General features: G+C 34.0%; 11 protein-coding genes across 22 annotated transcripts in view; 3 read left to right on the top strand and 8 right to left on the bottom strand.

Annotated features, from left to right (window-relative positions):
- The window catches only part of LOC137826305 (protein S40-4-like), a 1,433-nt gene extending 416 nt beyond the window's left edge, over positions 1–1,017 (bottom strand). Inside the window, exons 1-3 of one of the 6 annotated variants that reach the window (XM_068632225.1) lie at positions 867–1,017; positions 659–744; positions 1–508 (exon numbers count right to left, since the gene is read on the bottom strand). The exon at positions 1–508 is cut by the window's left edge and continues 416 nt beyond it. In XM_068632225.1, the coding sequence (XP_068488326.1) occupies positions 1–472 (472 nt within the window). In that variant the 5' untranslated portion in view covers positions 473–508; positions 659–744; positions 867–1,017. Of the gene's footprint in view, positions 509–658; positions 745–801 lie in introns of all 6 variants that reach the window. The other 5 variants (XM_068632227.1, XM_068632224.1, XM_068632226.1 and 2 more) reach the window with 5 other exon arrangements.
- Positions 1,018–10,018: 9,001 nt separating this feature from the next.
- On the top strand, positions 10,019–13,490 carry LOC137824131 (syntaxin-61-like). Of its 2 annotated transcripts, none has more exons than XM_068629593.1 (7): positions 10,019–10,198; positions 10,608–10,718; positions 11,422–11,539; positions 11,713–11,903; positions 12,436–12,526; positions 12,870–12,935; positions 13,081–13,490. In XM_068629593.1, the coding sequence occupies exons 2-7, from the start codon at positions 10,654–10,656 to the stop codon at positions 13,189–13,191; spliced, it is 642 nt and encodes a 213-aa protein (XP_068485694.1). In that variant the 5' UTR covers positions 10,019–10,198; positions 10,608–10,653; the 3' UTR covers positions 13,192–13,490. The 2 variants fall into 2 exon arrangements, with proteins under 2 accessions (XP_068485694.1, XP_068485693.1); XM_068629592.1 differs by having other exon boundaries at positions 10,022–10,198; positions 11,426–11,539.
- Positions 13,491–14,598: 1,108 nt separating this feature from the next.
- On the top strand, positions 14,599–16,000 carry LOC137824132 (protein translation factor SUI1 homolog). The gene is made up of 2 exons (XM_068629594.1): positions 14,599–14,738; positions 15,466–16,000. The coding sequence occupies exon 2, from the start codon at positions 15,495–15,497 to the stop codon at positions 15,837–15,839; it is 345 nt and encodes a 114-aa protein (XP_068485695.1). The 5' UTR covers positions 14,599–14,738; positions 15,466–15,494; the 3' UTR covers positions 15,840–16,000.
- A 370-nt stretch (positions 16,001–16,370) lies between these two features.
- LOC137824130 (disease resistance protein RPV1-like) lies at positions 16,371–18,280 on the bottom strand. The gene is made up of 3 exons (XM_068629591.1): positions 17,731–18,280; positions 16,897–17,385; positions 16,371–16,717 (listed from the first exon to the last, which is right to left on the bottom strand). The coding sequence occupies exons 1-3, from the start codon at positions 18,183–18,185 to the stop codon at positions 16,657–16,659; spliced, it is 1,005 nt and encodes a 334-aa protein (XP_068485692.1). The 5' UTR covers positions 18,186–18,280; the 3' UTR covers positions 16,371–16,656.
- An 8,767-nt stretch (positions 18,281–27,047) lies between these two features.
- On the bottom strand, positions 27,048–29,909 carry LOC137825442 (uncharacterized). The gene has a single exon (XM_068631109.1). It carries the CDS (start codon positions 29,907–29,909, stop codon positions 27,048–27,050), a length of 2,862 nt encoding a protein of 953 aa, XP_068487210.1.
- Positions 29,910–30,482: 573 nt separating this feature from the next.
- Positions 30,483–33,250, bottom strand: LOC137826618 (uncharacterized). The gene is made up of 3 exons (XM_068632653.1): positions 32,646–33,250; positions 31,453–31,962; positions 30,483–30,785 (listed from the first exon to the last, which is right to left on the bottom strand). Exons 1-3 carry the CDS (start codon positions 33,116–33,118, stop codon positions 30,677–30,679), a joined length of 1,092 nt encoding a protein of 363 aa, XP_068488754.1. The 5' UTR covers positions 33,119–33,250; the 3' UTR covers positions 30,483–30,676.
- Positions 33,251–33,827: 577 nt separating this feature from the next.
- On the bottom strand, positions 33,828–39,014 carry LOC137825915 (DEAD-box ATP-dependent RNA helicase 32). The gene is made up of 8 exons (XM_068631724.1): positions 38,484–39,014; positions 37,747–38,022; positions 36,870–37,193; positions 36,140–36,331; positions 35,867–36,022; positions 35,295–35,716; positions 34,846–35,003; positions 33,828–34,271 (listed from the first exon to the last, which is right to left on the bottom strand). Exons 1-8 carry the CDS (start codon positions 38,850–38,852, stop codon positions 33,946–33,948), a joined length of 2,223 nt encoding a protein of 740 aa, XP_068487825.1. The 5' UTR covers positions 38,853–39,014; the 3' UTR covers positions 33,828–33,945.
- A 1,872-nt stretch (positions 39,015–40,886) lies between these two features.
- LOC137824128 (heat shock 70 kDa protein 16-like) lies at positions 40,887–46,237 on the top strand. 2 transcript variants are annotated; one of them, XM_068629589.1, is made up of 10 exons: positions 40,887–41,201; positions 41,430–42,739; positions 43,046–43,258; positions 43,663–43,758; positions 43,848–43,976; positions 44,263–44,463; positions 44,983–45,132; positions 45,204–45,332; positions 45,418–45,548; positions 45,722–46,237. In XM_068629589.1, exons 2-10 carry the CDS (start codon positions 41,570–41,572, stop codon positions 45,798–45,800), a joined length of 2,298 nt encoding a protein of 765 aa, XP_068485690.1. In that variant the 5' UTR covers positions 40,887–41,201; positions 41,430–41,569; the 3' UTR covers positions 45,801–46,237. The 2 variants fall into 2 exon arrangements, with proteins under 2 accessions (XP_068485690.1, XP_068485689.1); XM_068629588.1 differs by having other exon boundaries at positions 41,020–41,201; positions 41,424–42,739.
- A 149-nt stretch (positions 46,238–46,386) lies between these two features.
- On the bottom strand, positions 46,387–50,012 carry LOC137824129 (uncharacterized). Its single transcript, XM_068629590.1, has 5 exons — positions 49,600–50,012; positions 48,641–49,490; positions 48,139–48,532; positions 47,030–47,092; positions 46,387–46,950 (listed from the first exon to the last, which is right to left on the bottom strand). Exons 1-5 carry the CDS (start codon positions 49,826–49,828, stop codon positions 46,876–46,878), a joined length of 1,611 nt encoding a protein of 536 aa, XP_068485691.1. The 5' UTR covers positions 49,829–50,012; the 3' UTR covers positions 46,387–46,875.
- A 705-nt stretch (positions 50,013–50,717) lies between these two features.
- Positions 50,718–54,864, bottom strand: LOC137824413 (uncharacterized protein At5g41620-like). The gene is made up of 3 exons (XM_068630051.1): positions 54,225–54,864; positions 53,462–53,593; positions 50,718–52,830 (listed from the first exon to the last, which is right to left on the bottom strand). Exons 1-3 carry the CDS (start codon positions 54,600–54,602, stop codon positions 51,262–51,264), a joined length of 2,079 nt encoding a protein of 692 aa, XP_068486152.1. The 5' UTR covers positions 54,603–54,864; the 3' UTR covers positions 50,718–51,261.
- Positions 54,865–60,103: 5,239 nt separating this feature from the next.
- Positions 60,104–63,646, bottom strand: LOC137826946 (peptide methionine sulfoxide reductase-like). 5 transcript variants are annotated; one of them, XM_068633111.1, is made up of 5 exons: positions 63,450–63,527; positions 63,222–63,248; positions 62,929–62,977; positions 61,480–62,006; positions 60,104–60,569 (listed from the first exon to the last, which is right to left on the bottom strand). In XM_068633111.1, the coding sequence occupies exons 4-5, from the start codon at positions 61,834–61,836 to the stop codon at positions 60,318–60,320; spliced, it is 609 nt and encodes a 202-aa protein (XP_068489212.1). In that variant the 5' UTR covers positions 61,837–62,006; positions 62,929–62,977; positions 63,222–63,248; positions 63,450–63,527; the 3' UTR covers positions 60,104–60,317. The 5 variants fall into 5 exon arrangements, with proteins under 5 accessions (XP_068489212.1, XP_068489208.1, XP_068489209.1 ...); XM_068633107.1 differs by having other exon boundaries at positions 62,905–62,977; positions 63,450–63,525; XM_068633108.1 differs by lacking the exon at positions 62,929–62,977 and having other exon boundaries at positions 63,450–63,646.
- Between the last annotated feature and the right edge of the window lie 4,453 nt (positions 63,647–68,099).

The raw sequence follows: 68,099 nt of genomic DNA, 5'->3' as shown, positions 1-68,099 counted from the left end.
CAAGCCTTCTGGCAATAAACTCATGTGGAGGAAGCTTTGAATCAGGTTCATCATTTTCCTCTCCATCCTCATCACTATCCCCACTGTAGTTGCCCACACCATCACCCTCACCATCACAATCAGCATCAAACCTTGAAGCACTGTTCTTGGGGGGGTTACTAGTATAAATTTTTGACCAGTCAGGAATTTTTACAGGTGCTGATTGCTGAAGAACCTTGGCTTCATTGGAGGAATTAGCACTGCTATTGCTACCACTATTGCTAGATCTTGGTACCATTCTGGCTGCACTAGGCCTAGCAGGAACAGGAACAGAAGAGGACTGATCCTTCTCTTTGAACTTGCGAACCCCAGAAGAACCATAATCACTTCTGTTCTTGAGAACATCCCAAATCTCTTCTTCATCAAAATCTCCATCTCTCAACGAATTCCATATCCCACTGTGCTTCCTGCCTAGTTTATGTTTATCTTCCATTGTATATCAATCAACCACTTCCTGCATAACACAAATCTGAAGAAACTTATTTCAAATGATTGAACTGCAACTTTCAGTAATTTAAGCACAAAACAGAGAAAAAAAATTGGAAGTTGAAGGTAGAAATAAAAAAAATCACAGGAGGGGATTATATATTACTACACAGTAAGGTGTTTGATATTTTACTGAGGAAAAATAAGACACCTTTTTCTGTTGTCCAGGAATCAGAAGCTTGAAATAATTGAACTTTATGTGGATTCTAAATGGGGTTCCTGGAATATGCCAAAGAAAAAAAATTTGATAACAGTGAGCTTAAATTCTTCTGATACCTTGAGAACTTGAATTTTTGACCTTTATGTGATGGTGAGTCAAAATCCAAAAGCTTTTGGCTTACCTGAATATGTATTTGCAGAGGGGAATTGAATTGTGATTTGTAGGTGAAGTGTAATATGAAAACAGCACACAGAAAGAAAGTGAACAGCAAAAATCTGAAGGGAAAGAATAAGACAGTGTTGTCCACAAAATGATGGCTGTGCAGTATTTAACTCTACAACCTCACAGCTTTAACTCTTTTTTTTTTTTTTTTATTAGTATAAAGTATATAATAAAATTAATAAAATCTCTTTTGTGTTTTAGCAGGTATTTTTTAATCTCTAACTGTGTAAATATTATAATTAGTATATTTTATTTTTCTTTATCTCATTTATTATTAAATCATATAATATAAATACTGATAAAAAAATACTGCCCTCTATTACTTTTTTGTCTTTTTCTCTAGATTTTCCTAATGAGTAATTTTGTATATAGGAATCTATAAAATTTATATTTTCGTAATACTTCACGAGCAATTGTTATGTATAATAAATTGAATTCATAAACATATTATATTAATATTATTTGTATTAAATTCTATAATTATTAAATGTAATTCATTATTATAATACGATTAAGTTTTGTATAAATTAATTATTACGCATTTTTCCCAAAACTAATGAAGTTTGAAATTAATAAATAGAGTAAATTACATAAATACTTTTAATTTTTTTTTAATTTCAAAACTTTCTTGTTCAAAATTCCGTCCATGAGATACAAACTTACTCTTTGTGATATTTGCAATTAGAGTTTAATACTGTGTAAAAACTCGTTCATGTACAAAAACCAATTCTTATAAAATAAATAAAAATATTTTATTTTTAAAAAAAAATAGGGGAAAAGTTGAGATTATAATTAGTTTATTATTGAAATAAAAAGTAAATACAGTCTTAAATATGATATGGAAGTTTGAAATCTGCAAAAAAAGTATTTTAAAAGATCATGAATGTGTTTTTGATTAAAAATGTTGAAAATAATGTTTCCATAAGGAGACTGTGAGTAAAAAGAAAGGGAAAAAAGGTGTTTAATATGAATAATTCTTTCCAATTCTTTTTCATTAAAACTTATATAAATATAAATATATTACATAATGAATAAGTTAGGTTAAATTTATAAGTTTGAAATTCTTGTTTAGAAAATAAATTTATTTTAGCAATATTAAATATGTTAATTTAGTTTTTTGGCAGAAATACTTGCAATAACACATTAACCGTTAAGTTAATTTTAAGAATAAGAGTATCAAAGGTTATAGATCAGAGTTTTATTACTATATAATATATAAACAAAGTAAATTCAATGCACATCAATATTTATTACTATATATTAATTAAATGTATTAAATGTAATGAATGATTATCTTTAAAAAATAATGCAGTACTATTGCACAATACATTTATTAATTGTAATATATTTCCCAGATATATGAACTTTCACATTAATAAATATATATTTAAAAACTTAATATTACAAATAGTAGTTATTATAAAGTCCATACCTAAGAATATTATTTTTATCATTATTTTGAACAAATAAAATTAAATTTTTATTATTGACTACATCCCCATCGCGGAAAGTTGATAATTGATTTTGCATGAAAATTAATATTATAGACAAATATTACCTATAATACATTTATTTAATTTTCTTTTATTTTCTTAAGTGTACCTTTAGAATTTAACAACGTCGTAAATTTTCAGCTTGTGAAAACTTGTAAGAATTTGATGCACAAAATCAACTAACAATCTCTAAGTAATTTTCATTTAAAGAATACTAATTTAGTAATTTGAAAAACAAATTGTACTAGTTTTCTAAAATAATCAAAATTTTAAATATAATAATTTAGGAACTAAAATATAATAATAATTTATTGAATAAAAATCTATAGTCCTATTTAAAGGTTTTTATATCAATTTATTTGCAGATGAAAAAATAAATGCGTAAATATATTTATAGTCTTAAAGGAGTTCCAAAATAATTTATCTAACTCAAAATTAAAGACATGTAAATAATAATAAAAATCTTTAAACTTACTAGCAGAAGGAAAATAAGCGTATAATGTTATGTGTAAAATCAAAATCGATTATATACTTAATATTTTATTATGATAAATTTTTTTCAATAAAAATAATAAATAAATTACTTTATTTTATAAGTTATCTTTTAAATATATAATAGATAAAAATAAATTACTTTATTTTTTTACCTTAATACGAACAACACATTTTTTTCCACTTCCAGTTCAATAAAAACATGTTTAAAAATCTTTTTGTAGCTTTTTCTCCAATAATTTTGTCAAATTCATCTTCTAGTTAATACTTTATTTAATTGTTAACAAAATAAGAGAAATAAATACTTATTAGTATATTATTATAATTCAGGATGTTATATATCATGTATACATGAACCTATATTATTAGAAAATCATCAAAAATAATTAAAATTTAAAATAAAATAATTAATTTTTATTTTAATTAAATTATATATTATTTTAAAAATTGATATGTAGAGTAAAGTACTTTTTATTATTAATAAATAATTTCTAAATTAATTTAAAGTTGGTAATTAAAATTTTGATAATTAATTAAATATTAATTATTTATAATAAAAACTACTTTAAATATTAAATTAAAAACTATTTATTAATAATAAAAATAATTAATTATTTTTATCTCTCAAATTAAATATTATTTATTATTTTAACCAGAAAATCTTATAAATTTGAAAATCTTAAACTTATATTATAAGCGATAGAGATGAATCAAAGTCAAAAGTGACCTTTATTTACTATAACTTAACAGAAAAGGATCGAAGGAAGAGCATTGATTACTCAACCTAATAAACCAATAATACAATCAGGCATAAAATTAAAAAGTTAAAAAATTGTATTAGGACAAAGAAAATTAGCACACGCATATCTCTATTGTGGTATGTAACACAAATATAAAAAACGGATATCTCTTTTGTGATATGTAACACAAATATAAAAAAAGACATGGACACGGAGATACGTATAATCTTTAAAATATAGGACATAAGAACATGAATCTATATATTATATAATTATAAATTATATAAATTGACAATAAATATTTATGTACACGCGTATGTTTTGACAATAGATATTTATGTATATAATAAATTTGAGTTTTTAGAAAATTATTGTATTTATCTTTTTTAAAATTGTGTTAAAATCATACCAGAATTTTCAGAAATCCAACAAATATTTTTTTGAATTGAATACTTCACCGATAAGTGTCATATGAGTATCAACACCAATACGTGTTTTAAAAAAAAATGTCCGAACCTCACAGCGGTTTTATCTTATTTTTTTCTAAGATAAACTGCTCAAGATAATGATACATTAATAATTTTTATATTATTTAATTATAAATTTATCCTTTATTATATATATTTATTTATAAATTATCATATAAAAATTATACACAACTCTAAAATTGATTAAACTATCATTTTCTGCGATGGTTGGTGGAATTTTGAGGTGTTGAATAATAAGATGAAGGTGGCCCACATGAAAATCCAGATTCAATGTAGATGCATGCATATACATCACTTGCAGAAAACACAAAATTTTGATTGTCTTAGCCCAATCAACGTTCTTTAACTAAGAATCTGCAAAGATTTCCACCGTTGGAGAAGAATCTTCTTGCTAAAAGCTAAACCATTCATATGGCGGCGCTAAAGTGACAGCACTGTGTGAAAACAATAAAGTTCATTAACTCATTTTAGAACATGTGTTTGTGTACATGTAAAACACATGTAATAACAACAACACTGTTATGCCACTTAGTTTCATTTGACCTCAAAATATGTAACAGTAACATATGCAGCAGTAGTCTCAGTTATTTGGAGTTCCTTTCTGTTTTCTGCAAAAGTTTATTGCGACAGACAATGTGGTTCGATATAATTGGATTACGTGAGGTTCTGTATATACTATATGCAGTAGGGACAGATATACTTAACCAAGTAGGTATATTATTTCTGTGGGAGAGTATATACTTATTATTACGTATTAGAGTTTAAGTCTAACTCAATCTCATAAAATTGATTTATTGGGTGAGGTTTACACCCATTTATAATCTATGAAAGACTCTAATCTCTAGTCGATCTGGGATCTCAAACACACTCCCTCACGCTGAGACTGTCAACTCGTGCGTGAAACTATATATTATGGGTAGTTTGATAGCAGCTCGATAGTGGGTGATACGATAGGTCTAACACAAACACTCGTTAGGATAGACTCGAAATGACTTTGATACCATATTACGAAGTGAACTTTAAACCTAACTCAACCCCATAAAACCGGCTCATGGGGTGAGGTTTGCACCCACTTATATACTATGAAAAACTCTAATCTCTAGTCGATGTGCAATCTCCAACACTTATCGCTAAAAAATTAAATTTAAAATAAAAATAATTAATTATTATATTATTTAAATTATATACTATTTTAAAAATTAAAAAATTATTAGTATTTAAAGTAATTTATGTTACTGATAAATAGTTTTGAAATGACATTTAATTAATTATCAAAATTTTCATTAATAAATTTATAACTTAAAATAATTTGTAGTTAAAATTTTAGTAATTAATTAAATATCATTTTAAAATAGTTTCTAAATTTTAAAAATACTACGTATTAATTTAAATATTAATAATTTTGTAGTATTTAATTTATTAATATAGTAATTAATTATTTTTATTTTTAGAATTAGTTTTTATTTAACAATGATGGTCTGCTCTTGTAGTGTATAACTAAGAGTACTGTGTGTTTCTTTTATGTAAAATGTTATTTGGGCAACTGAACATTAATACAAATTTATAGTAAAATATTATTTCTGTTTTTCAATTGTAGTCTTATTAATAGTTGTCAACATATAAGAATTTATTTTATTTGTTTTTTTTAGGTGGGATTGGAAGAGAGGTTGTATAAGAAGACAATACTGAATTATATGATGGTGAAGAAATGCGTGTGGTAATGAATCTTAATGTAGTTTACGCAGCTCACAAGCATAATTGATTTAGTAATGAAGAGAGAAACCCCATCTTCGCCCAAAACTACTTACTTCTCATGCTTATATCAACGATGGCAATGTAAGCCAAACCACGTGAATCCAGAGGAGGCTATGCTTTCTCACAGCTGTTCATGGTTAAATTTTTATACCATGTTTCTCACACTATACGGGTGAGGACCGTACAACTGATTACATATATCGGTCCTCTTTAATGGATCGTTTGATACTTCAGACTTAATTCAATAAAGTTAATCTGCGATTAAGAATTAAGTAATGCATCTCTAAACGTGGTCAAACACTCTAATATGATCCAATAAGGAAAGTCCACCACAGTTAATATAAATAACACATATTTCAATATCCAGGTACATCATCATATACAGTGCTCTGACAACTGAGCGTCGAACATCTTTACTGACTTGAACGTCGAAGTGCCTTTTGCAGGTACCATCCGAGTTTGTGTTATGAGAAGACTGAGAGTTGTGACGAGTAGAGGGGAGAAAGGAGCTAACAAGGAGGGAAGTTGAAATACAGTACGACCGACCGATAAAAATAGAAGAAGAGTGACCTCCATAGTTTTTTGGACTCAACCTCGTTCCAGAACATAAGCAAATGGAAAATTATGTTATGATTCACAAATTTTTGAGTTTAGAGTAATGTGTCATTTAAACAATTTTTGAGTTTAGAGTAATACATGTAACTTGGAAATTTAGATCATGGAAAATGCGGTGATCCAATAACACATAATATTTATGTTTCCAATATTTAAAATAATCATTAAGAATTTTAAATTTGCAAAAAAAAATAAAAAATCATTAATTATATATTAATATTAATTTTCCATTTAATAAAATTACCAAATACCCATACATGTTATGACCGTTAATGCAATTAAAACAAACTAACATAATTAAAGTTGTTCTAGTAAGAGTGTAACATTTATTCTTCTTATACTAAAAACAAAATATGTGAATTCATATACTTAAAAATCTATTTGTCATAACACACTTTACTTATGTCTAATTATGAATATATGATAGGTACATGGTACTATTGGATTACCAAAAAGTTCGATATGACCCAATGGTCGAGAAGACCGAATAATTTTCTAATCTAAACACAACATTGTAAACCTAAAATTAACTATAATTAAACCATGTTTAATGGTAAACCATATTTAATGGCAAACCATGATTAAGACATAATTGAACCTTTTTTTAGATCCACGTGCAATCCTACAACAAAAAAAGGTCCATCCAAAAAGTATAAATATCAAATGAGACTTAACATCAAATGTAATTTTTCACTCTCAACTTACCTATATATATTGCACTCGAACTGACTTTGACTTTATTGTCGAAGTGTCTTCGCAGGTACCCCCTATTCGACTTGAAGAAAGGAAGAACTAACAGGAGACCACCACACCTGGAGGTCGATAAGATTGGAAGGCGAAGACAAAAAGACGTCACTCTAAGAGAAGTTTCACCTTATAAGAACACACACTATAAAAAAATAATTATTATATTGATTAAATTAGATAATACTTTAGAGACAACAAAAATAATTGGTATATAAGTTAGTTTATATTATTGATAAATAATTTCTAAATGAGTATCTAATTAGCTACAAAAGTTTTAACTGCCAACTCTAGAATCTAAATAATTAGTAGTTAAAATCTTAATAGATATTTATCAATAATACAAACTAATTTAAATATCAATAATTTATTTAGTTTCAAAATAGCATTTAATTTAATTAATATAACATTTAATTATTTTTATTTTTAAAATTATTTTTGTTTATTAATTTTCTAATAATGATAGAAGAAAAATAAGATAAATATTAATTTTGACAAAGACTAAATAGTGATATGTTGTAGGGATAAGATTATTATAATAATAATGAGAATAAGATGATAATGATAATTGTTGCAATGATGATATGATAATGTGGATGATAGTAACATGTGTTGTTATATATAATAATAATGATAATACCAATGACAACAACATGAGCGATGAGATTAATGGTAATGGTGATAATAGAGTAGTAAGTGCTTTAATGAAGGTGAATAATGATAGTGACAACAACAAAAATATAATGATGATAATAACTTAGTGAAAGTGGTAGCAAAGGTTCTAACAATAACAACAACGACAATAATAATAATAATAATAATAATAATAATAATAATAATAATAATAATAATAATAGAAGAAAAGTATTTAAAATATAATATTAATTTCTAACTCAACTCCTCATTTAAATATGAAACATACTACGCTAACAAAATATTAAAAATAAAATTATCTTTGCATCCAATAATTAATTATGTCATAATTCTGAAAAATATGATAAATAGGATGATACAATTGATTAATATAGTAAAATGTATTAACTATCATCTTAACATAATAGTAATTTGATAAAACTTTACATCCATTTAATTACATCTGTGACTGAGAAATTAAAAATTAGTTTTTTTTTATTCTAACAATAGTGCGTAAATAAAATTAACAAAATATTATTATTTTACCTAATTCTTTCTTTATCTAACAGTAAGAAAATGTGTAATTAAAATTATTAACAGACCGATGAAAATAATATATTGTTTTTCAAAATAGAGATAAATAAAAAGAGATCAAAAGAGTAATTTTTAATTTTTGATAGTTAATTAAAATTGGAGAGGTGCAAGATAATATTTTTTTTATATTAATTAAATAAAATAAGTTTTTATAATTTTTTTAATCGAATAAGTTTTTATAAGGTATTTTTTATTATAAATTAAAGAATGAGTGATTTTTAGGAAATAAATTTTTATTATATATAATTAAAAATTAAATACATTAAAATTATTTTAAATACTTAAAAAAATTAATGATATACTACTTTAATAATATAAAATAATATAAGTTAATTATTTTAAAAATAATTAAATTAAATTTAATCCATAAAAATTATTACAGAAGCGCATGTTCATAATTTTGGGCCTTCTTTACTTGGGTGGAACTGGATCATCTCCAGTCCAATTACAAATAGAATGCTAAATACTACTTACACCAATATTTTTTACTAATGCATTCCTTTTTATTTTTATTAGTATTTTGTTTTTCAAAATTACCCTTATCATATCGCAAAGGCCCTCAAACTCTTTTCCCAACTTCTCCAAAGCTAATAAAAATAAAAAATGTTAATTATTTTTAGTTTAATATCTACAGAATAATAGGATAATTTTCTTACAAACTAATTAGAAAGTATGATTTTTTTTATAGTTATTATAAAATCAATAAATGTATTATACTCGTGACTTTATAAGTAAATTGCAGTTTTGTGAAAAAAGAAACAACAAGTTAAAAATATTTTAAAGTATACTATTTGCTTAATATAAAATAATACGAATTTAGTTAACGGATTTGCAATTGAGATCTAAAACGTTATCATCATGCAATACGTTAGTCACCAAACGTCTAACTTCAATTTTTCTTATATATTTCAATTTTTTTTCTCAAAATAATTCGTTTGTAGTTCGTGATGAACATTTAACTAAAGATAAAAATAACTTTTTTTTTACACAGACTTTATGTGACATTCAAATTGCTTCACTTGAGTCTGGAGTAAATGTTTTACTGGATAGCCGAGAAGATCGAAAAGTCGAGAAGACTCTCTTAATTGAAACACAGCATGTGTAAACTCATAGTTAATCATAGTTAAGTCAGTTTAATCGTAAATCGTGATTAAGGTACGATTGAATCCTTTTTTGGACTTATGAAAGACACATGACAATTGAGGTCCATCCAAAAGGTATAAATACCTGAGCAAACCAACATGGGTAGTTTTTTCTCTTTCAACACATCTGTACATTGTACTCGAACTAACTTAATAGTTGGAGTGTCTTTGCAAGTTTCCTCCACTCATTCGACAAAAAAGAACCAATCAGAGACACTCTACTGAAAGTCATGAAGACCAGAAATAAAAGACAAAAAGAGTCACTATAAAAGGAACTCGACCTTATAAGAACATTTATATTTTTATTATTGAGAAAATGTCTTTTATTTTTCTTTAACTGATTAAATCCTATTAAAGCTTTGAAAAATCCAATTAATTGCATTTATTTAAAACAATTTTTTAATAGATTTTGTACAATATAGATATTTTTAGGAAGAACACATGAAGTTGGCAAACGAGGGAGGAGAGGAAGCAGAGTGTGTCACTGTACCCCAATTTCGTGTGTTTTTTTTGTGAAGCATTTGGAAAACACCTATACACTATGCCTTCAGCTCAAGATCCATTCTATGTTGTGAAGGAGGAGATTCAAGAATCTGTAAGCATTTTCTTTTCCCCCATATTACCTAGATTTTGTTTTAAGTTCAATTTTGAAAATTAATTTCACTTTTTATTTTGACATAAATCATGCGTTCTACTTCAAATTTCTGCTTGATTTCTCTGTTACTAGTACAAGTGGATCCGGATTTTACGTGATTCTTCTTCTCCAAAATCTCAGCTGAAACTATTAATTGGGATATTTTTGCTTCTAATATCTCATGTAATCGATCTGAGTATGCTATTTTTGTCTACAAATTTGGAGTTTTGAAGAAAACCCTGTTGCGATCTGTAACTGTGGTATGTGTAACTGAAGCAGAAAATAAAAATTGGGATGTTATTAATGGCTGTATGAACTATTTTGGATGTTATGTAATTTATTGGCTGATTAGTTTTCATTTTATGGTAAGATTGATAAGCTGCAATCTACTTTTCGGCAATGGGAAAAAGCTGCTGATGCTGGCGAGCGATCCAATCTTTCAAAGGAAGTTCTTACTAGCTGTGAAAGCATTGATTGGCAGGTATACCAATTGTGTATTTTGAACCAGTGACAAGTTAGTTGTTCTGTAAATTTTTGTTTTAAATGAGTTTTATTCATTCTTCCAGCATGGTACTACCATCTTTTGTAGGCATGGGATTTGGGTGTTATCAAATAGACATTCAAGGAATGTTTGGATTATAGTACAATCTAGGTCAGTGGGAAGGAGTATCTTTGTTTTCTTGATTGCAGATATTTTTAGTGTAGGAAGGAAAATGAGGAATTTGCACTGAACCGTCCAAAATGCTTCTGTGATCATTGTGATGATGCAAAATTTATGTAAACATGTTTATTAAATTATAATGCTAGTATCAAAGCTCATTAGTTAATAATAAAGTGTATTATATTCATGTATTTTTATTTAATTCACTCTATTTCTTCCCCGTTGTATTCTTTAGGCATAATTAAGGAGAGAAAATCATCATTAACCCTCTCCCCTTTTCCCCTAATTTGAGTTTGCTTCTTCTCTTTTGGCTATCTAGGGAAGGGGAAGGAGGGGAGTGAAAATGGAGTGAGGTGAAAATATTTTGATTTTCAATCTTTGTTGGTTGTTAAAGTCATAGTAGTAAACAGATAGAAAGTTTCTTCTAGATCTAACTCTAGCCTCTCTTTGTCACACATCTTAGAGTATTGTTTCTTTTTGCAAACAACCTATTCAAACTGCTGAAATACGGATTTTTTGATAGAAAGGTAGATGAATTGGACAAAGCGATATCTGTGGCATCTAGAGATCCTTCTTTGTATGGCATTGATGAAGTGGAGCTTGAGAACCGGAGGAGGTGGACCAGTGAAGCTCGTAGCCAGGTGTTTGTAACTACTAAACTTGATTAAGAGTTAGGAGACCACTCTTATTTTTTTTCTCACCATAATGTACAATTGTTGGTGTGGTATTTTTCTATTGGTAGCTCACATTAGATTGCATTCTCTCTCTCTTTTTATCTGTATGGTGCTGGTGAATAATTGGAGTTCATTATTAGGTGAGCACAGCAAAGAAAGCAGTGGAAGCAGGAAAACGCTCAAATATAACAAACAATGCTAGTCTAAATGGGATGCACAGGGAATTAATGAGGCTTCCTAATTCTCATCAAACTGCCTCTGGCCAATATCCTACCCAGGATAATGATGATTTCATGGAATCAGAATCGGACAGGCAGATGCTTCTTATAAAGTACTTATTTTCTCCCTCTTTCATATGACATTTAATTAAATATTTGTCTTTTGCCCTGCTTTTATTTGATTTGATTTTGGGCACTGCTAGATGAAACCCTTTGCTAGCCTCTTTAGTGGATATATCATGCAAAATTATATTTTTGATTGACCTATGTTGCCCGCCCCTCGCCCCTGCCCTGTACTTTTTGAGACATAGGTGGGCTCCTCTGTATGAAATTGTGTGGACACATGAGCATAAGCTTCTTGTGCTTCTCATGTAATTATAAATTTCTGTTTTGTGAATTCATCGTTGCTAATTATTTGAGTTTTATTTGAATCTACTATTACTATCAAACAAGAAATCATAACTAAAATGATGGATTCCTTTTTTCTTTCCTTTGGAAGAAAAAGAAAATGGGGGAATGGAAAGACTGTTCAGGTAGCCTTAACACAGATAAAGGCTGGTATTAATGCTCAAGAGTCTGGAAAAACAATCACCATCTGGTTTCTACTTTATTTTTTACATATATTTTATCTATTGGTGCTGATAGGAGACAGGATGAGGAGTTGGACGAGCTTACTGTAAGTATACAAAGAATTGGAGGTGTTGGACTTACTATACACGAAGAGCTCCTTGCACAGGTAGATTTGGCATTTGAGAAGATTTTTTGTCTTGATCTTACCATTTTGCTTAGTCCTGGTTTGTACCATGTGACTTGGAGATCACTGGTTTAAATCCCAGAAGCAGCCTCTCTCCCCTTGCCGGGTCAAGGCTGCAAATTTCTATCATCCCAAAACCCCAATAGGTGGGAGTCCTGTCATGCACTGGGCTTCCCTTTTATTCTTACTGTTTTGTTTCAAAAGTTGGAAGCTAGACAGCAGTGTTGCACTTAAGTTATGTGTTTCAATAAGAGCTCTGTTCTAATTCCTTATTTTGTTTGTGGAAAAAATTTCATTCTAAATTTGTCAAACCTTGATATTTCAGGAGAAGATTGTTGATGAACTGGGTAATGAGATGGACAGTACATCTAATCGTCTAGATTTTGTCCAAGTGAGTTTCAGTTTCTAATTTCCATTATCTCATTAAAATGTTTATGATCTATCTGGCTGATTGCTGTCATTAATTAGCAATAACAGAAGGGGGAAACGTTGAATGTGAAAGCTGACTGAATGTCTCTCTTTGTTTGTGATATCAGAAAAAAGTAGCAATGGTCATGAAAAAGGCTAGCGCAAAGGGCCAGATCATGATGATCCTGGGTTTGCTGGCTCTGTTCATTTTCCTCTTTATCTTGGTATTCTTCACCTAGTCATTGTGACGAAAGCTGTCAATGCTCTTGTTTGTACATGAAAAAGGATCTAAAGCTTCTGTGAAGTTACAAGATTACTGGGACTTCCAATATGTTTAGAAATCAAGTGGAAGCCTCTTTGGTTTGTTGAAGGCAGTGAAATTTTTTATCATGATGAAAAGGGAAGCAATGTGCTTGAAAATATTACTAGAGGATTTGGTTTCTTGCAGTATGACTGCTAATGTGATTTAAATGAGTTGTATTCGTTTTTAAGATGATATGCTCGAGCATGCAATCATCAGCATGGTGTTTTGAATTAATACCTGTACCAAGATAGAGACAGCTTATGACAGATTTTTATACAAATCAACCCATTATTTACTTGCTATTTTATGAAAAAAAAAGAGTTGTTTATAGTAAATTAGGAACATCAATAGTAAATTAGGAAAAAGCTTCTTTTTGAGAAGTAAATAAACTTCATGAATATGAAAATTTAGAGTTTATGATTCTCTTATGATATTTTTTGACAGCTTCTTTACACGTCCTCCAAGAAGGCTGTTCTGTATTTGCCATTCTATGTCTGTTCAGTCTTGGTTTGTAGAAACCAAACAAAAATACTGAAACTTACACAAAAATTGAGAGATTAGGATTGAAGAAATATATTGTAATTAAGTTTCATAAAAAATATCTATTTATAAGCCTATAGCTAACATGATCTTTTTTTAAAAAAACTGATCTGATCAGTTAATTTTGTGGAACTTATGTGTGACTGTAATATGTCCTTATAAGTATATCAAGTTTCAATCACTTAGAATTTATAGTTTATAATTTAAATTTTATATCATTAGATAGTATTATTTTTTACTTAAATACCTCAAATTTAAATAATATGCTTTAGCAGAAAGTTTTAAATATACCTACCAAACGCACTCCGCAGAAAATTTAAGCATAACTCAGTGTAAAAAAATCCAGAAATATCATAATGATAAAAAAATTCCTTTGCAACATGATCAATTTGACTAGAATAATTTTCTTTTTCCTTTCTAAAAGGCTATGAAATATTTCAACATGATGCAAATTGAGATCTTATCTATAACACTAAACCAAGCCAAGCATAAGACCAGAAAAAGGAACAGAATCTCCAAAGCATGCAATTTGAAGGTAAATTCTTCTTTCCATTGTTCTCTACCACACAAAGTATGTTGTGATTCTGTGCCTTCAATTACCACCACTTATTAACCCCATCCAGAATACGATTCTCCATCCACCCAAAAGCACCTTATATTCTGCTATCAAGAACCGTTAGACTAGTTGCAGATATTGAAAAAAAATCTTGGAGCTAAGATTTTTTGTTGCACTTTTAGGCATGAAAGTCAATATTTAACATCTACACGCAAAAACATTTATAGAATATTTCATACAACAAAAGCTGTTCTGCATGATGCAAAAAAGTGTTTGTTCTGCAATAGTTTCACTACACAATCACACGCACCACTATATATATCACAAACCACTACCTATTCTTCTCAATTCGCTTTGCTTTCATTGCAAGTCTTCCTTTCTCACAGGTTAGTCTCTCCTAACTCAACAACCATGGTCTGAAATATTGCGTTAGATAAAGTTAAAATTTCGATTTCATGTTTAATGTATTCACTAGTCTACGACTTTTCACAAACCATGGAAATAGAACACAATTTCCTAGTACATGGATAACATGTTAAACTAGTTTGTGTCCAGAGTTGACTAAGGAAACCCATGATCACTGTAGCATACGAAACACCTTTTAATCTTTATGTTCTTACAATCTGAAACAGAATCTCTCCTACCGATTCTCTTCTGTCTTTTCTCCCTTTGCTCGCTGTCAAGTATGTCGAAAGGTGAGATACCTGCAAAGACACTTCAATGCTCAAGTCAGTTTGGATACTGGAGTGTTTAGTGGGTTTAGAACTAGAAAAGTCATTACCTCTATCACGAGAGTCTTGTCCAATAATTCTTAATGATGTTTAGTTATTCACTAATTCCAAATTAATCTAATTAATTAACTGGACTGTTACCTTTACATTTGACTGAGAGGCCGTATGATCGTTTACCTTGCCGTCTACTCGGGGCTCAGAAACCGGATAAGACACTTTATATTTCAGATTCTGGTATATATGCATGGCTTGAAGGAAAAGGGTGCGAGGTGTTTAATGTTAATAATGATTACAAGATGTAGTGATGTTCAGATTTGTTGTATTGAGATATATTTTGGCATGCATGTAGCTGATGCTTTGTTTTGCACATTTTTTGTTGCAGGTAGTTGCTAAATTTGCAGGTAAATATATATGGTTGAAGTGGGAATTTTTCAGATCACAGGTAACAGTTTCGACCCATTTGCTGAGGCTACAGATAGAGATGCCCCCGGGGCGAAGGAGTATGTGCATATCCGCATACAACAGAGGAATGGGAAGAAGAGTTTGACGACAGTGCAAGGGCTGAGGAAAGAGTTCAGCTATGAGAAGATCCTGAAAGACCTGAAGAAAGAGTTCTGCTGCAATGGCAATGTTGTGCATGACAAGGAGCTTGGAAAGATTATCCAACTTCAAGGTGATCAACGCAAGAACGTTTCTCACTTCCTCATTCAGGCTGGCCTTGTTAGGAAGGACCAGATCAAGATTCATGGTTTTTGAGCAACCATAAATACTTACTACCTTGTACTAATCAGCTAAACTATGACACTGTTTATGAAATAAGTAAGATGTTTGGAGTATTTGGTCATTTTCTTTGTGTATGAAGGAAAATCCCAGGGTGGATGATCATAATGGCATAAATTTGATTTAAACTATTTTAATTGGATTGCATCATAAATTTGATAAGTGATCCACCCAACCTTTTTATGAACACTTTCAAAAGAGTAAAAAAAATGAAAGTTGTACTACCGGATTCTCCATAAATTCGAATGATTTCTTAATCCAAACACAACAGTAAATCTACAATTAACTCTAATCAAACTAGGTCAGTGGTAAATCATGATTAAGGCGTGATTAGGCCTTCTCTTAGACTCACGAGCAGGTCCATGACAGACGGGAGCTCATCCAAAAGGTATAAATACCAAAGGAGACCCATTGTCAAAGATAATTTTTTACTCTCAACTCACATGCACCTTTTACTCGAATTAATTTGATTGTCGGAGTGCCTTTGCAAACTTTCTAGAACAAAAGTGATGAGAATCTTTAATACATTAAAAAAGTAAGAGAAAATAGGGTTTTAGTCTATGAATTATAGTACATTCAATTGAACTAATGGGAGTAGATTGTCCATAGACACCTCTATTTGCCATATTGAGAGAGAGATAAGGAATGTGAGTATGATATTCATGAAGGACAATTTTCTTCAGTGTTGATTGTAACACCACCACTATGAATAACAATCTGTTGAATTATTTGATCAGTTCTGGCTTCCAATGCAATGTATTCAATGGATAATTTCCCCAATCTTCCTTCAACTTCACACCCGAGAAATTTTATTGGCCAATTCCACGATTTTTTCAATAAATTCGTATTCGTACCTACGAAAGTAGAAGGCCCTTTACTTCATGCATATACAATTTTCATTCTCATTCTGATACTCATCAAAGTATATCTGCACAAAGTAATTGCCACAAAACAAAACACGGACTGCAAAAACCAAAGCCTTAATCATGAAAATAAGCAAAGAAAAAGTAACAGAATAGTATTATTACTGTACCCTGTTTTCATGTACCATCCTTTCAAGTTGGCGACTTCAAACAAAGCTGACCTCCATTTCTTCACCTTCTCAGAGTCCTTACCCATCATAGTTTCATGTTCACTCATGGCTTCACCATAACTATTTCTTTGATGCCTTAAATCAGACGGTAACAATTTGTAAAAGATGGGGCAAACCAGTTGTTTTTTCATCTCCTTGCACTCAAGGATCCTCAAAAGCTCATCAAGACAGGAGGGAGAACGTGCATAGTTTTCAGAAAAGACAATGATTGAAAGTTTTGATTTTTCAATAACCCCAACAGTAGATTGTGAACTCTGGTCCCCATCATTGAGGATGGTATGGTATCCACTTCTGCTCAGAGCATTGTAGAGAAAACCCGAGAAGGAGCGTGTATCTTTTCCACTAAAACTCAGAAAAATAGTATAGCGGGGTAGCCTCAAGGTCAAGTCTCTCACAATCCTTTCAATGTACTCATATTCATATCCGAACCTACAGAAGAAAAAGTCCATGAATAGAAGTGTTAAATATCCTAATCTCTATTCGACGTGTGTAATGTCCAACACACTCTCTCACGTCGAGATTACCAACTCGTGCGTGAAAGTATATGTTATGAGTGATCCCATAACTGCTTATGGCACGATAAGTCCAACAAAGTCTCGATAGAATATGCTTTTAAATGACTATGTGGGATTGGAACAAGAAGTGTTGTATTTCTTATCTCTAAAAAGTTCAAACTGCATTGAATATCTATTAAGAATTGTTCCTTTGTGTTTGATCTAAACATGTTTGAAAAAGTATGATCAAAACAAAAGAGTTGATGATAGTCACATATACCTGCTTCCTCTTCCCAAACACCATCCTGACAAATTGGCCACTTCAGTCAAAGCTGACCTCCAGTTTCGTATTTTGTCAAAGTTCTTTCCGAACCTATGTTCATGGTCAACCATGGCATCGGCAAAACTACCTCTCAGGTTCCTTACATCGGACGGATCGACGTTGTAAAAGATTGGAATAACGATTTGGTTCTTTGTCTTCATGCAGTCTAGGATCTTGACAAGTTCGTCAAGGCACCACCTAGAAAACGCAAAGTTTTCGGAGAGAACAACGATGGCAACCCTGGATGCTTCCAAAGCTTCAATGATGGAATATACAAGGTCGCCACCCTTCAACACTCCCTCATCCCTGAAAGTTCTCAATCTTGCCTGCTGCAAAGCAGCATAGAGGTTACCCGTGAAGGTGAGGCGCGTGTCTTCCCCTCTAAAGCACAGAAAAACATCATAACGCGCCATAGCAGCACAATCAAATGAAACAACCACTCAAACTTAGATGTTCATGGTGAAACTCTCTCTCTCATATGTATGATGATTTCCTTGACTCTCTTTCTGAAATATATAGGTGGTGAATGTATTGTACCGGTGACGATCGAGGTGTGCACATTAAATAAATAAATAAACATGGTTACACGTGAAAAATAGACCGTTCTCACTTCCATTGAAAGAGTCAAAGACATTTAGTAGAGCATTCCTTTAATATCAGGAAGCGGACCACTAAACATGTCTCTAGCAATCGGTTACTTGGCACACACAGCCAAGACCCAAGTCAACCTACTAAAGGAACTTCTGAAATGGGTAAATGTACGTTTTTCATAAGATCAAAGAAATCTAACTAAACATTAGCAATGACTTGAGCGTCGGAGTGCAATCACAGGTACCCGTCAATCGGATGAACACACGCGAGAAGAAAGAAAGACTTGAAGAATTTGACAGCTAAAGGCAAGGCAACCATTGTGTATCAACGTGGATCAATATTACTCGGGCCCTAACATCCATATAGGTACATATCATTAGCCAAAATAAAATACATTAACAAGAATTGATGGGTACCAACTTCGGTTGAAGACCAATATTATAACCAGCACGGGCCCATTAAACATGGTTTCTGCTACATGGATCCAAAGGTTGTTAATGGAGTTAATTATTATTAATATCATCCCATCAAGTTGATGACTTCTCGGGTGATTAGTGTAATACTGTGTGATGCAATTGACAAAGGCATGTGAAAAGAATATGTCAGATATTCTCAAAATAAACAAAAATGTTTATTAACGACTTCAACTTTTTAAGGATAAATGAAAAAAATACAACTTTATGAGTTAAAATTAAAAATTGATAATTTGACTACAAAATAAGGTTAGTATGATACTTTTTTTTTTCTGCAGTTGATAAAAATAAACTATCTAATAAGAATAAATTAGATAGTTTAGCATATATGTTTAGGCAGACTATCTAAATGGTTGTTTAATATATCGTTTAACAAAAAGAGGAAAGTAAATAACAGAGTACGAGGAACAGCAAGAGTAATGAGGGATTAACACAAACACTTAAATTTGGATTACATTTAATTCTCTTAAACAATTGTTTAATAGCTTCCAATTATCAACACACTTGATTATGCTCTTATTTGGGTTTGTCTAAGCATCGACTTTTGAGAGGTCTTTCTTTTGTCTCTTTTCTGAACAGTTTACCTAAACAATATTTTCATCACTTCAGGTTACCACGAGTATAATCACATCTTCATGTTACAACGTCACCTCTGCTGATTACACATTTTCTTTTGTAACCTTCTAGAACTCTGAAAAAAACAAAGAACATTTTCAAAGAGAGCACAAACAAAACTCACGAGGGTATAACTTCACATTGTGAATAACTACAATGGTTTAACACTCAACTCAATAGATTAGACGCTCCAATAGCTAGATTAAATGTTCACTATAGCTCCTGCATTTTCAGCACGATTAGTAGTGTCACTTTTCTTGCTTGGCTTGCCTTAAATTTGTTCTTCACCTTCAATTTCTTTATATATGTTTTTGAATTTGTCTTTTAATACTTGAATTTGTTAAGTTTAAATTATTACAATAGCTTAGTATTTTCAACTTTTTTTATGATAGATGCTCAAAACAGAAAGTTTGAATTTGTAATTTTTCAATTTGTTTTTGTTTCAAAAACTAATTGAAAAGTATTTACAATATGGATCAATAAAACAAATCAAAACATAATTTGAAAATCGTTTCATTTTAGATAACACATAATACTAAAACAAATATGGATCAATAAAACAAATCAAAACATAATCTGAAAATCGTTTCATTTCAGATAATACATAATACTAAAACAAGGTACTTGAGATTTTCAATTTATTAAAATGATTTCTCTTAAAAAAATTAAGAGATATTCACACTATATTTTAAAAAAATATTCACAAGATTTAGTTTAAACAAATCTGTCTATAAAAATAGATTTTAAACATATACAAAAAGATAGAGTTATTCTAAAAAATACATATTGAAATCATTTTGTTTTTTAATATAATATCTCTTTAATTGATGATGTATATATAATTCACAAGGTTTTATTTAATTGTTAATAATAGTAAAAATTTACTTATTCAATACATTTATCAAATAGTCTAACATACAAAACTTTAGAACTCAAAGGATATCCTGCATAGTGCAACTTCAACTAACTACTATTAAATCGTTTAAATCACATATAAAACATATAATTCATATCGCAAATAAAACATTCAGATTAAATTCTATTATGCAATTAATACGTTTTATTAAACTGTTTATCATAAACAAAAGTTATATAAAGAATTTATTACATATTTCAACTATACAAAACATTATATTTTTTTTTATCATCAAAACATATAAAACATATATGCTTCACATCTAATTTCCTCATCAAACTCTCTAATGGTTTGGCATCTAAGAACTTGGTCATCAGACCATCTAATGATCCTCATCAAACCATTCAGTAATCAACAAATTTTGTATATAATGTACCTGTATGGATATTGGGGACTGAGTAATGTTGGTCCACGTCGATACAAGGTGTCTGCTTCAGTCTTAGTTGTCTTGTCCTTCGAGTTTCCTTCTTCCTCGCGTGCCTCGGTCGGCCGGTGGGGGTACCTGCGATTGTGCTCCGACGCTCAAGTCAGTAATCTCTCTCAGTGAGAATCCTTGATAATCTGAAAAACATACCTCTCTCTCTTTCTTTCTCTTCTTTTGTATGTCCCTTTGGGCTTGGGCCCTCTGGGTCATTAGTGGTTCGCGACGTGTTTTGTGGTCCTTGGGTCGTGTTAGATGGTTTCCTGGGATCTAGGGGGTGTTCCCGAAAATCCAGGGAGTGCTCACGTGTGTTTGTTACTCAGTGGGAATTGTAACCGTTTGTCCCACGTGTAACCATGTTCCTTGCTTAATTAGATAATTTAATTCGGACAACGCGGTCGTCCGGTACCGACCGGTACACTTGCCCCCCAGGCTCGAGGTCATGTAAGGATGAAGAGTCGTATAAGGCTCAGGGGGTTATTGAAACAATGCGTGATAACTGGCATCATTAATGTGTGGCAGAGATGTGACGCATGGCAGAGTTGCCGTTTGGGGATGCTGTCATATCTGGATCGATTGAATGGTAGGGATTACGTGCCGTTTCGTATGCTGAGCGTATATGATCGTTGGATTAGATTTGATCTAATGGTGTTAGACGAACGCAGGGGTTTTGCTTCCCATCTCTTTGCCTATAAATAGTATTTCATTTGTAGAGTTGAGGGTTTTTCGTTCCTTTTGCTCTGAGTTTTGGGTTGCTTGCTTTGTTTTGCTAGGTGCCGATTTTGCTGCCAGTGTCTTCTTCTTCATTTCAAGGTTAGTCATGCCTTCTTCTGAGGAGTCTTCGAGTGTCGCGGGTTCGTCTTTGACTCGCGGTGCGAGTCAGGCATCGGACGACCCAAGTTATGATTGGGTTGATCCTACCGTTCTTCGAATCCCCAGTAAAATAAAGTCTTCGGATAAATTAGATCAGTTTCTAGCAACCCATAAAAATTTTCTAACCCCGGATTGCCCGGCCGATGCGTTATATGTCGATATATGCGATATGACCGACCGTGTGTGTCATGGCCGGGAGAATGCTCCACACGACTTTTTCTTTGTGTATAGTACCTTGTTTTCCCATTTACACGTAAGTTTACCTTTTGATGATTTTACCATGAGTATCCTTCGGATTCTCAATGTCGCACCGACACAATTGCACCCTAACTCGTGGGCCATTTTACAAGCCTTTCGAGTTATTTGTCAGATATTTGGGCTCCTGCCGACCGCCGAATCATTTTTATATTATTATAACACGTACCCGAGTACCCCAGTAGGTTGGTTGTCGTTATCCAGTCGTCCGGGGAACGTACGCTTTGCTGCTTTTACTACCTCGTATAAGAATTTTAAGGATTACTTTTTTAAAGTGTTTGTCGAGCCGGACGGCCGGGATCTATTCTATAATGCCGATGGAAGCACAAAATTTCCATTCCATTGGACGGAGAATCCCACCTCCCTTGACTATCGGCTTTGGGAATCTTTGTCTTCCATCGACCAAGAGATTTTGATGGTCGTGAATCAACTACCGTGTAGGCTCCCTACGCGGGAACTGATAGCCCTTTACGGGTCGTCCAAGCAGTGGGCGGACCTAAATGGTGAGCACCTTCTTTTTGCGGTCGTTCGGCTGATAGCATATTTGTATCTTACCTTCGTGTTTGTGGTGCAGAAATTGTTGTGAGCATGGATCCGAGTTTGAAGAAATATATGAATAGTCTGAAGAGGCAGGCTAAGAAGAGTAAAATAGCCACCATCGCTGGGATTGTCCCGCGGACGACTGAGCAGGAGGTCGTTCCGGTGGAGGTCGTCCGTGTTCCCGCTCAAGGAAAGAAGAGGGGACGTCCTGTTAAGGTGCCTCGGATGGACGCTCCGTCTTCGTCGGGCAGTCCCATTAGCTTATTGGTGTCATCCGTCAGGGTGGCACCTACAATGCAATTTGACTTGCGTCCGGAGGACGAGGAAATTTTTGCTACCATTCCCACCTTAGATATGGTCGAGGAGACGGTTGAGCTGCAGTGTCGTGCGGCTGTGGCGACCAGGGCTCTTGGGGACGAGCTAAGGAGAGTGAAGACAGTCTCGATTCCAAAATTGAAATCGCAGCTCAATGACTCGGCCTTCTCGTTGAAGGATGCCCTGAAGGCAGTGGATGAAGCCCGGACTGACGCTCAGTTGGTCAGGAAGGAGCATGAGGCTTTAAAGATTACTTTAGAAGAAGTAGCAGCAGGACGGGAAGATGCCATCAAGGAGCGGGAAAAACTGGCCGCGGAGAAAGAATTGTTGAGTGCTCAAGTTGAACAGCTTCAAGGGTTCATGTTGAGCATCAACGAAGAGTCATTCAGGCAGGGAGTTCGGCAGGTCGCCTTTTTCCATGGGGTGCCGGACGACGATGAGCGATACGACTCGAACATGGATGTTGTGGGCGGCCGTCTGATGCCTCTGGGGGACGAGGAGGCCAAAGAGAATGATCAAACCATCTGTCCTATAGCTGAGATGCCACGTGCAGATGATACCGTACCGCCGGAGGAGTCGATGCAACCGGATGACACCCTTGATATTGTTTAATATTTTCATTACCTGGGTCCGGGGTGTGGGCTAAAGACAATTTTATTGCTTTGTGACGTGTTTTGAACTATTTTACTTTTTGCTATCGAATTTATTTTCATGTTGCTATTACCACGCAGTTTAATACCGGACGACGGTGCTTTGATGAAGAATTTGATGTCGCGCGTAACTTAATTTATATATAATTTAATTGAATTTCTGACTAAGGTAATTTAATTGAATTTCCGACCGAGTGAACGGTTAATTAATTTAATTGAATTTCTGACCGGTACATGAAAAACGTTTAAGTTATAATTCAGATAACTTTAGTGGTATATTCCGACCAAACGAACGGTTAATTAATTTAATTTCTGACCAAGATTGGTGAATAACGTTTGTTATAATTCGGATAACTTTAGTTATATATTCCGACCGAATGAACGATGAATTAATTGAATTTCTGACCAAGATTGGTGAATAACGTTTAAGTTATAATTCGGATAACTTTAGTTATGTATTCCGACCGAATGAACGGTGAATTAATTGAATTTCTGACCAAGATTGGTGAATAACGTTTAAGTTATAATTCGGATAACTTTAGTTATGTATTCCGACCGAATGAACGGTGAATTAATTGAATTTCTGACCAAGATTGGTGAATAACGTTTAATTTATAATTCGGATAACTTTAGTTATGTATTCCGACCGAATGAACGGTGAATTAATTGAATTTCTGACCAAGATTGGTGAATAACGTTTAAGTTATAATTCGGATAACTTTAGTTATGTATTCCGACCGAATGAACGGTGAATTAATTGAATTTCTGACCAAGGTTTGGTGAATAACGTTTAAGTTATAATTCGGATAACTTTAGTTATGTATTCCGACCGAATGAACGGTGAATTAATTGAATTTCTGACCAAGATTGGTGAATAACGTTTAAGTTATAATTCGGATAACTTTAGTTATATATTCCGACCGAATGAACGGTTAATTAATTGAGTTTCTGACCAAGATTGGTGATTTAAAGTGCCTCGTTAAAACCTTCTCGGTAGAAAACCCTCCTTAGGGATAAAACTACCGAGCGAGGAAAGAGTGCACTAAGTTTATTCATCAATTGTAATAGAATTTGAGATGCGTGGCATTCCACGTTCTCGGTATAGATTTTCCTGACAAATATTCTAAGTAATAAGCTCCTCCTGTTGCTGTGTCGGAGATGCGGAACGGACCTTCCCAATTGCTTGAAAACTTTCCTCCGTCCTTCCGGGCGTCGCTGCGCATGCGCCAAACTAGATCTCCTTTCTGATAGCTTCGTGGCTTCACTTTGGAGTTGTACCTTCGTGCTGCTCGTATCTTGCATGCTTCTTCCCTTATCTTGCATTTGTCCCTTAATTCATTGATGAGGTCGAGGCCGACTAGTAGACTTTCCTTGTTTAAGTCTAGGTCTAATGTCTGTCGGCGTAGTGAAGGCTCGCCGATTTCGACCGGAATCATGGCTTCTGTGCCGTACGTCAGGCTATAAGGTGTTTCTTGAGTTGTTGACTGGGGAGTACAACGATAAGCCCACAGAACCTCTAACAATTCTTCCGTCCAATTTCCCTTGGACGGGCCAAGTCTCTTCTTTAACTCATTGAGAATAACTTTGTTGGCGGCTTCCGCCTGACCGTTGGTTTGAGGGTGTTCGACCGAACTCGTTATATGTTTGATGTGAAGTTTCTCATAGAATTCAGCTAGCCCACGGTCGGTGAACTGTCGACCATTGTCTGTGATAATGATCTGAGGTAGGCCGAACCTGCAGACAATGTTTTTCCACACAAAGCTTTGTACGTTCCGGGCGGTGATGGCTGTTAGTGGTTCAGCCTCAATCCATTTGGTAAAGTAATCTATACCCACCAGTAGGAACTTGCATTGCCCTTTTCCGAGTGTGAAAGGTCCGATAATATCCATTCCCCATTTCACGAACGGCCAAGGGGATAGGATGTAGTGCAAGTGTTCTGGTTTTTGGTGCAATAAGGTGCCGAACTCTTGACATTTCACGCACTTTTGAACGTATTCAGTGCAGTTTCCCTGTAAGGTCGGCCAGTAGTATCCAGCTCTTAGAATTTTGGTGGACATAGTCCGCGCTCCTGAATGGGTTCCGCATATCCCTTCGTGTAACTCGGTCATTACATAAGTGACTTGTTCTGGACCAAGGCATTTTAGGAGGGGACGGGAATACCCTCTCCTGTAAAGATCTTGGCCAATCAGTATGTATCGGGCGGCTTGTAATTTCATCGTTTTCTCCAAATGTGGATCGCATACACCATCGGTCAGATATTGTTTTATGGGAGTCATCCAGTTAGGTTGGGTGTCAGTCGCCATGCATTCTTCGGTACCAACACTTGGTTTAGCCAGGGTCACGTGTATGGCCGACCGGTGGACGCCTTTCTTTTTTAGGGTAGCCAATCTCGATAGAGCGTCCGCCCTAGTATTATTTTCCCTCCGTACGTGTTGGAAGGAGATTTCTTTGAACCTGTTTAGAAGATTTTTTACGAAATGAAAATACTGTTGGAGTAATGTTTCTCTTACCTCATACTCCCCTGTAAGTTGTCCGACGACTAGACGGGAGTCGCTCTTACAAATTATATTTGTTATCTCCAATTCAATCGCCAGATGCAAACCTGCGATTATAGCTTCGTATTCGGCTTGATTATTGGAAGTTTTAAATTCAAATTTCATGGCTTGTTCGACAACAATCTCCCCTGGTCCTTCAAGTACAACTCCTGCTCCGGACGAACGACTGTTTGATGACCCATCTACATATAGTGTCCATCGGGGAGTTTGTTCGGTCGGATAGGGAGTGAGTTCTGCTGTGAAGTCGGCGAGGGCTTGGGACTTGATGGCTCCCCTGGGTTGGTATTCGATGTGGAATTCTGACAGTTCGACTGCCCAACCTATCATTCGTCCGGCGAGGTCAGGTTTGGTGAGAATCTTCATAATGGGATAGTTAGTCTTAACAATGACCTTGTGATTTTGGAAATACATCCGCATCCGTCGTGCGGTAATGACCAAAGCGAAGGCAACTTTTTCGACCATTTGGTACCGGGTTTCTGCGTCATGTAAGACTCGACTTACAAAATATACCGGTCGTTCTTCCGCTTCAATTTCTTGTACCAGAGTGGAACTCACCGCTTCATTGGAGACGGCGAGGTAGACCACAATGGGTTCCCGTGCGTTCGGTTTCTGGATGACCGGTGGAGACGCCAGAAATGCTTTTAACTGTTGGAAATTTTGTTCACATTCATCTGTCCATTCAAATTTAGTTGTCTTCTTCAGAAGTTTTATGATGGGTCTCGTTCGTTCGGCAAGCTTAGGTACGAATCGAGACAACGAAGTGAGACGGCCGACTAGTCTCTGGATCTCTTTGAGTCCGTTGGGACTTCGCATTTCGGTGATTGCCTTGCATTTTTCTGGATTAGCCTCTATACCCCGATGTGTGAGCATGAAGCCTAAGAACTTCCCCCCTTCTACGCCGAACGCGCACTTCTCCGGGTTTAAACGCATGCGGTATTGACGCAAGGCTTGAAAAACCTCTTTTAAGTCAGAAACATGTTGTTCGCAAGAGTCTGATTTGACGACGATGTCGTGAACGTATACTTCTACATTCCGACCGATCATGTCGTGGAATACGTGATCCATGAGTCGCTAGTATGTGGCTCCTGCATTCTTGAGGCCGAACGACATGACTTCATAGAAGAAATTATCAGAATCTGTTCTGAACGCGGTTTTTTCTCGATCACGGTGGTACATTTGTATTTGATTGTAACCTGAATAAGCATCAAGGAAACTTAGGATTTGATGACCGGCTGCACCGTCGACCAGCCGGTCGATAGTAGGTAGGGGATACGAGTCCTTTGGGCACGCCTTGTTAAGGTCTGTGTAGTCTACGCACATTCTCCATTTTCCATTCGTCTTTTTTACCATCACTACATTGGCTAGCCATGTCGTATAGTGGGCCTTTTGAATAAAACCAGCTTGAATTAGCTTGTCTGTTTCTTCTCGTGCGGCTTTGCGCCGTTCTTCACCTAGTTTCCTTTTCTTTTGAGCGATCGGCCTGGCCTCTGTATAAACAGACAATCGATGGGTAATCACATCTGATTCTACCCCTGGCATGTCTGCAGCCGTCCAGGCGAAAAGATCAGCGTTCTTTGTTAATGTTTTACCGATCGTCTCTCGGTCGTCTGGTTTGAGAGATGTTCCCATGTATGTTTTCCGGTCTTTGTCCCGAAGGAATATGGGTTGAAGATCTTCCCCTGCTTCCATTCGGGGATCATCCAGTCGAGGATCTAGATCGACTAAAGCGACCAAGTGTCTTCTAGATTCTCTTCCTCTAGAGCGTCTTTCTGTTGACCGACCTCTTCGCTCTGTGGTCCGTTCGGCTGACGTGGTATAAAGCCTTCGGGTCGGCTCCACCTTCAGGCTAGCTACATAACACTCTCGTGCCGTCTTCTGGTCTACATGCACGGTTGCTATATCTCCATTGACCGAGGGGAACTTCATAGCTAAATGAGGAGTTGAGACAATGGCTTTCAATCTGTTGATAGATGGTCGACCGAGCAAAATATTGTACAATGTATTGGCATTAACGAGTAGATATCGTATGTTGATGGTCTTGCTGAGGTAATCATCTCCGAACGTGGTGTATAGATCGATAAATCCTTTCGTATCCACTCTTTCCCCTGAGAAACCAACTATCTGCTCGTTGTAGGGTTGTATCTCTGCTTCTGGAATCTTCATCTTCTTAAACGTTTCCCAATACAGGATGTCGACCGAGCTATCCTGATCTACCAAAACTTTTGCAATTGCAAATTTATCTATCTCCACAGTTATTACCATGGGGTCATCTTGAGATGGATCGATTGCTGTGAAGTCTTCGTCAGTGAAAGTGATTGGTGGTATATGCGGTCGGCGTTGTGTGGAAGTCGAATGAACGGATTGAATTGCTCTCAAATGTTTTTTCCTTGCTGAATTAGAGCATCCTCCACCCGCAAAGCCACCTGCAATGTAATTAATTTCTTGAGGGGGCTGACCGAGCGACACCGGTCCAGCGATTGTATTGATGACTGTGCGAACTTTTTGTTTAGTTCGACTTCTACGTTCAGGGCTTTCGCTTTTAGGCCTCGTTCGTCTGATCGGACTTTCGCTTCTTTTTCTTCTGTTTGAACGATAGTGGTTGTCACGGGTTCGGTCGTCTCTTCGTCCCGAACGTTCGCGGGGATCATGATCACGCTGGGGTGACCTGGGTGCAGTGATGGTGGTTTTCACGAACTTGCGGAGATGACCGGCCTGGACGAGCTCTTCAATTTTATCTTTCAGTGCTTGGCATCCTTCGGTCGTGTGGCCATAGTTACGATGGTATTGGCAACGTTTACTGGTGTCGGCATTGGGAGGGGTTTGTGATTGCCTCAATGCCGGAATCAATTCAATCTGCAGTGCTTCGTCGAGAACCTTACCCCTTGGTACAATCAAGGGAGTGTAGTTGTGGAAACGGGGACCCCTATTGGGGCGATGTCGTTCTCGGTCGGTCGGTACTGTGGGGGGATGAATCCCTTTGCTCTTGTCCGTGTTCTCAGCATAAGTTTTTCGATGATAGTCAATATGTTCTTCTATCTGCATGAACTTTGTTGCTCTTGTTCTTAATTCATCCATATTGCACGGAGGTCGTTTGATAAGGCTTTCAGTGAACCTTCCCGGTAGTATGGCCGAGACCAAATGATGCATGGCTATTTCTGGATTAAGATTACGAATGTTCATACACACTTTGCTAAATCTGTTCATGAATGTTCTCAATGATTCTCCCCTTTCTTGTTTGACATTTAGAAGAGACATGGAGGATGTCCGATGAGGTCTACTTGTGGCGTATTGCGTGGTGAACTTCAATTCCAAAGCGTCGGAGCTTGTAATGGAATTGGGTGGAAGGTCTGAAAACCATCCAAGGGGGCCTTCCCTGAGAGAGGTGGGGAAGACTTTACACCATACCGTTCGGTCGGTTGTGTAAAGGGTCATTTGAGTTCTAAATAAATTCAGATGTTCGTCTGGGTCTGTGGAACCGTCATAAAGGTTTATCGTTAGGCCCCTCCACTTGTCAGGGAGAGGAGTGGCTATGATGTCATCAGTGAACGGATGGCCTTTCGGGTTTGTTACCTTGTTTGGGGTTACTGGCTTTACACTCTGATGGGTGTGTTGAACGAGTGACGTGTGAGGTATAGCCTGGGCTATTGTTCTTGTTCCTGATTGGAACGGTGATGGAGAAGGTGCACGTGAATGCCCTTCGCGTTCAGATTGCTCAAGTCTATCCAACAATCTCTTGTTCTGTTCTTTCAATTGTGCTATCTCTTCTGCGTGTTGTTGACGCTCTTCTTCTCGTCTTTTCCTTTCTTCATCCTGGCGAAGTTGATCGATGACCCCTTTTTGGAGTAACTCCTGCATCTGAATCTGGAGGGTTTGTAGTATGGTCCTATGCTCTTCAGAGATATCATTGTTGTTGTTGTTTGCCGTTGAGCCCATCTTCAAGCGTTGGGATCTTTGGGTCTGGGAATAATGATTACTCGGCCCCACGGTGGGCGCCAATTGTACCTATATGGATATTGGGGACTGAGTAATGTTGGTCCACGTCGATACAAGGTGTTTGCTTCAGTCTTAGTTGTCTTGTCCTTCGAGTTTCCTTCTTCCTCGCGTGCCTCGGTCGGCCGGTGGGGGTACCTGCGATTGTGCTCCGACGCTCAAGTCAGTAATCTCTCTCAGTGAGAATCCTTGATAATCTGAAAAACATACCTCTCTCTCTTTCTTTCTCTTCTTTTGTATGTCCCTTTGGGCTTGGGCCCTCTGGGTCATTAGTGGTTCGCGACGTGTTTTGTGGTCCTTGGGTCGTGTTAGATGGTTTCCTGGGATCTAGGGGGTGTTCCCGAAAATCCAGGGAGTGCTCACGTGTGTTTGTTACTCAGTGAGAATTGTAACCGTTTGTCCCACGTGTAACCATGTTCCTTGCTTAATTAGATAATTTAATTCGGACAACGCAGTCGTCCGGTACCGACCGGTACATATAATAAATCCGAATTTCAAAACTTTTGAAACACCAAATTATTTTAACAAAACATGACACTTTTAATATCGTGTTAGATTACACATCAGAAAGAAGATGCAGAAAAAGCACATCAGACATCAAGAATTAAACAGATTTAAAACAAATACAAAAAACCATTGTCACTGCAACAGGGTGTAGAAACACCATTGATAAGCACAATTCAAAGATTGTTACTGATAACTATCACTATTCATTCTTCTCCATTGTTGTCTTGAATAAGGAAAGGACTTGCTATATGCTTCCCATCTTCAATATTAATGAGCCGTTCCACAATCCTTTCGATAGATTCATGTTGGAACCTGCAAAAGTACAAGGCCTTTTCATACATTTATCCCCATTCTTTATCCTAATTAAGAAAACAACAAAATTAAGCTTCATTCATCAATCTTCTAACTAATAATATTTATTAAGGAAATAATAATTATCAAATTATATATAATTATTGTATACAATATTGTACGATATTGTATATTGTACCCAATTATTTGTAATTAATTTAACAAAAGATATCTCTAACTAATTAGATTGTAATTTGGAGAGAGAAACTCCTTATATATTTCCTATACATGTAAAAAAATACATCAGAGAATAAGAAGCATCTCTTTTTCTTATCATTTTTTATCATTTTGTTATAAATAGATTGTGGCATACAAAAATTGTTCCAAACAAAACATGTCTCCGACAATAACTGTTTCATGTTTAGCATTTTGATGGTTTTGGTCTTTATTTTTTTGTAAGTTTTATTGTTAAAAGTTAGATACCAACTTTAAAATCTAAATAACGCTAAAACTGTTAAATAGTTAATTAGATACCATTTTAAAAACTATTTGTAAATAATAGAAATTAATTTAGATACTAATAATTTTTTTAGTCTATACAATAATATCTAATTTAATCACTTAAAAACTAATAATTTTTATCTCTAAAATTAGTTAAAATTTAATGATAAAGTTTAGCATTACATACTCATTTTCACTGAGATGCTCTCCATCCAAGTTGGTGATTTGAGACAAAGCAGACCTCCATTTCAGCACCTTCTCAGAGTCCTTTCCAAATCTTTTTTCATGTGCAGTCATGGCTTCACCATAACTTTTTGTCTGATTGCACACATCCAACTTCTCCACATTGTAAAATATTGGCCAAACCTTCTGATTCTTGGTGTTCATACACTCAGTGATCTTGGCAAGTTCATCAAGACACCAAGTGGAATATCCATAGTTTTCAGAGAACACAACAATGGAAATCCTTGAACTTTGAATTGCTCCCATGAGCGTTTCAGAAATTTGGTTCCCACCCTCCAATTCTTCATCGTCCATGAAGATTTTGAATCCCTCTCGGCGAATGGCATCAAAGAGAAAACCAGTGAGAGTATGGCGCGTATCCTCTCCACAAAAACTCAGAAAAACATCATATCTTGGCAGGGATTGCAGGGCTGCTTCCACAATCTTTCGGATGAATTTGTATTCGTACTTGGACCTATAAAACCACAAACCCTTCTAAAATTCACCAGAGGGCTAATAAAGTTAACATATTTATCCACAAAACATATGAACTCGAAACAGAACTTCAATTTACAATTTCTCCTGGTTCATCACTTTCTCAGGGATGAAGTATAAGTAATTCAAAAACCGTACCACAGACGAACACACAAAGATTTGTCCTTATCTCTAAAATTATAAACTTATACAGTAAGTTTTAGAAAACCACTTCATTTCTCTGTTTTAAAATTGTGTTCTGTCAGAAAAAAAAAACATTTTTTAAATTGATACATCACCCATATTTATTCTACTACGACGGTTGTCGTGCATGAGTTAATAGGTGTGTTCAACAACATTAGAAATTAATTTAAAAAAAAAAAAAATTATGACTAAATTATAAACTATTTTAAAGATTAAATAAATTTTTGATTTTTAAATTAGTTTTTATTATTGATAAATAGTTTCTAAAATTGTATCTGATTAGCTATCAAAAATTTTACTATCAAATTTAGAATCAAAATAATTAGTAGTTAAAACTTTGGTAGTTAATTAAAAATTAATTAAAAATTAATAATTTTTTTTATCTTTAAAATGATTTTTAATTTAATCACTCAAGTAATTAATTATTTTTTGTATTTAATTTTATGCGGAGTATGATATGATGATGAAAAGTAATGATACCCCATTTGGTAAACCCATCCACTGAATCTGCTAACCTCAACCAAAGCTTCTCTCCATTTGTTCATCCTCTCTGTGGAATACCTTTCTCTAACTCTGAACATGGCTTGTCCAAATCCACCTTTCTGAGTTCTTACCTCACTCGGATCCACTCCGTAATAGATTGGCCAGACAAGTTGGTCGCTCTTCATCCAACAGTCAAGGATGGCCACAAGTTCATCGAGACATCTTGAGGAGGATGCATATCCTTGGGAGAAAACAACGATGGAAATCTTTGACTCTTGTATTGCTTTAAGAGAAGAGGGTGAAATATTGGTGTCATTAGTGTATGGCTCAGGATCTTCTTCATGTTCTCTGAAAAACGTCTTGATTCTCTTGCTGCACAAAGCACTGAAGAGACTACCAGTGAAGGTGTAGCGAACATCTTCACCACCAAGACTCAGAAAAACATCATAGTTTTTTGGTTCATTGGACATGATGGAACCAAAACACAAGTACTTTTCTTTCTCCAGATCAAATGTATAACAAGTGCTTTTCTTTTTAATAATTTTTCCTCATTAAGGAGAAAGTGTTCACATGTCTTCATCAAGTGTTGTCATAGTTGTCTTATTCTTAATTGAAAATTTTGAATAGATAATATATCTATCTATTAGTTGAAATCATTAAAAATTAAAGATTCGGAACTATCTAATAGTTTATCCTTCAATTACAGGTCAACCTTACCAAGAAATTTATTGATAATATCATCTCATCAAATAAATAATCGTTTTGTTATAATCTATTCAAAATCTTAATGTACTAATATTTTAAACTAGATGAAAATAACCAGGGATGTAAACTCCAACTTGAGAATTAAATAGTTATCTAAAACGTGTCACATTTCTCAACGCAATAAATCGTCATCATCCAACATTTCCATCAATTTCATTCCTGGTACCTCTTTTCCTCTGAAAGATTATAATTTTGCTACGGTAATTTATGCCAAAATATACGACACAACATAAATTGTTTCATTTGTATTAATAATTTTGAGCCAAACTTATGTAGTATAACTATTACAACGATAATAAGTATCATGTGTGGCACACACAAGGATGACATCATTTATGTTCTTCATTAAAACAGAAAAAGATTCTTGCGTTTGTCAAAATAAATAAAAGCAGAAAATTGATGATAAGTACCAAATTTGAGATCAACTGGCCGCAAAAATTGATTGTTCATAAAAACTCTCCTTTAAAGTTCCAAAATTTGTTCTATTTTTGACATGTTTTGCTGTCAGAAAATGCCGTATATTCTGCACATCCTATGAGTGCATAGAATTTAACAATTTCAAAGCCAGAGCTTCTTGCTCCTCCAAAGTACGTGCATTCCCTGCCATTTCATTTCTTTCACCATCGTCACTGTCACTATCGAAGTATACTTTACTCTTTTTATGCCGTCTGTTAACAGTTTCGTCTTCTTCTGACCCAGAAATGTCATCTTGGTCGTCCTCTTCTTCATTCCCAGCTTTCCATTTCATCTTCTGCTTTATTCTTTTTTCTCTAAGCCGCTGGCGCTCTACAAGCTTGTCTTCCTTGTCAGCCTTCTTCAAATCATCGCGCATCCTTCTATAGTATTCAGCTTTTTGTTCTGTATGATGACATAAAGACAGATGTGTCAAAAATCCAAGAACCCACATTTGAGCTAACTATTTCAATGCTATCAAGTACAAGATCGTATGAACGGATGCAATCTAGCCATGGTCAGATTCTTGAATCCAAGAATGATTGCAAAAAATACCAAAGAATTTTCTAATTGCTAAACGAGTAGTTATATATAAGGAAATAATTTGAAACAAAATTTTATTAAATGAGAAGTTTACACAAGTTGCTGGTTTGCCATTATTGAAAGAGGGTATATATATTAGTTAGAGTCAGTCACGGTACAGCTATCTAAGACTGAAAACTGTCACCAGTTAGTTAGCATATATAACTACTCATTTGTCAAACTCATTTCCTTCTCTAACTCAACTTCCAAATTAAAGAAAACACCATGACATGCAAGTTGCATTGTACATTTCCTGATTTATAAAGAAAAAAACAGAAATTTTGAAAACCATGCATTGAGAATTTGAGGTCCTACCTGGCTTCAATTGATAGCCTTACAAATGTACAATTTCACCATGCAAAATTATTACTAAGGTGCTTAAAATGGATATACATACCTGGATCAAGCAGCAAAGCTTCTTTGCCACTTTGTGCGCCAGCTATCCTGGCTAGCGGAGGAAGTGTGTTGCCTTCATCATCAAAGACAACCCTGGTCCCCACTGGCCTATGTACATTAATCTTGAGCTTCTTTTTCTTCAATACACGTGTTGCTGGTCTGCACAGGAAAGAACACAATTGATAAGAACAAAAAATTTGAAAATCCACATAAATGGCTCCCACCAAGAAATATGACGAATGCAACTTTATGCCCAACAATAAGTTTGAACTTTTTTATTAGCCATCAACATCATAAGATCTTTTGTTTAAAGGTGTCATTCTGCCTCAGCAATTCAAAACCAGAAGACTTGTCCAGCCTCTTCAACAACCATATAAAAAGAAACCAACACGGAATTATCAAAAAGTAATCTAAATTTTTATCAGTGCTACTGAAAACACGTAAACATACATTATTTCTTCAATTTCAGATGACTTCACTTCATCATCATTTGCAGCATCTGCTAACTGAAAAAGATCATTTTCGATTTTTTCATCCTTGAGAGGATCTGTGTCTATCTTGTTTCTTGAAACCTCCAAGACATTATCCTTACTTGAATCTTCTGGTTCATCTAAAACTGATTTTGTTGACACAGCTTTAGATTTAATTTTTTGGTTAAGAAAACGGATTTTGGGAGTCATTGGTAAACCTAATGATGCTGAATACTCGTTAACAGGCAGTTTCATAACATCAAATATGTCTTTATCCTTTTGTAGATGGATGGATCTCATATACGTGATGAACGCCCTCTGTGCCCGATGCTGCAGGTCTGGGTATTTAACCAGTAAAGATGCCAACAGACTAGAAACCGGTTGCAGTAGTTCTTGCCTTGGCTGAATAATCAGCAATTACAAAAGCATGGAAAGAAAATATGTCAGAAAAAACATAAAACACTGAAGAGAGCCAGAAATAAAACGGAAAACTTGATGTTCAAGTGAAGATTGAAATTGTGTGTATACTAATAATTATCAGGGCAAGTGTACCTTATTGAAATGCACTGGAACCTTTGCAGCTTTTAACTTTTCAAGCATTTGCATTTCTGAAGGCAACAGAAATAAAACTGACTTTCCACCAGATTTATATCGAGCAGTGCGACCAACTCTATGTATGTAAGAAGCTACATTTTCAGGACAATCAACCTACAAATGCGAGAGAAGTGAGACTTAGACCATAAAAACAAGCTTTCTGCTTCCAACATTCCACCCCAAAGCCCTAAGACGTGCTACAAGACAGAACACAAACAGGATGAGCCTCACCTGAACAACCCAGTCAACTGCCTTATTAAAATCAAGGCCTCTTGCAGCCACATCAGTTGAGAAGAGAACTGAGCGCTTCTCACAAAACTCAGAATATATTGCCATTCTTCTTTCCTGTTTCATCCTCCCATGAAGGCACTTCAATGGTATGCCAGGGTGCAGTTTCTTAAATGCTTCAAAGACAAATTTTACCTATTAAGAAGGGATGACAACATTATGGTAGGATAGTCAAGCTCAAGAATTTTGCACCCAAAAAATACAAACATTGAATCAACCAAATCCAGTGATCAACAAAAATCCTTTTCAACAGAGAATTCCCCCCATTTCCATTTGAAGTATTATGAGCACTTCATCCCAAAAAGCCTTTAAAAACTTTCTCACTGCAATAACCATAATCAGCACAACAGAAAACCACAACAGAAGCTCTACGAATGTAGACTACATCCATTGCAGTTACACATGCAACAGTGCATATATTACTAAGCTATTGAATATGACACTAACAAGCTAACTTTCAGTATCAATGATTAAACAAATTGCAATATCACATTCCCTCAAACTGCATAAAATTCTTGAAAATAATGAGTAGCTAGTGTAGTCATGCATGTGGCTAATCATCAACAGTGCAACTTTTCAGGTGGCTTGACAATAAAATTGTAATAGAAGCTTACAACATATGATTCCCTTCAAGAAAAATAACTTCTTTGACAGGACAGAAAAGTGGAGCTACCTGTTTACAGCTTGAAAGAAAGACAAGTATTTTCGACTGTAGATGCGTCTTTATGAAACTCCACAGCATATCTAATTTTTGATCAAGGGGAACAATCATCACAATTTGCTTCAGTAGAGAAGGTGTGGCAGTCACTGATTCTTCATGCACACTCAGATACTCTGGATCCTTCAAACTCAGTCTGGCAAGATCTTGAATTGACTTTGTTTGAGTTGCAGAGAAAAGCAAGGTTTGTCTACGCTTTGGTAGTTGAGAAATGATTGCATTTAGTTCCTTCTTGAACCCACTGTCTAGAATGCGATCAGCCTCGTCTAGCACCAAAACCTATACCAAAAAGACCATTCAATCCTCATTAAATAAATACTTACATATGTTGTTTACATAATTGAAGAGGAATCCAGGTTAAACTATTTTGTTATAAGCTGCTTTCATAAGTTATTCTAGAAAGCTCACTGAAATAAACTGATAGTACCTTACGAACATGTCATAAACTATTTTTCATAAACTCTCTCATAACACTTGCACAAAAATTTATGTCATGAGATAAGCTCAAATAAGTTATAAATAAATTCTTCCAAGCACACTCCTCTTGCCCAAAAATAAACCTAATGTGGAAGATAAAGTTTAATTACACAAATACTCCCCTTCAACCATTGTTGCTAAATCACCTACGTACTAGTGTAGTGTCTACCAAGGAAGCGAAATTTGATGAAGGTTATCAAGAAAGACAGCTAGCACACCCAAGTACTATATTATAAAACACACAAGGAAGTAGAGTGTGAAATAATAAAATAAAAATGTCGGAATTGTAACTCTAACTTCAGAGTCGAATTGGGATTAATCTATAACAGTAAGAAAAAAAAAAGGCTACACTGACCTGCATTTGTGAACAGTCAAAATTGGGAGTTTCATCCATGTGTTGCAGCAGTCTACCAGGTGTGCAGATCAATATGTTGAGCTCATTAACACGTTCTTTCTCCATGTCAACATCCTTTCGACCACCAATGAGAAGGCCAGCACTAAAATTATGGTGTTTTCCAACATCCTTCAACACATCAAATATCTGACCAGCCAATTCCCTTGTAGGTGATATGATTATGCTGCCAACGCCATCCTCAGGTCCCCATCTCTCTCTATACAACTTCTCCAACACCTATCATTCATAATCCACCATAAACAACTAACCATAAATATAAGAGTAAATTACACTGACACCCCGATATTTGATGAGATTGACAGAACCCTTGTATTTTTTTTCTATCTCATCACTGATTCTCTTAATTGTTTGAAAATTGTAAAGCATTCCACTGACACTACTTATATATTAAATAACTCCCCTGAATTATTTGAAAAACATCTCACCATGATCTCTTAGAAGAAAAGTCGTGGTAAACATTAGAAAAAAACAATGAGTGTGTGCAATTAATTTCACGAAACTTAAGTGTAATTTACTCCAACTATAAATATCACAATTCAATATCCCATTCGTTCACTATAACATTTTCTCACTCTTTAGCATTGCCGCGATTATATTATTATCACAATATTTGAATTAGTTTAAAAAAATGAAAGGAACTATAATCCGAAGTGAATGGAGAAAAATGAAGCACTTACAGGGATAATGAAAGCGAGGGTTTTACCGGAACCAGTTTTGGCGGCGCCGAGGATGTCTCGGCCACAGAGCGCGTGGGGGAGAGAAGCTCTCTGGATGTCGGTCATGACGACGAACTTGGCTGCCCGCAAGGCGTCCTTGGTTTTCTTGGAGAGCGGGAATTGGCCGAAGCGGGACGCGCCAGCGTAGCGCGAGTAGGTGTTGTCTTCGAGGCGACCAATGGGGGAGTTATTGGGCAGATGTGGGAGCGACATTGGGTTGGAGCCGGAGTCCGGCGGCTGAAACTGGATCCATGAATTCAACAGATTTATCTCTTCCTGCTCTGAGAGTCTCTGTTGCTTCCGAAACTCCTTCGATTTTGGTCTTCTCATTGTTCAAGCTTGATGAAGAAGAAGAATATGAAGAAGAAGAAGAAGAAGAATATGAAGAAGAACGTTGAAGCTTAGGTTTGGTTTGTGTTGTTGCGGCAGAAAGAGGAAGAAAGTTAGAGTTGGCGGCTAAAAAACATTCACCAATTCATCAGAGATTGGGCTGGCCCAATTAAAGACAATTCTTTTTTTTATACATTTTTTTAAAAGAAAATACACTTCCCAATTTTGTTTTTGCAAATTTTCCCTTCAATCATATAACTTAAATTGTAATTTTGATTTTCCAATTATTTTATTTGATTGAATATTTTATTATTTAACTATTTTCGTGATTTTTTATATAATTATTAGTGAAACACACAAACCGATATTTATTTATCCAAATTTTGTTATAATAAAATTAACGAATATGCTAATATCTATACTATATATAATCTATACTATTATATTGGATTTCCCACGTAACTATTTTTGATATATATCTATACCTGTTTTTGATATATATAACTATTTATATATATATATATATATATAAGTTAATTTTATTTTAAGTTATTTTGTAATTTTGTAAATATTAAAACAGTTATCAAAATGGAGTTTTTAAACATAAACATTTCTGCAATTAGTTTTTTAAATATATTTTTATTTCTTCAGTTTTCACTCACAGTTTATTTTCAATTTGAATTTATATTTGGAATTTTTATTATTGTTTTTCTCTCCTCTCTCTATCTTTTCTCTTTGTATCCCATTAGATAAAAAAATTCATTCTTCGAGATAAGAGTAGGAAGAAGAGCACACATCCCACGTTAGTCTCCGTAGGTGAGTTTTATTTTCTTTCTTGTTTAATTGTTAATGTTACTCATTTTTATCATTTTTATTTTTTCTACCCTGTTTTTTTCATTTTCGTACAGAGTTATCTTAACACCATTGTTGATCTTTTTCTTTTTCTTTTCATTATTATATTTATTTTTTTAGTTTTATGTTAGTGATTTATAAGAATGATGACGTAATTTATTTGACATCATTGCTAATGTGGGCATGTGGAGAGTGAATGCGTTATGAACATTTGCGGTAAGAGAGGAAAGAGATTAGAAAATAAATATTAGTAACAACAAATCAAAATTGGTTAGGTTTATTGTGTTATAAATTTAAATTTGTTTAATATATTTTTTTCTGTAACTTAATACAGTAGGTTGAAACTCATAAATAATGAGATAAAATGTTTGTATCTTATTTTTACTTATTGATATTTAACATTTAAAAAATATGAATACACATAATAATATACAATATAATAATAAAAAAATGTGGATGCATCGCTAAAACACATGTATTTTCGGCTAGTTATTATAAAACTATTATACGCGCTCAATATATATAGAAATTTATGTTAAAATAAAATTGATTTTAGTAAAAATAGTTTATATACTTCATTTCTTTTCATGTGTTTCGTTCAATAATGAAATTAAAATATATATTTCTTTTAGATTCTTCATACTTTTTGAATTTTATTATTAAATAAAAGAATAGAAAGAAATAAAAGATACAAATCTTATCAGAAGATGAATGATACACTCGTCATCGCATTGATTGATTAATTTTTTGTTTATTTTAAATAAAATAATTTTAAAATATACATATCATTTTACTAACGGACTTAGGCACTTGCGAAAAAAAATAATCACTGAAATATGTGAATGACAGAATTTTTTTTTATTGAAAATGAAAAATTGGAAAACATTAGTAAGAAAGAAAAAAAAAATAATACGGACAAAAAAAGAAAAAAAAAGAGACGCATTTCAATCTATTTGGTTATTGAAGTGCGTCTTAATGCATATAAGAAAATGGGAGACCCAAAACAAAAATACTTTTTATCAAGAACAAAAATATAATATTATTTATTAAGGATATTGAAAAAACTATAGATAAACAAAGTTATTTAAGCACCTATGTTATTTACAAATTTTACCTGCTGGAGAGTTTTTAATTTTTATCTTATTTTTTCTTAAAAACCAGATATAACCTGACACATTTCACAGTGTTCACTTTTTTCTTTATCGCGAAGTTATACATTAAAAACATGACAAAAATTAGTAAAAAATTAAGTTAATTTTGACCATTTAAAGAAACTAAAATGGTTCATATATGTCATTATTCATAATAAACTTACATATTTGTCCAGAATAAATTGATTATTGTGAAATTTGTTTATTTGATGATAAATTGATAAGTATTATGGCTTGAGCGAATGAAGCGGAGATTTTCTCTCTGCTATCACAAACTAGTTATGCACTCCCTAACTGCTTCTGCATTCCACCATTCATCTCTCTCCAAACCCTCTTCACAAAACAGGTTCTTCTACATTTTCTCTCATTATTCATATTGGAGTATCTCAGATTTTTGTTCTTTCTCGGACTTCCTTGTTACATTCAAAGCATTTTTTGGGTTTAATTATTTTTTGTTTTATTAAAAGCATTTTTTTCTTACACTATGTAATTGGGTTTGATGCTTTTCCATGGTATGCAAAGAAAGTTTCAATTTTGATGAGTGTGTTTCCAACCCTTTTGTTTGTAGTAATAGCCCTGTGTGAAATGTGAAGCTTGTATTTGTGGGCCAGCCTTGTGTGAAGTTTTTGGCATTTGGGTTGTTTGTGAAGTAGAAAGGGTGAATTGGGTGGAATTAGTTGTTTGTAGTTTGGGACAAGGACACAGTGAATTGAGATGAGTGGAGTGGGGATTGATATTGGAAATGAGAATTGTGTGATTGCTGCAGTGAAGCAAGGTGGGGTTGATGTTTTGTTGAATGATGAATCCAAACGTGAAACCCCTGCTGTGGTTTGCTTTGGGGAGAAGCAAAGGTTTTTAGGGTCAGCTGGTGCTGATTCTGCCATGATGCACCCCAAGTCCGCAATTTCTCAAGTGAAGAGACTAATAGGCAGGAGATTTGCGGACCCTGATGTTCAAAATGAGTTGAAAATGCTCCCTGTTGAAACCTCTGAAAGTGCAGATGGTGGCATTCTGATACACTTGAAATACATGAAGGAGAGTCATGTTTTTACCCCGGTTCAAATAGTAGCAATGCTCTTTGCGCACTTGAAGACCATAGCTGAAAAAGGTTTTGGGACCACCGTTTCTGACTGTGTTATTGGGGTTCCATCGTACTTCACCAACTTGCAGAGACAAGATTATCTCAACGCAGCAGCAATTGTTGGGTTGAAGCCTTTGAGGTTGATCCATGATTGCACTGCAACTGCTCTTAGTTATGGAGTTTACAAAACAGATTTTGCTAGTGAAGCTCCTGTTTATGTTGCATTTGTTGACATAGGTCATTGTGATACTCAGGTCTGTATTGCAGCATTTCAGGCTGATCAAATGAAGATACTCTCACATGCTTATGACATGAGCTTAGGGGGGAGAGACTTTGATGAGGTTCTGTTTAGTCATTTTGCTGCAAAATTTAATGAAGAGTACAACATTGAAGTGTATTCTAATGCCAGGGCATGTAGGAGGCTGCGTGTAGCATGTGAGAAGTTGAAGAAGGTTTTGAGTGCAAATCTAGAGGCTGATCTGATCGTTGAGTGTTTGATGGATGAAAAAGATGTTAAAGGCAATATCAAGAGGGAAGAATTCGAGAATCTGGCATCAGGACTATTGGAGAGAATTTGTGTTCCTTGCAACAAAGCATTGGCTGATGCAGCCTTGACGGTAGAAAATATTAATTCTGTTGAGGTAGTTGGTTCAGGTTCACGGATTCCAGCTATAACTGGAATATTAACTTCTCTATTTAAGAGAGAACTCAGTCGCAGACTTAATGCAAGTGAGTGTGTAGCTCGTGGTTGTGCTCTCCAGTGTGCAATGCTGAGTCCTGTTTTCCGTGTCAAAAAATATGAGGTTTGAATATTGAAACAAAACACTGATCCTTATACTATCTTCATGATATGTATATACGTAGGAGAGTAGATTATTGTGTCTGTCTGTAGATTGTTAGGTTAGAAATGTAATAAATACTAAATGAACTAAGTTGCTACCTTGGTTTCTAGGTTTATTTTCCGTATTTAGATCGCCCATGTCTCTTTTACCTATCTATGTTGAAATATGTCTAACTTTAATTTCTCATAGATATAATTTTTTTTCGGAATTTTGCATTAGCTTGTATTAGTCTATATAGAGTTAATGTAATTTTTTGTGTTTGTTCAGGTCCAGGATTCTAATCCTTTTTCCATTGGACTTTCATCTGATGGAAAGCCAATTCGTGCAGGATTGGATGGTGTACTCTTCCCAAAAGGCCAATCCATTCCAAGTATTAAATTTCTCACATTTCAGTACAGTGATTTACTCCGTTTGGAAGCATTCTATGCCAATCCAGATGAATTACCTCCCGGGACATCTCCTAAAATTTGTTGCTTCACAGTATGCCTTCTTTAGAACTTTACTATATTGCAAAGGAGTTTAGTTCATCTTGTCCATGATTCCATGTTATCTATATTGCCTCACTTTTCTTTATTAATTATTACCCTCTCTGTTCTTGCTTCTTCTGTTGTGTGCTTCATGTCAGGCATGTGGCAAAGAAAGTCATTGTTGTAAAAGTATTAGTAGTTATAACAATATGAGAATCTGTAGATGTGCACATGCTTGAATAAATGGTCATGTTCATAGGAGAAGGGAAGAAGATATGGTGGATCTAAAACCATCCATATATTAATTATCACAGGACAAATAAGTTATGATAATTAGTTGAATGCTGCCATTCCTTGTGCCAGTGATCATGAAGTGTTATATATATGCTTATCCATTTGTTTGTCACTTCTATTCAGATTGGTCCTTTCCATGGATCCCATGCAAGTAAGGCAAGAATTGAAGTTCAAGTTCAACTAAATTTTCATGGCATTATTGGTATTGAATCAGTTGTGGTAAGAAACCTTATTTTTATCTCTTCATATTGCATTATTAGTCTCTCAAAGATCTTTCTAAGCAGATGGACTCTTTTTCTGTCTTTTAGTTGGTTGAGGATCATGTGGATGATTCTCGTTCAAATTCTGAAACAATCAATATTGAACCTGTTTCTGAGACAATTGAAAATGCCTCAAAAGATAGTATCAATGAAAAGTGCGAAGCTTCTCATCATTCTGTAAGTTCTTTCATAGTGTTCTCTCGCACCTTTTTTAAGTGGAAGATATGAAGATATTAGTAAATTGCCCTTTAAACATGAAAAATTATATTGCCAAATTTTATTATCTGATTATTTATGATACTGAATTCTGTAACATATCTGTCAGACTCATTCAATTCATTTTTATAATGTCTGTGATGTTGTATCTGTACATTTTTATCTTGTTGAGATTGTTTTGATTGCAGATATGATTCATGTTGGTGTTTTGAGAAAATAAAAGTGTTACTATCATGCCTTGTTACAGGCTGATGGTACAAGAAAAGATAATGCTAACAGAAGGCTTCATGTACCAGTGAGTGAAAACATTTATGGTGCAATGACCAAGGCCGAGATATCGGAAGCTCAAGAAAAAGAACTCAAGTTAGCCGATCAGGACAAAACTATTGAGCAAATCAAGGACAGGAAGAATCTGTTGGAGTCTTATATTTATGAAACAAGGAGTAAGGTACACACTCAATATCTTTATAATATGTACACATGTCGGGTTTGTGTGAGATTCAGGTACATTGTATGAGTTTGTTTGAACAAACTTTTCCATAAGGATTTCTAAAAGTGAAAAATAAGGACAAATGAAATAAGTTCTTCTGTAAGTTAAAATTAGTTTATTGTAGAAGTTCTCTCATATAGTTTTTCTTAGTTTTTATTTTTTTAATTTGTGCATGAGTTAACTTTAACTTACAGAGAAATTCATTTAATCTTATCTTCTTATTTTAGTGATCCTTTTTTCTTCTTCATTATATTCATTTGTTTACCACGAGGTTCTCCTTCTTCAAAAACTAGAGCTTTAGCTTTTGCCATGTAAATATGAAAATGAGATAAAGTTGTTGTGTAGTCATTGATGAATTGATTTTGCGAAGCCGATCATAAAATCTGCATAGGATATGGAATTAAAATCTTATAGCTTATATCTTTTCTTGCCATTGATCTTAATAGTGTTTTTAAAATTATTTGATTGCATGAGTAGCTCTTCAGCACATATCTAAGCTTTTCAAGTGAACATGAGAGGAAGGACATATCGAGGAGCCTGAAAGAGACTGAGGAATGGCTTTATGATGATGATGGTGGTGATGTAACCGCAGATGCTTATTCTGCAAAACTAGCAGATCTAAAACAGGTAATTTTGTTTCTTTTGCAAAACATGTCTCCCACGCCACACTTCTTGTTTACACTCTTCATGTTCTGTAGCTGGTGGATCCAATTGAGTATAGATATAATGACAGAGAAGCAAGACAACAAGCTACAAGAGATTTGTTAAGTTGCATTGTAGAGTATCGAATGTCAGCAGGTTCTCTTCCACCCCAAGATAAAGAACTGGTACAATAATAAGTAGATGAATGACTGTAATTGTGGGATGTTGCCCTTAGTATCAGCTTTTGTGTGACAGCCATATTTTTTTCAGGTCATAAATGCGTGCAATAAAGCAGAGAAGTGGCTAAGAGAGATGAGGCAACAACAAGATCTTTACCCTAAAAACATTGATCCAGTATTAATATCAGTTGACATCGAGAGCAAGACAGAGCAGTTAAACTCGTATGCTTTCTTACCTTTCTGTTTTCCTTTTCAGAGGTTCATAATTGAAGGGTGCTATGATCATTCAATTGGGTCTGAAATATACACCTGCTGAAGCAAAGCATTGTTTGGTCCAAGTTATATAAGTTGATTTTATCTCAAAACTAGTGACTGTTACATTTTGATGTTTTCAGAGTATGCCAACAGATATTGAAATCCAACGGTTCTCCAATTTCAAGAGACGAGGATAAAGACAAGCAGAATACCCCATGAACTGAAGACATAAGCTTTTATTAGCTAATGGCTTCTGACATTATTGTTCTTCACACTTGTTCCCTGCTTGAGGAATTGAAAGAGAAATCTAAATACAGGGAAATCTTGGGCAATTACTGGTTCAATCGTCAGCTTTCATTATTTTATTTTTTGCCCCACCTTCTACTCAAAGCATCCAATGATTTTATCTTCATATTTTAACTGACTCTTTCAAATTCATTCTGTACCATGGAGTAAATATTTACGAACAATGGTTATTTCTTTGAAGATGCAGCACATGTGGTTGAGGGGGTACTTGAGTTGCCATTTTATGTCAGGGTTTACTTGAAGCTGATGTTTCCTTTCGTAAATATGGGAGGCTTGAACTAAATTTTACGTCTGTGACATTTGTTATTACCAAAAATGCAGTGTTGTCTAATAAAAAATTAGAACGCTTATCAAGGTTTCTTAAAGTTATAGTATTTTTGGAGTGGAAATTCCCAGTTTTTGAATCTGTACACGCGTGCCAATCTCACGTTCATAGTTTACGAATGTCATTGTACCCAAAATTATGTTTACATTCGTTCATATAAATGCAATATAAGAATACAGGGAAGAAAAGATCATCTGATGTCTTATTCACTCAAAATTTGCTTTAATCATTCCTATCGTTCATTTATTATCTTTCATCTACAAAAACCAGAAAGAAATTATGCATAATTAAGAAAAGCATAAAAACAACTAAGTGGAGAATCAAGCGCGGATCGAAACATTATTGTGGATCCCAATTGAATCATTATCTAAAGCTACACTTTGCTGGTGACCCAGGACCTTAGGTTCGTGTGCACTGTACATAACTACTTTCATGGCTCACAATATATACTGTGCAGAAAAATTTTAGCATCAAAACTTCACCAAGCAACAATCCCCTTTAATCAGGTTACTCATGTGATGCTGCATACTGGAATTGGACCTATAGGGTTTTGTCTCCATCCAAAACATGATACGGTAAACTTAGGGCAATGAAACAGGAATTGGACCTATACGGTAATGCTAGTCATAAGATCCACAAGTAAATGGCCGGGAATAAATGCCTTCAGTTTCTCTTCTTGGTTTTGGTAGTCTTGGAACCTGTTTTCTTTTTTGATCTCTTGAATGCTTTTCCGCTCTCCTGTAAGGGTCAGGCCTTTAGTGCTACATCACAACCAAAAGGACAACAAAACCACAGAATGGTATGCAAGTATATCTACCTTCCGATACTGTGCATAAGCACCCCGGCCGGTCAACTCCTGCCCACTTTTGTTGACATACACCTGCGACGGAAAAATAAGAATCAGGTCCTGATCGATTGATACAATGTGACAAAATAGGTTATAGATGGTGAATGGTTTAAAAGTTTTTCTCAAATTTTGATTTTGATTCTTGTCCAATAAAAAAGTTTGGTTTGAGGTCCTATAATTTCAGAACCACTGGGAATAAGTCCCTGCCATCGAGTGTACACTCTGACTTCGGTCCCAACACTACCAATTCCTAGTGATTTTGAAACTAAACAGACTCAACCAAACCTGTAAATTATAAGGATCAAAACAAAGTTGAGAAATTCTAAGTATCAAAACCTGAAATTGTTTAAAATATTTGCCTTAAAAGGCTATTCTAGACAGCTATACCAAGAATTGTAAGAATGACTAGAGTGAGTAAATTCCAGTAGGGTTTTGCTATTCTGTATTCGTCATTGGGGTGGAAGATATATTTCAGAGAATAAGAGGAGATTCAACACAACTATATCAAGAATTGAAAGGGAAACTATAAGACAAGTTACAGCAGCATTTGCAATAGCGTATTCTATATTCATGGCTGGAAGAAATTCAGGGAATAAATTGCAATTTGCTGAATCAATAAAAGCAACAAATCCACACTCTGGTTATAAGAAAGTTCGCTACACAGATAAAAACACCTTTCGACATTGCGATAACAACTTTGTATCTTTAGTTTCAATCATAAGGTGAAAAAAACTGACGTTCTAGATGAAAACTATGACACAGTATGCTACAAAATTAATACAGAGACACTAGCAGCAAAACTTGAGACTACAAGAGATATTTATAAAAATATCGATTACATTATAAAAAACAATAATGTAAGATACATATCGGATATCTAATATGCATATCAAATCGTGCATCATGGCAAGATATAAATCTTAAGTAACATCCAGTATGGGCTTTTGGCAGTTCAATTTACACAACATTAGAGAACAGCTCACATCTTATGACCATCATCTAACATGACAAACGTAAGTAAATTTAAGCAATCAATGTTTAACATCATTAAATTTAATTTTCTAGGATTTTTCACATACCTTTTTTCCTTCTGGAGATGTATACCAATGACCAGCAGATTGACCACTTGCTTGGACACGCCTTTTGCCAGCATCCTTTGGCGAACTGGCAAAACTTCTAGGATCCACCCAATCCCCAGAAGCACATGATTGGTTTGCAGGAATTGATTTGTTAGCTTTACTTTTACCTTTTGAGACACTATTCTTAGTGCTATTCCTCTTTGTTGCTCTCTTTCTAGAAGATTCCCCATGGCTAAATGGTGAAACAAGTTTGGGATCCACCCAGCCTCCAGAAGTGTTGAAAGATCCCTCAAAATTCAAATTACTTGATTTGTTTTTCCCCCTTGTTGAGCTGTTTACACAACCATTTTGAACTCCCTGCATGTTTGAAGCTCTTCCATTGCCAAATTGTCCACTAAAACAAAAATACACCAAAAACAATATGTAATGCAAAACGACAACCATTTTCTTTTTAAATCACTACCAATGACTAACTAAAAAACGAGCATGTGCTATGACTTACATGTAATCAATGTGTGAGGCATTAGGTTGCTGATTCACTCTGTCTATGGCACCTAATGGATTAAAATTCCGCAAGCGACTGCTAACTAACTGCTGAATTCTGGGATCCTCGTGGAAAAAATACTTATGAGCCGGATGAACTGGGTCCACAGATTCCCACTGTGGTTGATTCCTTTGACAGCTGGAACTGACCCCAGGATACTTCTGAAAGTGACTTTCATTCACATCACCCGGCACTTCCTTGCACTTATCAGAACGAAAGTACTCTTCACACAGCTCATTAAAAGCTGGTGTTGGCACAGAAACATTCTTCACTGGCGAAAAATCCTTCCATAGATCCTCGTTTCTGTTCTTATCAAAAGATGTTTTCTTGTTTTTATCTAAATGATTGCTAGGGTTAATTTTATTGGTCCCACCAACATTAACATCTGAATCATCAGAATCGGAATCAATCAGTTGGAACCTAGGAACAGAAACGTTCTTCACGGGCGAAAAATCTTTCCACAGATCCACATTCCCATTCTCATCAAACGATAAGTTCTTATCTTGTTCTAAATTGTCGCTAGGGTTAACCTTATTGGCGGCACCACCAACTTCCACATCGGAATCATCGGAATCAACTAACTGAAACCTACGGAGAGGACTGGTCGTCAGCTTGGGAAACATCAAGCCACTCTTCCCAGTTTCTAACCTAGCAGAAGCAGGAACATCATCTGAATGTTCCTTTCTTTTCCCATTTCTTGATGAGTTACTACAATGATGACGGTTTAAACTAAAAACTCTACCACCATCCAACGAAACTTTTGAGCTGCTACACACTGAACGATTCCATGACGATGGAAGCGAATGCACTAATAATAAATATTACAGCAGAGAAAATTACCAATTTAGAACAAAGAAGGGAAAATTATATTATTTAAAATTGAGAAGCGGAGAGAGAAAAGGTGTTACTGACCTTACCTTGATCGGGATCTTCCTGCGAGGAGAACTCCTCGATATCCTCGTCGGCGTCGGGGGATGGCGGAGGGGGACCACGGCGGAGACGCTTGAGAAGAGGACGCGGCGGGTCGGGTCGGGTGTCGGGATCGGAGTCGGAGACGTGGGCGGCCGGAGAAGGAAGTGGATTGATTGGGGAATGCGGCGGCGTGTCGAGACCAAGGGAAAATGAGGGCACTTCGGAGTTGGCCATGGAAATTGGAAGAGAAATTGAGAACGAGAGAGAGAAAGAGAATGGGAAAATTGAAATTAGGTTGAAGTAAATAAGGGTTTGGAGATTCGAATTTGGGGAAAAATGGAGGGAATTGGAATTTCTGGTTCGCGGGTGAACGAGTGAACGATGAAGTGTTGAGAAGATTCTCTTCAGGTTTTTTAAGTCTCTTAGTTTTTATTTACAATAAGCTCTTTTTATTCACATTTTTCATTGAATATCTAAGTTATTATTTATGTAATCAATTATGATAAAAACTATTTTAATTGTCTACTTCAAAATAATCTAATTATTTTAACTTGAAATCCTTTTTAACTATCTTAATGTATACTGTATCAAAAAAAATCACATATACCTTAGTTTTGATTATTTTAATTATTTTTCTTTATTGGTTAAAATCAACAAATTCAACTGCATTTTAAAGAATTATATAATAATTACAAGTGATTCTTTAATTATATATAATTGGAAATTACTTTAATTGTATCAAATAAAATAAAATATAAATATTGGCCTATTTAATTTAACTAATTCAATTAAACATATATGTGGAGTGCAGTTAATTAAATTAATATAGTCACATATTGCTACCTATGAAGAATAAAAATAAAAATTGTTTGAATTCACAGTGCAAACTCTAATCTTTTGTTTCTAATCTTTTGTTTGATAACATGTTATGTTCTTTATTTCCACTAAAGATATAAAGCTTTTATTGTCGTGTTCCATAAGTCAGAACTTATTCAACAATTATTATCAGCAAACAGAAGAGAAACAATGCTGACTTCAATTTCATTGTTTTTCATTAGATATACTTGGAGAGCACTAATTATCAAAATGAACAAAAAAGGAAAAAGACAGAATGCAAGGTAAATGACTCAGAACAAGTATGAAGTTAAATTTTTCTGTCCCAGAACCTACTAAAATACAATCTACAACAAATCCTAAGCAACATCATGAACGATAGAACATCAAAATCTGGAGTAGATAATGCTACCATCTATATTTTATGACAATATTTTTTCCCTTCAGATTTGTCCTCTGACTAGAATTGATACAAGTACAAGACAAGCCTACATGCTTCTCATAGTTTTTCTCAAGACCCTGCCTAAAGAAGTAAAGTAAGGCTGGTAATCCCATATTACAGAGCGAGCGATTTCCCCAGAAATCCCAGGGTTTGAGGCATTTGGCACAAGATAGTGAAAAGGGAATCTGCTTAAAGCTTAATATGAATGATGATGAAGAACTGAAATAAGAACTAATATGAGGCAGAAAATGTGCAACTATTCATGGCCCCTCAGCACTTTTGAGCAGATTTTCCTCAGCAGCATATATTTGTACCTTCACAATCTAAAATGAACTGCTTTTCATCAATCATTTATCAATTATCCAGGTTGCCAATCTGTGCAATACCTTAACTAAATCTTCTGTTTAAGAACATGGCGCAACTGAACCTTCTGGCTTTCCATTCTAGCCTCCAAAAGTCTGGCTTTCAAGCTATTCTTCTGCGCACCACGAGGAATGCATCCTTTCATACCACCTTTATGTGCATTTGGACTTCCTGACTCAGGACTTAACTGGTATAGAAGGTCTTGAGGGCTCAATCCACCTTTACCTGATCCATGATCAGGAGACATTATGACCCCATTTGATAACCTTCCATTTGAAAGCTTCCCATTCATTTCCTCTAGAGAGATTATCTTGTAACTATCCCCGTTGTTTGGGTATGTCCTCCAGAGCCTTGTTATGGATGATACCTTCTTTGATTGCTTAGTTGGTATAGAGCACACTTCACTTATTTCAGTTATTGGTGTCTCCTCACCTGCAGTTTCTTCCCATTCAAGTACACTTCTCCCAGAGACATTACTCTCTCGATGATTCCCGTTCAAAGATAGGGTACTCCCTTCTGGTGAATAACTCGAGCCTTGATCCTCAACATGGCTCACAGTTTCCCATCCACTTTCATCTCCTTCTACATCCCCATTATCATCCACAAATACATCAGGACGCCTCTGAATGCCATCCTTAGTTATGGCACTGGCTTCAGGACTCACCATGTGAATATTCGAGGCATGACTGGCAGAACTGTGAGAAGCACGTGGTTCAATCTCCCTCTCATTTGCCTCGCCAAAATTTGCTTCTTCAAAAATGGCATAAATGTCATCAGAGTTAGGGGGTTCGTATGAAAATCCCTTGATGTCTTGAATGTCCATCGCAGCTGCAGCCTGTTGGAGTGACTCTGCCTCTCTCAGCTCAGTTGTGTTCGGATCTGCACTTCTTGACTTGATAAAACTTTCCAAATCTGCAACAAGTTTATTCATCTGTGAATACTTCTCTTCAAGAGCAACTTTTGCATCTATCAACTTCATTTGAACACGTTCTTCACGCCATACTTCTGCCATCTGTAACATCTTCCTCTCCTCTTCCACTTCTTCCCTGTGTTTCATAGATTCCCTCTTCAATGCTTCCACTTCAGCCTTGTCTTCTCCAATTTCCTTGGCAAGCTCATCACACACTTCCTCAATCAATTCTCTGGCCTTCCTTTCCTTCTCACAATCTTGAATGTAGCGCTTTGCGGAGAGTTTGGCATCGGCCAACTCATTTACCAACCTTGAATTGACAATCTCAATCCTCTGGCGATTTTTTCTTTCTCGACTCAACTCTGATTTAATGTCATCAATGTATGCATGTATTTTCTCATGCTCTCTGCTTCTCCATTGCGCCCTTTCCTCACTGACTTTCTTCAGGAAATGTTCAAGCTTCTTTTTGGAGGAGCGGTGTTCAGTCTCAAGCTCCTGAATTCGTGCCCGAGCCTGCTCTAGTTCAGCTCTGAGAGCAGATACCACAGATACTGCACTTGCCTTTTGGTCAAGAAGTTTCATGTGGCTGTAGATATGATGTGCCTCTTCATCTGATGTTTTTAAACATAAAGGATCCCATTTTGTTGCACCCTCCATTTCAGTGTTGGAAAACTTGAAAGGTTCAGGCTGAATGAATAGCACAGAGTAGGTTTAATATTAGCACCTTAACTGTTTGCTCTTTCACTTTAGTAAGAAAAAGCATAACACTATGATACTCTTTGCTCATTCAGAAAGTAAAGGCTAATTACACCCAATAGGTTTACATGAAAAAATTGTTGTCTAAGTCATTTCTATGCAGACCTATACTTCTATATATACATAGCATGGATCAATGCAATAATCAGCATTATTTGTTAATTCCCAAGTTACCATCCAATAAACCATTTTTCTATCAAATTTCTATTTATTTGTTTCAAAGTTTAATTAGGGCATCCCATCAGGGGTGATGTCAACCTATATATGCATGAGTGTTTGCAAGGACAAGCTTTGATATATTACTAAAAACCTCCACAATATGAAATCATAAACAACACGTTGCTATGATTATCACTTAATGATTAATGTCATTTTAACAAAGACGATTAAAACAAGTAATTGCGTGACTAACCAGGCAATGGGATCATCAAGTAGTACAGGGTGCAGTTTTAACTTGAGTTATTACATGCATATGACATTCACTCAAGAATTTGCAAAGACTGAAGAGCTGTAAAAAACTTCTAATGGTAACATCATATTCAAGCAATTAGAAAAACCATACCTCACAGAAGTGTCCATTCTTCACCCCAAATATGGAACGGGGACTTTGCGATGGATTCTTCTTCAGATCAGATTCATGGATCATGCCATTGGGATGACCTAGGAACTGGTTCCGTGCATGACCACTTCCATGCTGCAGATAAGTGACATCACATCAGTAGTAAGAAAGGGAAACCTATAAAATTAATATTGCAAAGCAGATAATACAACATAACGTCAACTATTTACAAAGACAAACCCTACCCAAATGATTCTCCAATAATTAAAAAGACTAATAATTAGGTTTCCACTAGTACTTCAACGAAGAGCAAACAAAAAAAATACATTTGAAGCTTCAAAAGACAGTTGTTTCTGCTTTCATGAAAGCATAATCCATATCTCTTAACACAGAAACATGACAATAATGACGAGGAACCGAGGATAGAATCTGAAAACCCACCATTCAAAATCAACCAACAACAAAATCATCATAAAAAAATATTCCCGAACAATAAACTATAATTCTTTTCTGGGCCTACCACACAGTGGATGGAATAACCTAGTAGCATATAGCTGCAAAATCAATTTTAAATCAGAAAACGCTGAAACATGCGAGATGAAACAACACTCCCACGGGAACGAAGAAAAACAAGGGATCTCAACTCAAACAAGAGAAAAACAAACAACAAAAGGGTAATCGATGGAGATCCCACATTGACCAGCTACAAGGCAAATATAGCGTTTCTGCCGTTAAGCAAGTCTTAGAATAGTAACCCAAGTTCTACCTTATGTTCCAACCCCTTCCGGCCATCACCCGAGACAGTCTCCGGCAGATGCAGCCGCCAAAGCCCGGCGGCCAGTCTCCGCGCCGACACTACGACTTCCGTTTCCTTCTTGGCGCTCCGGCACGTTCTCCGGCGAGACCCGGCGAAAAAAGACTTCTGGTCCTCTTCGAGTGGATCCTCGTGGATCTTCCACTTCAGCAGAGGGGTTTCTGGTCTGCTCCGTTTGCCACCGTGCCTCCTCAACCGGGTTCCGGGAGTTCTCGGTTTCCGCCGCTGAAATGGCCGCGCCGGTTCAAGATCCCAGTCCGGCGAAGGGTTGTTGCTCACGCCCCTCGAAGCAATGCCCGCCGGGAAAGTCGCCTTGCCGGAATACTTCATCGTCGCCGGCAAGTCTCGGCCATAGGAGTTACCTACTGAATAAATGCTAATACTCGCCGCCGTGCGAAAATGAAACAGTGAATGCCCCAAAATGATTAAATGAAAACAGTGAGAGAGAGAGAAAGAGAGAGATAGAATCTGTGTGTTGTTGAAGTGATGAATGAAGTTCGTGAAGTGTTTGTAAGAGAGAGAGAGCACACGAGGAAAGTACACAAGAGAGAGAAACAGAAACAGAGAGAGAGAGAGTTTCACTGTTTCAGAGATTTTGGTGAGAAAAGGACGAACGAACACAGTGAAATACGAATACAGATACGCGAGAGGTGTACGTGGTGACGTATGTTTATACGGTCAACGTATTTATTATCACGCGCGTGAAATCATTATAAGCTGCTATACTTGGTATGCTTCCTGCTACAACACACGTTCTCATTTTAATGAAAAATCACGTTTAAATTATTTATTTATATCTGCAAATTATTTTTCTAATATCACCTCATATCATTATTTTACAAAATTAGACAATTTAAATCAATTGATTCCTTTTTTTTTAATTGTAATAATTTATTCAAGTTACAGGCATTCATAGTATAATGTAACATTATTTTTAATATAAACTTTTTTAAAACAAATCAAATATACACTATCAAAATTAATCACTCAATAAACTTGATTTTACCGTTTTCTTTGAATAATTTGCTGATTCAATTGCTTATTTCTTTTAATCTTTTGTCCTTTGATAATTATCAGCATTAAAAAAACTAAAAAATATGAAATTATAAAGGCTAAAGTTTTTAAAATAATATAACAAAAAAATAGTTTATTTATTATTTGTTATGAAAACATTATTAAAAGATGTGTGACTAATTTTATCATGTAAATTTGAAAGTAATTTGTTTAATCTCATTGAAATAATATTTGAATATAAAAAAGTTACTATAATAAATATCATTTTTAGATTTTTAAAATGATATTTGTTTCATAAAATATATAAAAAATAATTAAATGAATTAATTTCCATCAATTATAACATAAATTAGTTTATCACAATCAATAAAATACGATTTTTGTAGATTCTACATTATTTTTAAAATAAAAAAAAAAATACATTAAAAGATTCTTAAAATGAATAAACAAAATTCTTCAGGTATAAAAAATAAAATACCGAGTAAAAATTAAAACTGATCTATTATAAATTTTAGTTTTTTTCACACGTATTAAAACATAAAATAGTTTTTAGTAAAGCATTCATATTTTTTGATAAATAATTATTTTGATGGAAAAAAGAGTGATTAATCTAAATATTGAAAAGAAAAAACTGAAATAATAATAATTGTGAAAGAGAAAAAAAAGAGTAGACCTAATTGGTGAAGCATTAGGGTACAATTTGGCATGGCGTGATGAGGTGAAACGAAAGTAACGCACGCGCGATGAACGGAGAGTGTGAAGCACGCGTTGCCTTGGTTGTTCTGAAAAGCAAGTGGCGTCACTGTCTCATCTATTTGTTGCTTCCACACTTCACTGTCTTCTCCATTCACTCTACTTCAAAAGGTATCCGAGGGAGACTCCACGTGGCAACCTCACAAGCTGCCACGTCGATGAAACAAAACGTGCGTTTCATATTAAATAAGCACTCACATGGGTTCAAATTATTGGTTATTTTAATTACCCAAAAGATAACATAATTAATGAAAACTTTTTCATGGCTAGAACTTGAATGTAGAATAGATCTATCTGGGTAGCTTATTAAATTTTTTATTATTATTATTATTTAGTATGAAAATAAAATAGAAGTTATGAGAATTAATAGTTAAGGTGTTGGAAAAGTGGATGAAAAATGTTTATCTTCTCTATGGGATTTAGGAAATTATTGACTGACTTCGTCTTTTTCCATTCTTTTAGGCAGATTATTAGGGGTTTAATGCGGTCTTTATTACTTTGATGCTACTCTCTTTCGAGTCTCAGTCGTTCAATCTTAGATGAATACTGAATGAGAGTACCTATAAAACGCACTATGACGCTCTAGTCAGCAAAAGGAGTATTCGACATTTGGAGATGTATAGTGATAATGACATATCTTGTTTTTAGAACGTGCGTTATTTATATTATTTTAATAGATTTACCTTATTGAGTCAAATAGTGGAATGAATTGCGCCTATTACCTAGTTTTTAATGATAGTTTAGTTTTACTGACCTTAATTTGAGTGTTAATAATTTAAGTGTGTCGGTTGGTCTGCACATCGTGCAAAACTCAATCAGTTCGATAAAGAACACCGAAGTATGATATTGATCGATCAATCCATACCAGCACAGAAAAAATAAAATGAAAAAAATAATATTTGGAAGAAAGAGTGAGATGACGTGTTGCAATTTGATTGGATGGAAAGGGAAAGTTAGAAGGTAATGGATTCAGAGAATCTGAGAGAGTGTGGGCCACCACCCTTCTGCTTCTTTAATCTTTTGTATTTGGATTGTGTCTTTTAATCGGTTTTTTACACGACACAACACATTAACATCATGTTACTTTCTATCGTTTCACTGTAGTAATAAGATATTAAATAATTTGATTCAAAACATATATTTAAAAATTATGGGTAAAAAGATTTCATTAGATAAATATTTACAAATTTATCAAACCTTTAACAGTCACATTTTTACTCTCTTTTTTTATCGAATCTGCAAAATTCCTTCTAAATGATTTTGCAATTTTGATTTTGTTCAAAGCCTTGCTTACTAACTTTATTTTGATTTTGATTTTGCGAATATTTGGTAAAAATCAAAATAGAAAACTTAAAGAATTAAACATACTTTTTTAAGAAATAATTGGAAAATATATTTATACTAAAAAAACTTCAAAAATATATTTATACTAAAATAAATTTTGAATAATTTTCTTTATATATTTGCTACATGTCCCATTAATGAATATATACTCGTTATATTTATAATTCAATTGCATATTTTTGTGATGTATGTGAACTAGTACTTAAAGGAAACTTCTATTATTTAAGGAGATAAAAATATTACTCTTTAATTATAAACGATGAAATACTGATTGGAAATATTTATTGAGGACCAAAATTTTGATTTGAAAGTTTGGTTGAAATTATTTCCTTTGTACACTTTTGATATCATAATACATACTTGGTTTTATCTTCCCTTTATTGACTTGAAAAAAGGTTCAATTATTAGTTCTTTTTTCTTATTTTCACATCATAACATTTATTTTTCTGAGTATAACGATGACTATGTGCTAGAATACATGTTTCTGTTTATTCTATAATTAGTAAAAAATATTAAAAACAAAAATTAGTAGATAGATTGAAGTACTACGATTGAATGATTATTTTTTTATATTTTTTATTAATATGTATTTTTATATCCTAATTATTAAAATTGATAATTTTTTTTAAAATTATTTTACGATTTTTTACAATAAAATTGTTTTATATTAATATTTATTAATTTTTAAATTTTTTATTTATTTTAATAATTAAGAGATAAAATTTCATTCTATTAGTAAAAATTCTAATTTTTTTTATTATAAGCACTGTGGTTGAAGGTTAATTAGGTTTTGAGAATTGTCTAAGGTTTTAAAACATATGATTAGAGTCTTAAATTATTATATTATGAAATAAAGGATGCATGCATGGAAAATTGGAAATGACAAGAGGGCACGTTGTGTGGGGACTTGGTGTCCATATTCACCATTCATTTCATAAAATAATAATAATAATAATAATAATAATAATAATAATAATAATGCACTATCAACATGTCAGGTAAAGTGCAATCATCAAATATTCTTTTCGTTACAAACTCGAATTATAATTATTAAATATTTTAAATATATGACAACAATCATCCTCAAGAAAAATAATACAAAGTATTTTAGAAGTTGTTGTGAAAGAATAATATTCATGACTCACCAAGAATAATATTTTTAAAAAATTGCTGGTAGTTACATTTTTTTCAGCAGTATATATATATATATATATATATATATATATATATATATATATATATATATATATATATATATATAACACATGGATATTCACACTCACTCGTAGGACACTCGTAAAAACATATAGTGTTTAATTTAAAAAATATTTATTAAATTTCTGACAATTTTAATACGGATCTAACGTAATTTAAAAAAAAATACATTAATTTTTATTATAATTATAAAAAGAAAGAACAAATCTTTTGAAGCTATGAAAAAAAAATTATTGTCAATTCATACAATTCATAATTATATAATGTATATATATCTGTATTTCCATGTCTACATTTTAAAGATTATACATATCTCCGTGTCCGTGTCATATTAGTGTCTCTCTCAGCATTTATGCTACATAGACATAATGGAACTTCTACACTTTTTTTTAACCACAATCTGTTAAAACTGATGCACAATAAGTATAAGTAGATGTCATAAAATGAGGTAGAACTAACCGAATGTGTGAAATGTAAAATTTAAGAGTTCAGATAAGCACAAGTATGATGCAATTATTATTGAATTTCAACTGGTAAAAACACCATAAAAAATCTCGACTTTCATAATGCTAGAGTCTTATTTTAGAAGTATATGGATTTAATTTAAGATTTTTTATTTTGCAAATTTCAAAAGCCAATATATAAAAGAAAAGTGCTCTCAGTTCAACCTTTTTCACATTGAAGAGATAATATTTTTCTGTTCTTATAAAAATTAGAAAAAGATACCAAAAAAACTTGCTTTTTTAATTTGTTTCAGAAATAAAGTTTCATTCTGAGTAGTGGAAAAGCAGCACACGTGACAGAGTGAAAGAAGGGAATGGTTGTTCTGAATTTAATGGAAATGAAAGGTCACTCACTCATGCACCGTGACAGTATCTTCTCTTCTGCCCCCACTGTTTTATGTTTTGCTTTCTTTTTGTTTTCTAGCTCTGCTTCTTCTAAGAGATCAATATTACAGAGAATATAATAAGCTAAGTGATAGCCACTGCATGTGCATCAATAATTAATTACAATTGAACAAGATATTTTGTAAGGTCAATTTTATCACCTACCCTATTCGTTTCCAGCAGTTTCTAGACCATTAACTAAAAGAGTAGGACACATTTTATACCAGACAAAGACTAGACGGTCTTAAAGGACTAAACAGTCTTAGATATATAACATTCAAGGTGATTAAGAATAAGTGTATCATTAAGGACTAGAGGGTCTTAGATATATAACATTCAAGATGGTTAAGAATAAGTGTATCCTTAACCAGTGTGTAAGATATCCCTCTCTACATATGATCATAATTTTGTTCTAATCGATAAAGATAAACGACCTATTTACTATATACCATCGGGCTAAGCCCATAACCCTACACGTTCTATTTCCCTAACCTCCCTCCACAATACACTTTGCCATTCTTTTTCATGACATCACTTTCTAAGGTTTCATATGAATGAATAAATTAAAACTACTTCGTTGAACAAAGAGTATTTTAGTATAGCTTCAAGAAAGAAATATAGAATACTTCAAATGCAGAATTATTTTATATATATAAAAGACAATGTACAGCTCTACAACAGAATTTATGGCAATGTCCATCTTCAACCTCCATTATGCACAAGCCTTGATGAATTACCAAACACTTGCTAACAGGAAGTTACAAAACTATGGATTTTCAGCATCTAAAGAACTGGTCTCGTTGATCTTTGGTGGCAATTCCCTATTTAACAATTAACCATAGCATCGAATTGGATCATTGCAACCTTTAGCAGAAGATTGCCTAAAACCAAACCGACCCCCTTTCTCGAGGTACTGTTGGTGGTACTCCTCTGCTCTGTAGAACTTCTTGGCAGGAAGAATCTCAGTAACAATCTTCCTGTTCAACTGCTTCTGCTGTTGTTCCAAGGACTCCCTGGCAGCCTTCTCTTGCTCGGCAGTGTAGTAGTATATTCCAGATCTGTACTGTGATCCCACATCATTTCCCTGCAGCAGGACAAGATCAAATGGTAACTAAGTGCTTAAGCACCAGAATGTTCAATTCATGTGTGTGCAGTTGCATGTCATAAGTAGTTACCGTATTTTTGAAAGTTCATGTATGCGTGGATTTGGATGAAAGAGTGAATTCAAGAAACAAATGTATGCATGCATACTGAAAGGGAAGATTTGAACATGAATAAAAATATATTGAAAGGGGAGACGGAACAGTTCTAACTTGAACAGAAGAAACAAGGGGTAAGATAAAAATGAAATTATAGGTCATTCTGAAGACCATCATAAGATACTCAAAGTTCAACAAGTGAAGAAGTTGAAACCAGTTCATCACCGCATGAAAACAAAGCAAAAACTAGCCTTTAATGAAGTTTTAACAGAAACTGGTAAATAAAGTAGAAATTTGTTAACTAAGTCATGGATGGTTTGTTTTTATTTTTACTAAAATGGTAAGATATCATAAGTGAACTAATGATTTATTTTTACCAATCCATTTGAAACCAACTCAACTTATCCAATCCGTCCATTTTACACCCTCAGTATACACATCCCACAAAGAGCAAATAGAAGGTTACAACTGCCTAAACAACTATTACAAAGAGACCTCTGGAATTTTATTTGACCCATATTAGAACAGAATTTACAAAACAAGACTCAACTAGATATCAAAACATAAACGTATCTGTTAAATACAGGCAAGATGGCAACACTGAGAGAACCAATATTACTGTCGACAAATCAACCATGGAATCAGAGAAGTGTTGGGAAGACATTTTCATTGGCAATGCACAAAGTCCACACTTATTCAAATCAGCAAAGTCTAGATATATCAATCAGAAACCACTTTGTCTACCTCAATTTAACATGACATGGTTCATAACACAACCAAAAACTTTATATATACCTGTCTATTCAGAGTAGTAGGATCATGTCTAGCCCAGAACAAATCAAGCAGAGACTCATAGTTACAATTTTTGGGATCATATTGAATCCTTACAACCTCTGAGTGGCTTGTGGTCCCCGAACACACATCCTCATAGGCTGGATTATGCACAAGCCCCTGGGTGTAACCAACCTCTGTCTTGGTCACCCCAGGCACCCTTTGGAAGGCCAACTCAACACCCCAAAAACAGCCAGCGCCAAACTGGGCAAACTGCTGGCCCGGTGCTGGTATGTCATCATCTGGACCCTGAGGAATGGATGAATCCATGTTCTCTGGTGCCCTTGCGCTGCCAAATCCAAGTCTGTTCAGTAGGTTCATGGAGGGCCTGCTCGCAGCAATGCTTGGACGAGTTTGGGAAAGTAAGCAAGAGCGCTTGACAGAAAACCTAGAAAGTGAGGGCAGGAACTTGGTTTTGGAAGGACTGGAGAGGGAAGAAGAAACAAACACTGAAAGGGAAGTGGATGTGGTGGTGTAGCTGCTGCTGATTGCTGTTAAGCATTTTAGTAACATGAGAATCCTTTTCTAGAAGAAATAACCAATTCACAAATGCTCTTGTATATGTGAAAGAAACAAAAGAGTCACCAAATCAGGATGCCAAAACCGCATTTACAAATTTCAACAAATAATCAAAAGCTTAAAAGTTAATTTTGAATCACTTATGCTGATCCATATGGTGGTGCTATATTCTATTAATACAGAACATGGCACCTGTATATTAGAAATGAATTTTTTTTTACCATGATCAAGGATCATATAAACTAATAAAACAATGATTTTCTAGCACAACTATACGCATGAAAGACAAATCACATACATTATACCATCCACCATACGTACATATTGAGTGAGAGCACAAATTTTTTATAGGAACGAAAAGGGAAAATACAGTGGATACCTTTTACTTGAACAAATACTTTCTGCTGTCATTTTGAATTCTTACACATAATTACAAAAATAACATCTAATATTTACTTTGTTCCCTCTCAAGGATCTGAGCTAGGACCAAATATAACTAGCTGAGCATCGAAATCTAAGACCTTTAAAATTATGAAAATAAAAAATCGAATACAGAAAACATTTTTTCAAGACTCAAACCAAACTAAACCTCCCACTACTATATGTTCATGTCCTAATCACATATACTCCTCCTAAACTTTAGGGATGCTTTTCTTATATCTGTATGTACGTGTATACCCCCAAGAATGGACCACAAAGACTCATATACAACTGTGCCTACTGTTCAATTGATTTAACACTTGAAGTTGCCACTTCATTCTATTCAAATTAAAAAATTAACTGAAACTTTTTTCTTTCATGCATGTAGATAAGAACAAGTCTTACTCACGAAACAAAGAAGTTATTTATGGTTTAACTATTAGCACTCACTTGGGGGAAGAAAAAGAGACATACACAGTGCTATAATAAGCTTCTTATTGCATAGAATTTTCCGACAGGCTAGCTGAACAACAAATGGAAATTCGTATTGGGTCAAACATTGTGCTAACAAATAAATATTATATCTTCTTCAAGCTCCAATGCTTCACAGAAATTGGGAATTGCAACATAGTCACTTAAAATACATAGGAAAATAAAACCAAACTCACATGGCCCAGAATTTTAAATAGAATTGGGAACATGAACATGAAAGAAATATGCCCACCAAATAGTAAATTAAATGAAATCCAATATCAACCCATACATACCTGCTCCACAAATTCTCATCTTCAACCCTTCAACAAATTACATGAATCAATCTCCAAACAATAACAACAACAATAAAGATAACTTTTTTAACACTAAAATGAAATATTTAACAGAAATAAAGAGAACCCACAATCCCCTTTTTTCTTAAAGATTAAAGGGTAAGGGGAGAGATATTTTTGAGAAACAACTAATTTAGAGAATGGAAAACAGAGAAGAAAAAAACGCACCCAAGTGAGAGCAGAAGAGAGAGGAATTGAAAGGTTGCTGAGGATTGAGAAAGAAGATGAGGATTTGATCACTGCAAAAAAGCGAGTCTTGGTGCTGAATCACTCTGCTTTCTCTCTCTCTCTCTCTCTACTCTGGCATCAATGGTAAAAAGACTTAAAACCCCTCCTCAACTGAACACAAAGAACGGCTTAACCCTTTAACGAGTGAAGGGCAAAATAGTCAATTAATATCAAAATCACGTTAAACCCCTTCACGTAGCGTCTAGAATATTACAAAAATTAGTGCATGTAAGAGCTACACGTCATGAAATATCGTTCATATATTTTTTTTTTCACGTTTATAGAGAGAAAATGTATAAAGTAAAAAATTGAATAAAGTTAAATATAAAATGAGAGTTTTAAATATATTTACTTTCTATTAAACTAATTAATATATATCGTATATGAAGTTTTCGTTGTCATTGAACCAATTTTATAGTAGAAATTAATATCATAGTTATTAAAAGAATTGCTTTAAGATAAGGTACATTTTTATTTTTATTTTTTCTTTATAATTTGAAATCTAATCATTGAATATGGGTGACGTTTGGTTCTATATGTAAATTATTCTTAATAATGTGCATGAAAGCCAATTATTTAAAATAGTATTTTTCATTGTAGATTAAATATTATTATTGACTATACACTGTAATATAAATAATTTAGTTATTAAAAATTTAAACTGTAAGTTAAAATCAAATAGAGTTTCAACCGATTTGAATGAGGTTATAGGTAAACAAATATTTATTGAAAAAAAAATAGTTTCTTTAATAAATCATGTATAAATTAATTTATATAAACGTTCCTCATTTATCTTCTCTAAAAACTGGTTTTAACTAACGTATAGTTAAAGTTAAATCATTTTATTTTCTTTTAGCAATGAGTTTTGTTTTTTCATTTGTGTAAAAAAATATTACCTCCTATTCATTTCAGAAGGTACATTTTATATCTTGAAAAACCCATTTTAAAAATTAATGAGTAATGCCCAAATAATTTAGGCAAATCTTTTACACCTAATTTTTTAAATATGCACTCTATACACTTTTAATTTTCCGAAAATGTTCCTTTTGGAAATAAAAATTTAGAATTAAAAAAAATACATTCTGAAAAAATAAATATGGAATAAATTATTGTGTTTCAGGAATCAAATTTTGAAACATTCTGAAAAAGTATTTAAAAATGTATTTAAGGGTTTAGGGTTTAAACTATTTAAAAATATATAGAAATGTATTTTATACACACCTCTTTTATTTAGAACATTTTTATCATTTCATATAAGTTGGATAAAAATTTGAGTGAGGACAGAAAGTAATTGACACCTTGGTAGGCAGATTCTCCTTACAACCAATCAAATATGACAATCAATTGTGTATGTGAAAAGACTAAACTAACCTTAATGAAATGAAAATTAAGATTTTTTTTGTAGTCCCTTAGTTTTTCCTGCACCCAACACACTGCAGTCTCCTTCTTTTTCAATCTTTCTGCCGCTTTCTTCTTTGTGTCGTTTTCCGTTCAGTAGCGACACTTACCTGTGACGAATACCAACCGAACGACGACGTCGATTGTGGTGGTGGTGGTCAGTGAGACGGCATCGTCTGTAACGAAGTTGGACGGTGAGAGAGAACAAAACTACTACGTTCACCTTTACACTAAAACCACCTATGCAGCTCAAACCAACATCAACCAAGTTTCTCTCTGCACCCTACACCTTTTTCAAAATAAAGAAGACAATAGCAGAATTGGGCTTTAAAAAGTTCGTCGGGTGAAGGAAGTAATTGATTGGGTGCATAAAACAATTGCCCTTATGGTATTGAAGTTGGGCACTCTCTGAAAATATTGGATTTGGGCCGTGTCAAACCCATAGGCTTATAAATTTAGCCCAGGATTAAGCCCATTAACTCAAGTGAATAAAAAAATAGTACCAGATGCACCCATTATTTTTTTTTAAAAATTAAATCGTCCTTCGGATTTTCTTAGAGAAAAAGAATTTCAGATCTTAGCGTTAGCGTTTGAAATACATTTTCAGTACGGTGATCATATTCGAAAGACACATCTCAGTTCTGCATTTGCATATCTAAAACTAATTTATTTGTATTATGGATATGGATATCCAGAAGATAAAAGATAAAATAAACATGTTTTGTGCAGGTTTTGGGTGCATATCACAATCAATTAGGGAGATTAAACTTAAAATATTTCTCCAAAAATTATTTTTTTAAAATAAAATCTTTTATGTTAGACATCACTTGCAACTTGATATCCAAGCTAACACCTCAAATAACAACAATTATTTATCATCACATGAAAAAAAATATTATTAAAAAAATAAAAAATACAAAAATACGAAAATTATACCAAAACTCATATGTTTGTTTTTTTTATCATTTACACAATCTTGCCAATACTTTTTAAATTTTATTAATTAATATTTCCTTAAGTCATGCTTAAAAAGAACCGTTATTTGATTATTCAACTTGGAAAAACTTAATCTCAATCCTAAACGTGAAAGGTTGAAAGATTCATAGCCAACAAACTTTTAGAAGTCATAATTAAGACCCTTTTTGAAATAGAGTACACATCTTAATGATCAATCAACATCTGCTACACCCATTGGTTTCTAATGACAATTAAGGAAAATTAATTAGCAGAAGAACCCAATTGTTTTCCTTTCATTAATTTAATATTTTAGCAAGAGATTGCAGCTAACTGCTGCTTAATAAGACTAAACAAGTCAAAAGAGAAGATAGTGGTCAACATTAGACAAGTTAACAAAGATACCTTTAAATTTCATAAACGTTTCAACTTTAGAAATAGGAAGTAACTCATTTGAAGTTAAAGAACAAAACTCATTAACTTAAGAATTTTCACTAAGTTTTCTAAGATTATATACATATATATAAACAAATTTATCCAATCATACTAATTAATATTATCTCATTTTATAATATATATCTTAATTATCCCATCTTTAACGGACTTCTATTCATATGCATGAAATTTAGGCAATTAAAAAAATATGGATATGAAGAGATAAATATTACAAATTAGGAAATTAATTGGAGAATCTCTCCTATGTTGTAGAAAAACATCATCCTAACTAATAATAATAATAATGTTATAAGTAATTTAAAAAAAAATCATAATCCAACTAAATATTTATCTTTAATTTTATAATTATTATTATTTAATTATCTCAAATACTCCTAAAAACATTATATGTTTTTATAAATTTACAATATAATTGAATTCTTATACTAATTAGATTTTTTTTCTTTTAATTTAGTACGTTCAATAGTTTTACATTGGTTAAGAGTTGAGATTTACAATAATTTAAACACAAGTATATTTATCATAACATTCAATTGGTCAATCAACCACTAAAGTAAAGTGACGTTGCTCGTTCAGTACTAGATGACGTTACTTGTTCGGTACTAAGTGACGTTGTTTGTTTGGTACTGGGTGACGTTACTCATTCAGTACCGATCGGTACACTATTATTTCATTATCTCAAATACTCACTAATAAAATGTACACTATAGTTGGATTCATAAACTAATTATATATTTTTTAATCTAATACTCTCAAATTTCAAATAGGAAATACTCCAAATGTCATAATTACTTTTTTAATTATGTTATTTGAAGTAACTTTTGAATTTTTTCTTTCTTTCTTTTTACGTAGTTGTGTACTTTTGGGGAAGAAGAAAATATGTGTAGGATTCCGTATTCTACCTTAATATGAAAGTATGCAAGATTCCTTTAGTTGGCATTTGATTTCAACGTAGTGTCTTTATAGAGTGAATGTTAGGATATGGTCAACTTCATTGCTTTTTTTATATGCTTAAACTTTAAGCACGATTGCATTGCCAATTGTAATACTTATGAGGATTTGACTATTTCCTTGCTTATTATTCAACACAAGCTTCATATGCAATCATGCTTATGATAACCAAAAAAATGCGTTTGGATCACCAAAATAGGATTTGCACGTGAAAGAAAGGTACCCAAACAGCACCTTTACTAACAGATTCCTTTCCCTAATTTGTGTTCACACTTCACATAGCTACTTTCATCTATCTCAAAAATGTCCTCCCATTTATCCTTTTCACACCTAAAACCTACCAACTACTTTAGCTTTATGGCCCCACCATACTTATATTTCATCCATTTTTTTTATAAATATGGTATAATTTAAAATAGATAAATGGTATAAGAAATACAACTTCAGTTCAAATACAATAAAATCTTAAATATATTGAAGTTGTGTCATCCGAAGTTTTGTTACTCAGATATAGTTTATCTATTTATGTTCCTGTTAGAGAGATGAGACCTAGAGAACTATTGAAGTCTTCTTCTCCTTCCTTCGGTCGGGCAGGTGACTGGGTGATGAACTGTGATTCTTCTCGTCTTCTTGTTTATCCTTCGGTACTCGGCACTCGGTCGTCGGGCGAATCACTGGATGGTGGGGGTACCTGCGAAGGCACTTCGACGCTCAAGTCAGTAAAGCGGGTGGTCAGCTCTCAGGTAGGTGAACAGTAATAAATGACATACCTTACTCCTTGGGATGCGCGCTATTTATATTATTCTAATGGGCTTACCTTGTTGGGCCCGT

This window comes from Phaseolus vulgaris, chromosome 8 (assembly GCF_000499845.2).
Source record: "Phaseolus vulgaris cultivar G19833 chromosome 8, P. vulgaris v2.0, whole genome shotgun sequence".
Classification (NCBI taxonomy): Eukaryota; Viridiplantae; Streptophyta; class Magnoliopsida; order Fabales; family Fabaceae; genus Phaseolus; species Phaseolus vulgaris.
The sequence above is the reverse complement of the archived record's forward strand: the minus strand, read 5'-3'. Positions and strand labels throughout refer to the sequence as shown.

What these genes read in the sequence shown, in the direction of transcription:
- LOC137826618 (XM_068632653.1), bottom strand. Translation starts at nt 33,118, where the DNA reads ATGTCCAATGAACCAAAAAACTATGATGTTTTTCTGAGTCTTGGTGGT. An exon ending in GGATGGGTTTACCAAATGGG is followed by an intron (nt 31,963 to 32,645) that starts GTATCATTACTT and finishes GTGGTTTTATAG; the next exon opens with GTCCAAGTACGAATACAAAT. An exon ending in GAGCATCTCAGTGAAAATGA is followed by an intron (nt 30,786 to 31,452) that starts GTATGTAATGCT and finishes GTACTTTTGCAG; the next exon opens with GTTCCAACATGAATCTATCG.
- LOC137824131 (XM_068629592.1), top strand. Translation starts at nt 10,145, where the DNA reads ATGCCTTCAGCTCAAGATCCATTCTATGTTGTGAAGGAGGAGATTCAA. An exon ending in AGGAGGAGATTCAAGAATCT is followed by an intron (nt 10,199 to 10,607) that starts GTAAGCATTTTC and finishes TTTTATGGTAAG; the next exon opens with ATTGATAAGCTGCAATCTAC. An exon ending in ACGAAGAGCTCCTTGCACAG is followed by an intron (nt 12,527 to 12,869) that starts GTAGATTTGGCA and finishes TTGATATTTCAG; the next exon opens with GAGAAGATTGTTGATGAACT.
- LOC137824128 (XM_068629589.1), top strand. Translation starts at nt 41,570, where the DNA reads ATGAGTGGAGTGGGGATTGATATTGGAAATGAGAATTGTGTGATTGCT. An exon ending in CTAAAATTTGTTGCTTCACA is followed by an intron (nt 43,259 to 43,662) that starts GTATGCCTTCTT and finishes ACTTCTATTCAG; the next exon opens with ATTGGTCCTTTCCATGGATC. An exon ending in AACTAGCAGATCTAAAACAG is followed by an intron (nt 45,133 to 45,203) that starts GTAATTTTGTTT and finishes CATGTTCTGTAG; the next exon opens with CTGGTGGATCCAATTGAGTA.
- LOC137825915 (XM_068631724.1), bottom strand. Translation starts at nt 38,852, where the DNA reads ATGAGAAGACCAAAATCGAAGGAGTTTCGGAAGCAACAGAGACTCTCA. An exon ending in CCCTCGCTTTCATTATCCCT is followed by an intron (nt 38,023 to 38,483) that starts GTAAGTGCTTCA and finishes TATGAATGATAG; the next exon opens with GTGTTGGAGAAGTTGTATAG. An exon ending in CAGTTGACTGGGTTGTTCAG is followed by an intron (nt 36,023 to 36,139) that starts GTGAGGCTCATC and finishes TCGCATTTGTAG; the next exon opens with GTTGATTGTCCTGAAAATGT.
- LOC137825442 (XM_068631109.1), bottom strand. Translation starts at nt 29,909, where the DNA reads ATGGGCTCAACGGCAAACAACAACAACAATGATATCTCTGAAGAGCAT.
- LOC137824129 (XM_068629590.1), bottom strand. Translation starts at nt 49,828, where the DNA reads ATGGCCAACTCCGAAGTGCCCTCATTTTCCCTTGGTCTCGACACGCCG. An exon ending in GCCTCACACATTGATTACAT is followed by an intron (nt 48,533 to 48,640) that starts GTAAGTCATAGC and finishes TTTTTGTTTTAG; the next exon opens with TGGACAATTTGGCAATGGAA. An exon ending in CATCTCCAGAAGGAAAAAAG is followed by an intron (nt 47,093 to 48,138) that starts GTATGTGAAAAA and finishes TTTCCGTCGCAG; the next exon opens with GTGTATGTCAACAAAAGTGG.
- LOC137826946 (XM_068633107.1), bottom strand. Translation starts at nt 62,926, where the DNA reads ATGTCTCTTTTTCTTCCCCCAA. An exon ending in GTCTCTTTTTCTTCCCCCAA is followed by an intron (nt 62,007 to 62,904) that starts GTGAGTGCTAAT and finishes AATGCTTAACAG; the next exon opens with CAATCAGCAGCAGCTACACC. An exon ending in CTACTACTCTGAATAGACAG is followed by an intron (nt 60,570 to 61,479) that starts GTATATATAAAG and finishes GTCCTGCTGCAG; the next exon opens with GGAAATGATGTGGGATCACA.
- LOC137824130 (XM_068629591.1), bottom strand. Translation starts at nt 18,185, where the DNA reads ATGGCGCGTTATGATGTTTTTCTGTGCTTTAGAGGGGAAGACACGCGC. An exon ending in TGTTTGGGAAGAGGAAGCAG is followed by an intron (nt 17,386 to 17,730) that starts GTATATGTGACT and finishes TTTCTTCTGTAG; the next exon opens with GTTCGGATATGAATATGAGT. An exon ending in GGATGGTACATGAAAACAGG is followed by an intron (nt 16,718 to 16,896) that starts GTACAGTAATAA and finishes CTACTTTCGTAG; the next exon opens with GTACGAATACGAATTTATTG.
- LOC137824132 (XM_068629594.1), top strand. Translation starts at nt 15,495, where the DNA reads ATGGTTGAAGTGGGAATTTTTCAGATCACAGGTAACAGTTTCGACCCA.
- LOC137824413 (XM_068630051.1), bottom strand. Translation starts at nt 54,602, where the DNA reads ATGAAGTATTCCGGCAAGGCGACTTTCCCGGCGGGCATTGCTTCGAGG. An exon ending in GGAAGGGGTTGGAACATAAG is followed by an intron (nt 53,594 to 54,224) that starts GTAGAACTTGGG and finishes ACTTATCTGCAG; the next exon opens with CATGGAAGTGGTCATGCACG. An exon ending in AGAATGGACACTTCTGTGAG is followed by an intron (nt 52,831 to 53,461) that starts GTATGGTTTTTC and finishes CTATTCATTCAG; the next exon opens with CCTGAACCTTTCAAGTTTTC.